General features: G+C 33.5%; 1 pseudogene; it reads right to left on the reverse strand.

Annotated features, from left to right (window-relative positions):
* Positions 1-8,906: 8,906 nt before the first annotated feature.
* On the reverse strand, positions 8,907-48,779 carry LOC149550469 (putative methyltransferase PMT18; annotated as a pseudogene).
* Between the last annotated feature and the right edge of the window lie 23,310 nt (positions 48,780-72,089).

Consider the following 72,089-nt stretch of genomic DNA (forward strand, 5'->3'; position numbering starts at 1 on the left):
CATGATAGCACCCAAACAATCACTGCTACCAAAAAGTGTTAAAGATTTCCAGTCAACTGAATCTCAAATGCCAATACAACAATCTCAAGTCCATATTCGTAAACTATAATCAGCTAGTAACTCAAGCAAAATCCTCACCTGAGTAATATGACCAATACCAACTAATTCCACATACCTGTTTGACATTATCCCTATATCCTGGATGTGAATGCAAGATGAACTCGCAACATTATCAATGTCCACATATGATCTACCATTCGCAGAAAGCTGAGTATTAGGAGTGCAAGATGAAACTAAACTCAATTCCATGCCATGCTTATCCCCATGTCTCTCCCAGTCTTGTAATGCTAATGGAGTATTCACCAAAGAGGCTTGAGTGTCCTCAAGCTCGTGAGAAAGCCTATCAACTTCCTCCTCCTTCCTCCTCAAGGCATCTGAATAGTCTCCGACAAGGCTAAGAAGATGGTCACGATCTGATAGAAGATGTAAATAACTCAACTTCATCATTCCCATTGCTTCCCTAATCGCTTGTAAGTCAACACAAGGAGACTTTGCCTGAACTCCCTTATGTCTACCCTGTAATTGAATCATCTGAATATGATCCTCTATCATATCTTGCATCCTGTCATGATGAGATAATGAAGTCACAATACTATCTTTGTTCACCTTCAGCTGGCTGGACAAATCATGTGAAGTACTACCTGCCTCAACCTCATATGATGAAGCATCTAACTGTGCCTGGTACTCTTTCTCAGCAAAGTCATGAATGCTCAATGTCTGCTCATCTCTACCAGGTATCTCACAATCATGCACAACAACATCCTCATAATCATCATCTAAACCCACTACCTCCTATGGTAGAGTAGAATCTGAGACCTTTGTCTAGCTATAAGCTAGTTTCTCAAACTCCTCATGCAAGTTCTTGGTAATTATGTCATCTGCCCTGTGAGAAAATTTTCCAAATAGAAATCCAGTCAACTTATCCACCTTAGCTGGGTCAGACAACATGTCATTCATTATACGGTGTTGCTCAACCAACTGTTCAGACATGTCATGGCTTATTTTTATAAGTTTATCTCGAATGTCTAAATAACCATCCTTTCTACTGTTTTGACTCTGGATATCAATTGTCCAAGATCGTGTCCTCTAAGACTCTATACTATACATGTCCATTCTAGATAAAGTAGAGTGTAACCCCAATAGGATATAACTTCTTCAAACACCAAGAACTAGCATACAAATGATTAGAAGTAGCATGCAATCATAGATTTTGACATGCAACTGATTAGAAGCAACATGCAACCACCAAATTCACCAAGAACTAACATGCAAATGATTAGAAGTAGCATGCAACCATAAATTTTGACATGCAACTGATTAGAAGCAATATGCAATCATAAATTATGACATGCAAGATCTGGGTAGTTGTCAAAACTGACATGCAAGATCTGGGTGGTTGTCAAAACTGACATGCAAGATTTGGGTAGTTGTCAAAACTGACATGCAAACTTCTACAACCACCAAATTCACTAAGAACTAACATGAAAATGATTAGAAGTAGCATGCAACCATAAATTTTGACATGCAGCTAATTAGAAGCAACATGCAATCATAAATTATGACATGCAAGATCTGGGTAGTTGTCAAAACTGACATGCAAGCTTCTACAAACCCTCAGGCTGGCAAGATCATGGCTCTGATACCACTGAAATGTCCCTTTACTGGTTTTTTATGATACTTCATGCCTCTAATTATATTTTCAAAATCAAACAACTAATATCACAAAGATCCACCAAATTTCTCAAGAAACCCCAAATCGGGTATGCCAGAAATTGTGCCAAAAGCTTCACAGCTTCACCTATTATTAATAAATTTGAAAGTGGACATTTTTAAAGAAATTTCAGCAGCATAATAGCCTACAAAATGAAATTTCTAGATCCATATAGCCTTTACACAACAATTCTCAAATGTAGGACAAAAACTATGCTCATCGGGCTCTCGAAATTAACACAAAAATGCTCGAAAACACCACAAAAACACTAATAATCTATCTCAAAAGTTTAATCACATCCCAATAAATATATTCAGCTCTATTTTAACACCTTAAAGTCTAAAATACAGTAGCAACCCAAACTGATATGAAATACTCAACTGAAAACACCAAACTCATACAAAAAACACACCCGAAAACACACAAATCTGCACTGTTCAGCACAAAGGCAAACTCTGTATGAGCATGCACATGGAATGGCTTCAAACTCCCATCCTTAGCCTTCCTAGAAACCTGCAAACTCCTGTTCTTGGGTCTCCCTGAAAACTTGCAAACTCCCGTTCTTGGGTCTCCTTCTCCACATGTTTGGCAACCTCTGAAGAATAACAAAGAATGAGCAAAAATCAAGTTCTGGAATCAGCCCAAAATGCCTCCAAACCCCTTAAAAGAGGGCATAACTATAACTCAAGTCTAAGAGAGGTTAATAAAATATATTTTAATAATAATTTTCATTTATTAGTCCAACGGTTTCCAAAGATTAACCCCCTCTTTCTGAAACTTCACTTTCTTGGGCCTGCCTGCCTTAGCAAAGATTTTTTTTTTTTAAAATTATTTGAAAAGGGGACATGACACTGGGGAACATAATTAAATGTCCAATATTAAATGTGGGGTCAATGGGTTAGGTAGCACATGGTTTATGTAATACCACTTGGTGGTTTTGTGGGACTTGCTACTATATGAGCAGCCACAAGGGTAGTTGTTGGGAAGTAGTGTGAGAAGGCAAAAAGGAAAGAGTCGAGCAGGACAAGGCTTGACAGGTTAGCCAAGGGAGCATTTGTGAAGGTTGGAAGCATGGCATGAGATGTGTGGATTCATGCTTGTTCACATAGTTTGCTCGGCTGTGGCTATGGTTTTGAAGGCTTCCATGGTTGTATTGAAATGGTGTTTTTTGCTAAATAATACATGGTGATGGATGCTTTTGAAGGCTAAGTTTTTCCCTCAATGAGGGTTTTCCAGGGTATATCTTGTGTCACATTTTTGTGGGTATGTTGTCTCTTCTCTTGCATGTGGATTTTATTATTGTAACCCTAGATTGAATCCATGGGAATGCATGAGAGGATAAAAGAAAGGGCAAGATATATGATCTATTTATTGTAGACTTGAGGGTTTTGGGTTTGTTGTTATGATGGGATGTTGGTAGATTTTGGGCATATGAAATTTTTGGACAATTTTTTTTTTTTGGATGTTTCATTTAAATGAGGGTTTTAGGGGGAGCTTGTAGAAATGACCTCTTGGGTAAAAACAGATCTCATCATTAGATCTGGGTCGATATTTCCATAAATTTTCATGTATAATATGCCCTAGTTTGGTCATGTTTAGATGAAATGAAAGAGTTTTTTAGTTTCAGCCCGTGATGGCCATCAAATTTAATCTTGTCAGAATTTTTTGTCACACAAAAAAAAATGAAAAATTGTAGTGAAAATGGTAAAAAGATTGTCTTAGTAAAATGGCCATAACTTTCTCTCAAGATATCAGATTTTAGACTTCTTATAGGCATTGGAAAGCTAATTCAGAGCACTATAACTTGGTTAGGTTTGGTTTTGTGATTTTGAAATTTGGTCAAGTTTTAAGAGCCCAAAATTTAGATGTTGTTTATTTTGAGCACAGATTAGGCTATAATTTGCACATACAGAGTCAAATTTTGGACTTCGAGTAGTCAACGGAAAGCTTTTGGAGAGCTCTACACATTGGTTCAAATTTGGTGCAGGTTTGGCATGGTTTATTTGGTGATATATTGATTTAAACAATTTATGGTATATATTGACTATGGTAACATTGTGAGTTTATGACATTTTATATGTTTGGAGATTTAAGATTTGATGTCTTTGTATACTTAGTTCATATTTCAGATTGGTCTCATGATGATATGGTTATCAATTTTTGGTTTGGATATGTATGATGACTTCTTGGATCTACAATTTGTGTAGTGTTGTAAGCGGTCTATACTTATAAGTTGCACTTATAGCTTGGTTATGGGTTGTCTTTGCTCGTTGATATTTCATTATTGATACATATTTAGATTGGTGGCTTGGAATTGGGTTGTCTATGCCCTAAGTCACATGATTTGCTAATTTTTTGTTCATGTAGAAGGGATGAGATGTTGTTACTAGGTATAGTCATGGTGGAGGATTGTGGTTGACTATTTTATGCTAACAAGTTGGACACATATTGAGAGTCAGATGCTCGGTTCATGGATGTGATCATGGTGTCATGGATTTTGGCATGACATGGTTGGATATACAGGTATATCCTTGATGTTAATTAGCTTGGATTCCTGATTTGGTTATGGTGGTATATCTTCTTGGTTGAGGATCATGGTTATTTGGTTTCTTTTTAGGAGCTCATGATGTGCACTTTGAATTCTTTGATAGTTTGATACCTTGATTGATTCTCATGGTTAAACGATGGTGTTTTCATCATGATGTCATGGATAGCTTGGATACATGGTTTAGTGGGAGTTTTTGATAGTGATGAGGTGATAGTGTAGGATTATTTTCTAGTTTGGTTTGTATCTTCATGGTTTGGAGATCTTGGCTTCACTTGGTGCTGACACTTTGGTTGTGTGAGTATAGACCTAGAGGACCTTTATGCAGGAGATGGATTTAATGATGCCATAGGTGACTTGGTACCACAGTTGAGTGGGAGTTGTTTTTATTGATATATTTATTGAGTGTTTGTAGATGTTGGAGGTTTGTCTTAGATCTCGTTGTTGCAGAAGCATCTTTGACATTTGCATGGTGTACTTGTTATCTTCATGGTGTGTGAAGATGGTTAGATCTTGAGGACTTGTGGAGTTCTTGGTTATCTTCATGGTGTGTGGAGATGGTTCTTCATGGTATGTGGAGATGGTTTTCTTCATGGTGTGTGGAGATGGTTGCATCTTGAGGACTCATAGGGTTCTTGGTAAAGGTTGGGTTTATTCTTTCATTTGGCATATTATCCTTGGTGTGAAGATAGAATTATTATTATGTCATGATATACTCTTGATATGCATTTAGAGTTGTTGACATGTTATGGTATGTTCTTATGGAGCATGCTATCTCTTTGGTTGAGATGGTAAGATAATGTTGTCATGTTTATGTTCTTGAGGCCATGGTTGAAACTTTGACATTGATCTTGGTTTAATTTCTTGGTATTGAGTATACTGATCATAAGATAGATACTTCATGATATTGCTATGTTGCATTTGGAGTTGGCATGGATTGAATGGTTATAGGTGCTCATGGATACCTAGAGATGGTGGTGATGTTGATTTCTCTTGGATTAGAGAAGTATTTGTTGGGACAGATGATGGTTTTAGCAGGAAGTCTGAGGGGTAGTCACTTGATATGGACTTGAGAGGAGATTATTCTTAGACGAGTCTTAGTTGGAGACTTGGATATCTTGATGAGCATTCTCATTCTCCACTCTTGGTCTACTTGGAAATTTGCTACTTGAGAGGTATAGCCTATTGTTTCTCTCAGTTGCATTATATTTATGCTTGTCTTTCATGGATATGGATCTTGAGCTACAATACATGAGTTAGTTCTGGAGGGTTCATTTGAGAGATGGTTTTATATTGGGCATATTCCTTGATTTAGGAATGGTTTATGAGTTTAATCTTCTTGTGAGAGGCTTACATCCATGATTATTTATATGGTATGGTTTGGGTGTTGTTGATGCTTCTTGTTGGGGTTTTATGGAGGAGATCATACTTGCATAGTTTGCATCTAGATTTGTCTATAGAAGGACATGATACAAGTTATGATTTATATGGTTTCTATAGTCTTGGTTATCTTCCTAAATGTTCAGTTTCACTTATATTGGATTTGAGATTGGTTAGAGATTGTGACCATTGGTTTGTGCTCATGTATGTCATGTGAGAGATGACATGGTTATTCCTTTATCTCTTTCCTCTGTTGGTTGTGGAGAACTTGGGAGAGTGTTGGAGATTGGTTATGATAATTGTTCTTGCAAGTTATTGGTATATGTGTTGTGGATGTCCTTGATACCACATGGATTCACTTCTTTGAGATGTTGTGAGTGGATTGGTTATAGATTTGACATTATCTTTTGCAGCGGGAGCTTCTTGGTATATATGTGGCAGGTATTGCTCTTTAGGCTTGTGATTGCAGGTTATAGATTGGATATGTTGATAATGTGAGATTCACTTGGTATACCTTTGGAGGCATGGATAGTTGGATGGGTTTAACACTTGTTGTGGGTGTTATTTCAGCTATGGATATTTTGAAAACTACGGATACATGTGATTACCTTTGGATCAAGTTTTTTTTACTTGACATTTTAGTTGGTATAAGATTTTATGATCTTCTAATGTGATAGGTTGGGTGGCTTTCTTGTTGGATGGCTTCTATGTATGTCTAGTGGCATTGGCATAATAGGAGGTGAGATCATTCATGTTTGAGATGCTAGATAGTTTGATTTTGTTGTGGGTACCATGATGGATCACATGACATACTCTGATCCATGATGGTAGATGTGCTAGGAGGGATTGTTCCCTTGTTCATTTATGTGGCTATGGATTGACCCTATGCAATGTATACAACAAGTAGAAGATTGTTGAGATAATGGGTGTTGCACACATTGCATAATATTGCTTAAATTTTATTATATTATATTATCATGTAATGTTGTATCTAGGAGCACCTAGATGGATGTGCAAGATGTAAAGATTCTCATAGAATATTCTCGGTGAGTTTTATTGTAATATTGAGATAATATTTTATGTAATTATTTAATATTGAAGAAAATAATTAAATATCCAATATTAAATGTGGGGTCAATGGTTTAGGTAGCACATGGTTTATGTAATACCACTTGGTGGTGTTTGTGGGACTTGCTACTATATAAGCACCCACAAGGGTAGTTGTTGGGAAGTAGTGTGAGAAGGAAAAAGGGAAAGAGTCAAGTGGGACAAGGCTTGATAGGTTAGCCAAGGGAGCATTTGTGAAAGTTGGAAGCATGACATGGGATGTGTGGATTCATGCTTGTTCACATAGTTTGCTTGGTTGTAGCTATGGCTTTGAAGGCTTCAATGGTTGTATTGCAATGGTGTTTTTTTGCTGAATAATACATGGTGATGGATGCTTTTGGAGGCCAAGTTTTTTCCTCAATGAGGGTTTTCCAGGGTATATCTTATGTCACATTTTTGTGGTTATGTTGTCTATTCTCTTGCATGTGGATTTTAATTCCATGTTTATTTCAGATCTATTATGGGTTATAAGGAAACAGTTATATTATTTGTTCCCAAGTTTCCTTACATGATCCTGAGAGCATGCTGATGAGATGATCTTCGTTTTCTCTTCTAGAAATTTTCCCTAGCTAGCCAAGAGGCACCCTTTCAATATAGGGGCACAATAGCTGGTGGCTAAGAGAACCCATAATAGAATCATAAAATTTACATTCAATATGCTCAGCTGTAAGGCCTTCCAAGTTACAACCAAATACATAAGCAATTACAATAGTAATTCTACAAGATCTCACAATATCCAAATCCTAGCTAGCCCAAATCTACAATTTCGTAGAAAACCCCAAGAAGAATTTAAACTAATGCTCACAAGCCACCAAACAACCTTCTTGTTTCTCAAGCCACGACTACTAGCTCTGCTCACAAACTTTGCTCTGCAACTACTGCTCTCTCTAGCTAACTTCTTTCATGTTGAATCTCATGCTCAATTCCATGCTCCATGTCGAATGAATTATGACAAGACAAGACCCTCTACTTATACCAAACCAAGCCACAAGTCGGCCTAACAATTTATATTAAATAAAACCTCAATCCAACAAGGTACATTAAATAATGTCACCTATTAAATTATGCCTTTTTCTCTCTTATCTCCATATTTTTATTTTTTATTTTTTTCTTCTAATTTTTTTCTCTTTCTCTCTCCTCCACAATTTTTTATAAAAAATATATAAATTATGTCCCCCTTTATTTTCTGATGCAAGATGCTCCTGCATCAGACTCCCCAAGTAGATGGAAAAGTGTATCCCACACTTTGATGCCAAAAGAAATATTTGCAACCTTCTTCATCTTCACTAAAGGTTTCCAATCCATCCTAGACAAAATAATAAATGTGCACACCAACCATCTCTGCTTCATCCATACAAACATCTAAATCAAATGAATCTTGACAATCCAATCAATATGTTCACTCCCAAGAACAAACTAAACATAATGCTTCACCAATAATCTATGCAATTGATCAGTACCAACAATAGCAATATCCTCAAACATGAAATTCATGTCATCATGAAACTCCAAAACCAAGTCAGCAACATGTAAATCCTCAATCATGTTAACCAAAGGTAGATCAAGAACATACAGATCCGTAGTATCATGTAGATCCTCAACCACATCAGCAACATCCAACTCCACATTAGTAACAAGATCCATATCAACCATGTCCATAAAAATCGGTGCATCCTTAACATTTCAGCAACAACATATGAATGCAAGTCCTTATCCATATGTAAATCATCATAACCAAAAATCTCATCATTTACAATAAGATTCTCTACAATTTTCATGTCAAATCCATCTAACTAATCATGAAAACAAATATCATTTCTAGCAACAACAAGGTTAGAAACCTCTTCAACAACAACCACAAGTTGCTCTGCAAGTTTTGCATCACACTCCTCAAACTAATCAACAAAACTAACTTCCATCTCAACCTTTCCATGCCCTCTTTTCTCTTGAACAAGTCTTCTAATTAGCCAAGCAACTCATTTCTAGATTGATAGACTCCAAATCCCTAAATCTCTATGAAACTCAACTATCCCTTCCTTAACTTGATCACTCAATCTAGCTTCCAACCAAGAAGACATATTTAAAATCTTCTTCTCCACCACATCATGGAGGTCTATAATCATTCCAGGGTCCAATCTTCTTAGAGGCATCTTCCAAGATCTTCGCAAACCCTCTGCAATAAATCCACACTCTTAACAATCACCAACCAGATCAAACCTTCAGTCAACAAGATTGAATTTCCATCTTTGCAACCATTGATCCATCTACAAGTCCTCTAAAATTGTAAGTTAGAAGCATGATATGCTACCTCACAATAAAGATATCTAGGTCTCTTGAAAGAAATATCCACCACAAGATCGAATCTTCTCTAATACCAGTTGATGTAGTTTAAGGCAAGAGAATCCCCAAAGGAGTTGTCATGGCCCCCAACCACACAAAAGAAGTATAAAAATAACACAAAGATTTAGATCCAAAATAATGCCAAATCTCATAATAGAATCATAAAAAATTTATCAATTATGCCCAGCTATAAGGCCTTCCACATTACGACCAAATACATAAGTAGTTACAATAGTAATTTTGCAAGATCTTCCAAGATCTAAATCCTAGCTATCCCAAATCCATAATCTAGTACAAAAAACCCCAAGAAGAATCTAAACTAGTGCTCGCAAGCCACCAAGCAACCTTCTTGTTTCCCAAGTTGCAACTACTAGATCTTCTTACAAACTTTTCTCTACTTAGCTGCTCTCTCTAGCCGACTTCCTTCATGCTAAATCACATGCTCAATTCCATGCTCTGTGTTTAATGACAAGACAAGACCCTCTACTTATACCAAACTGAACCACAAGTTGGCCTAACAAGTTACATTAAATAAACCCTCAAGCCACAAGTTACACTAAATAATGCCACCTATTAAATGCCTTTTTCTCTCTTTTCTCCAATTTTTTGTCACTTTCTCTCTCCTCCACAATTTTTGTTTAGTTTTTTTAATATATTTAAATTATGCCCCCTTTATTTTCTAATGCATGATGTTCCTTCATGAGTTTACCTAAAATCTTAACTATACCTTTTCATATATATAGAACTGCTCACCTTATAAATAATAATATTTATTTATGTAAATGGCATATTATTATGATAGTAGGTAGCATTGTGTATGAATAGTTGTATACATATGGATTTTGGCATTAATTAAATATTAATTAACATGTATGAGTTTAGTTTGATATCTAAGATGCAAATGCTTTGTCATGCTTTTCCTTTTTTCAACCTTCATAATTTACCTTGTGTCAACATTTTTTTGTGCTACTTCTCTATATGCCCTCCAATTGCAAGTAATGTGAAGAGATCATTCATCCTTGCATTTTGTAACTTGATATCAATAATTCATTTGGTTTTCTATATCATTTTTCATCCATGTCATCAAGGCTTTCATTGCCATGATTTATTTCACTTTATTTGGCACAATAGTTTTAAGGAAATTTAAATTATTATTACATTGTTTTATAATTCTCGTTTAATTCATGATTTAAAATCTTGGGTAAGAGAATACTTTACACTTTTTTTTACCACTTTCATAAGTTTTTATTATGCATGATCTCTAGGTTTGAGATAGTGCCAAGCTATCATTTTCCTTACATTTTGTAGAAAACGATATTAATTAATTTAGTTTTCTCAAACAACCTTGTCCATTTTTACAATTCAATCTTCCTTATATCAAAGTACTAGAATTAACATTTTTACCTTGTCCCTCTTGCACCAAGGTATCTTTGTGAAGAGAGGATCTATTTATACTCTTAAACATTGCATCTTCATTGGATAAATATTAATAGAAATACTGAATCTATCCTTACACACAAAAAATAGCCTAGAGAGGTATAATTATTTCTTATTTCTCTATCATTGCTAGAATTATCATTTTATACAAAGACTCTCATGAGATATATAGATTCCATGTGTTTCATTAAGAACATTATATGAAGACTATTGGAAATATTCAAGACTATGCTAGGTTACTGAGAGTGGAGGGGTGAATTAGTAACCTCTAAACCTTTATACATTTTAGCACTTTATAGCAATATACCAATTATCATTTATTGATCTAATTACATGTATGAGAAATTGAAAACATAAAAGCATCTACAACACTTGAACACAAGAATTGGTGACCCAGAAACCTTCCAAATAGAAAGTAAAACTAGGGTGGGGATGATACCCACAAAACTTCAATACTGCAACATAAAGTTGGTCTGTTAAGGCTTACATTGATCACTTCTTATGATCTACCCTGTTAGGAGCAATTGGGACTGCTAGGTCTACACAATAAAGTATTACAAACACACAATAAAGTATGCACTCAGTAAAGATATTTCGAGAAAGACTGTTAAGTCTACCTTGTTAAAGGAGTTAGACTGATTCTCTTGTTAGAATGAAATAATTGATCTCTAACTTACAACTGAATTGTTAATAGAGATTCCTTGATTGTACTGATCACTTTTCAATATGTCTTTGCTACTCCTTTTCAATATGGCCTTTAATGAATACTTTATACGTTGCTTGATTACATTCACATTCTTACATACTTGTGTTCATGAATTACACACTCACACACTACTACTTGGATATGATACAACACATTACATATATACCAATCCAATTTACATAATAATAAAGTCGGCCAATATACAAGTTAACGCAATTACAAAGTTGGCTCATATGACGACTCTCAAGTTCTAAAGACTGACTTGGTGAAGTTTTGATACTTGGTGTCCACTATCATTACTTGACATCATCATGTATTTGGTAGAAATAGAAGCTCGGTCCATACTAATAATCTTAAAGTAGTCTCAAACTTGGTCTACACTGGTGACTAGGTAGATACTGTGTAACCTAACTTAAACTGAATCACTAGTTTACCATGACTTCACTCAGTAAACACTATCTTCGTATTCTATGAACTGCTAGCTTGGTAGAAACTGCAAAGCTTGGGAACCACTAGATTGCTTAGGTTGAATTGCTAGACTTCACACTACTTGATTCTTCTTGTTTTGAACTATTGCACTTCACACTAACTGAATTCCCTTAGTAACCATTGGAATGCTCGGTGGCCACTTAAAATTAGTCCAGAAGACTCAGTAGCAACTGTAGAGCTTAATGGCTACTAAATTACATGGAAAATACTATATATTGTTCAATGAGCTCGGTAGCCATACAAAATCTAAATAAGTGTGTGTCACTAATAACAAACTTGACTGATATGTCAACAATCTCCCCCTTTTCCATTAGTGACAAAAACACTTATTAGCCAAATCTTATATACATCACCATGTGATATTGGCTTGGTAGGGTATACTATTTTGAGATTTTTCAAAATTTGTCTTTGTAAGTATATACAATATACTATACAACATATCTGCAAAATTCTCCTCTACTATATACATTTTCTCCTTTGCATGATTCTCCCCCATACAATATACATAGTCTCTCCCCCTTTTTGACACTAATGCCAAAGATTTATTCAAAACTTATTTTCATGGAGACACCAATATGAGATAGAAACTCAAAATGTACCTTAAGAATAAGTGCTAGAGTTTTATCCCAATTCTCTTGCAAAATCTTGCACGTATGTAGAGCAATTTGCACTTTTGCAAAGAGTTCTATCATGTGATCTGCAATAGAGAAGTTATTGTCATGGATCAAGGTTTTTGAGTAAACAATGTGTTTCTACATTGTATCCATGATAGGAAGGATCATATTCTGAATATCTATCAATGTAGATCAGATACTTGCTTCTTCTCTCAAAAACTTTGCCTGCATGTCTGACAGAAATTTGATCTTCATATGATGTGCAGAGCTTGAACTAGAGTCAAGTTGCAATCACTGTGCATTGGATTCTAGATCCTCATCAATCTTTGTCAGTTTTCTCTTTATCTCCTTTGTGAACTCAATAACATCACATAACTTCACAAAAAGTGATGTCACATTGATGCAAGATGATTCAAGATTGGTCAAAATTGAGGAAAGCTCAACTTGTTGAATAGCAATTTGCTGAGCAATCTGCTCAAGCACTTTATTATCAAATTTCTTTTTCGCTTTCTCAATTAACTTATCTTGACCACTAGTGTCCTCATTAAAATTTTGGATTGCCTCAACTAACTACAATAAAATAGGTTGAGAAGAATCTATCTCAATACCTATTGCCTTAGACAAAATGTTCTTGGCATCATTTATAATTTTATATTCTCCATCTCTTTCTTCTCTCAATTTCTTCTGCTTTGCCTTCTTTTGGAGGAGTTCACTAGCTATATGCATTTGATCCACAATGTGATTATCAAAGTCCCATTTGGGAATTTCTATTTTCTCATTTAGGTCTATATCCTCTTCTATCTCCTTTCCTCTACTAAAAAATCTTGTACTCAGTTGAGCCTTAGGTTCAACTATCCTTATACTTAATGCCTTTGTATTTGGGATATAAAAAATTGTAGATATACGAGGACTTACTTTGAAAATTGATATAGTACCAACTGATGGAAAACTAATAGGAATTCTTATTGAATCCAAAACTAAATAATTCATAACTAAAGTATCCATTACTGAAGTAGACAAAATTGTAGTATTCAAAACTGAAGTACTTACTGCTAAAGAGATCAAAATTGTAGAAGCCACTATATTTATTGTTGATGAATGTAACTTAGGAGCTAAAGAAGAGGGAGGCTACAACTTGGTAGATGAAGTGGTAGTTAGTTCTATCAATGATGTGTTGAGCTATGTGGGAGTGAAGAGTGATTGGATGTTTGAAGTACCTGTAGTTGTCGCAATCAAATTTGTTGAAGCTATCTTTGAGATTGATATGGCTACTAGTTTTCTTGGAGAGTGAGGAAATGAGGCAATGACTATAGCTACTATCTTCATAGGGTTAATCTCCTCATCATCTTCTTTGTCTTCCTCGGTAGCTTCTTCCTCTTTATCTTCTTCAACTTCCTCATTGTCAAAATGTGTGGGCTCAATGTAAGTTTCTTCTTCCTCATCATCACTATCATCATCATCATCCTTAACATCTACTAGGAAGTTACTTTTTTTATGCAAATGATAAACATTCTTCCACATGCTTGTGGAATTCTTAAATACATGCTCTATATCCTTGAACAAAATTAAACAAGTATTAAATCTAAGAGTCATTTCATCTTCATTTTTCTTCAAGGACTCTTTTACCTCAACATCTGTCATGCTTAGTAGCAACTACCTTAGGGTTTGTGCATAAATATCTTTTTCTATTTGCATTGCAAAGTCCCATCTTGGCTTTATTTTCTCTAATAATTTATTAGAGATTTGGGAGGCTATTTGGTCTGGCGAATACTTCCATTTTCCCATTTTGGTTAACATCAATTCTTCCACCTATTTCTTCTCTGATTCTGACCCGGTTTCATACTTCAAGGATTTGAAGTTGGTTATACCTACACCTTCTTCCATTTGTTTCAATTTTTCTTTGAAAGTGGGAGGAGGTTTGCTAAAGACAATATCACTGCCTTTCTTCCTAGACCTCCTTGTGAAGACTACAATGGATGGCTTTGGTGGCTTGGTGATGACCACCTTGCCTTTCTTCTTCAAGGGTTCTTCTTCTTTTTCTGATTCCTCTTCATCCTCTACCTCTTCATCTATATATTCTCCTTTGCCCTCAGTTAACATAAGAGGTGTGCTTGTTTTTAGTTTTACTATCCTCCTCTTACCTTTGTTAACCACTTGTGGGGGCTTTATCTCCAGCTCTATCCTTTCCTTTACCTCATCATATGCTCCAAAGTGCGGTGCCTTTAAATCAATAGGTTCATTAATTAGAGCTTCAATAATGTCCTTTGCCTCATCAATGTTTATCTCATAGGGAAGAGGTTTTACCCATACAATTCTAGGCTTTACTGCCCGAATGTAAACTTTGTCACAGTCTACCATGAAACATATATCATCTTTGTAATCTTCTACTAGCTTCTTAGGTATTCTAAATCTATTATTCATTTTCTACTTGAAAACTTCAAAGTAGTTATCCATAATGTAACAAAATTCTCTTTCATTTCTGCAATATATTCATTTATTTGATACAATATAGGCACATCTTTCCTCCATATTACCATGCCTTTGGATGGGAAGAAATTTTGAACATAGAAGAACAAACAAGTCAATGGAGAGCCAAATTTATAGGGGTTGTTCTTGGAAGTATGAATACGTTCTATGTTCTTGTTGAATTGTTTCACTAATAGATCTGCCAAGTCATAAGACAAATTGTTCTTCACAACTTTGTAGGCTAAGTCCATAGCTTCACATGATACACTATTAAGGTGGCTCGAACTATATATTTTGTGAGCTATCACATGTATCTTGAATTTCAATTCTGCATCAGTTACACTACTAATTTTCATGCCTCTGCCATCTCACTCAGCTAGGGTTTTCTTTTCTAGCTTAGCCTGACCTAGGGTTTTGTTGGTTTTGGATTTAGTGAGCATGGGAAGGTCAGTGATGCAATGAATCATCTTCTTGGTGATTAAAACTAGTTTCTCAAGCCATATCTGACCATTATGCACCCAACTTAGAATGTATCTGATCCATTTCATTTGAAAACCTTGGGTCATGTGAGGAATGTGGGTCAAACCTTTGTCTTCCAAATGTTTATGCTCGGGTTTGAGAACTCCATTAACACACAATTCACCTAGGGCATCATCCATTTGTAGGGTTCTAATTTCCTAAATAGAACACTTAAAATGAGTTCAAATATCATTAATAAGGAGTACCTTTGGAGGAATTTGTGATTGAGCTCCACTTGGGTGGAGGGTTTCTATGATCGTGGGCACAAGTTTGAAGTCTGGCACTTTCCACTCAACTCCTCAAACCAACATCTCAGACCCTTTCTTTTCTTTGTTATTGCTACTACTGGATGCCATGATTACTTTGTAAATTATCAAAACCTTGAAAACCTTACTGCAAATTCACCTGAATTTGCTTGATCGCACTGGAATTTTCTTTCTTCGCAATAGCACTTAGATTTCACAGTGAAAAAATGAATTTAATTTCATGCTTTTTGTTAAAAATTCACCATTAATGCTTGGTACAAAGGTAGTTGGGTTGACATCATGGTTTACATTATGCTCGACATGCTATCATCCACTATTCAATTGATTACTCGATGAAGGCCCCATGACTCGATAATCATGCGTGACTTGTTACTCTCGACCTTGCTCCGTAAAGTCTATGACTCAACCACACTCAATAGAGAAGGTAACTCAGTGATAACTAATATTGTTCTTCCTTAGTGATCCTTTTGTATCTTGAATACTGATTTGGATCTTTGCCAGCTTTCAATTTGGAACTCTTTGAATGTGATCTTGATAATGCAATTCTAGTTCTCCTTTGAAAACCTAGTCAAAAATGGTGGAGTCACCCACTTCTTGAGTGACATGACCATCATTACTTGAACTAGCATCCTTAGTAGATTTAGGAATCCATTACTGCCACATCTACTTTCGAATGTTATCTACTTTTTCTTTCTTTTCATCTTCAACTCTACCTGTAGTCATGCAATTCTTGGCTAGATGACCAAGTTTGGTACAAGTAAAACATCTTATAGTGGTATCTCTCTTCCTTGTGTGATGTTTAACATAATTCATGCCAATGTGTCCATATTATCCATAGTAAAGACATCTACACCAAGTGTTGTAGTTCTAACCAAATATTGCTTTCACAATTTGCTCTGCTAGATTGAATGACTTAGTTCTACAATCTGATGCCTTGTGACCTTGTTTCTTGCATTTGTGACACTTGCCCTCAAATTTTGGCTTCTCTTTGAATTCATTAGCCCTGTGACCATGTTGATTGTAATTGAAGTATTTTCCATTAAATTTTTCTTTACCATTACTCCAACATTTGTTTGATGTATGACCTATCTTACCACAATGATTGCAAGTAGGTCTTTGATTCCTTTGAGCACCTTGTTTGGAGGATTCACCTTCTTCTTTGTATCCAATTCCTTCTTTATCCCTTTGTCTATAGAGATTCTAGTCATTCAGTTGATTTAATTGATTCATGTCTACTTGGGATTTCATCATTATTTCATTGATTTATTTTTTAGTGTTTAGGTCATTTTTCAATCTTTCACTGATTTGCTTTTTAGACCTCCACTCATTTCTTATTCTTTCATTGATTGTCTTTCCAAATTTAGATCATTTCTTAATCTTTCATTGATCTATCTTTGGCTCATGATTTCCTCATTTGAATTTGAGTTTTGGTCCATAAGATCTACATGTTGAAGAGATTGGGGTTGGATCTCATTGTTTCTTCTATCCATTTCTTCTTTCATCTTGTTCCTCCATTCCAAGATTTCACATAGCCTTACTGACTGAGTTTCTTGTTCTCTTTTGAGCTTTCTTACTTCTTCTTGCAAGGAACCACTAGTACATTTGGCCCCATTTTTAGACCAAAAATTTCAACCATTTATTAAAATATTTTAGATTGGTAAGAATATGCAAGGAAAAATATCTTTAAAAAAAAAAAAATCCATGCCCGTGTTGGTCAAAATTTTGACCAACATGGGCTTCATATTGTTTTGAAAATGGAAAAGGTCGATGCCTTATTTCATTGTCAATGTGGTTGTTTGACATTTTACTATTGGAGTTTTAGGGTTTAGAGAATAACATTGTGATTATTTCCCTTGTAAGATCCAATGATGATAGAAATATTGGATATTTGGCTAAGCAAAATAGGCTGTGCATTTTTGTATCGCGAACAAGAGGAGCACTATATTTCTGTTGCAATCACAACTTGTTAGATTTCAAAGAGAAAGATTGTTTGAGTGAGGAAATATATCTTCGTTGTCCAAGACATCCTTGTGACCATCCTTTTGTTATATGCAATAAAGATGCATCTTCTTTCAATCCTCTATTCTACACATTGCCTTGCAGGGCTCTTCTCCAATGTGGTCACCTATGTGTAAGCACTTGTCATGATGGTAATCATCCACTCTGTGTTGAACAAGTTCTTTTTCACTTCAAAGATTGTGGCTACAAAGCAACAAAGGATTACTCACAAGATGAGGAAACAAAGCTCTATTTGGAGGAAATAAGTTACATGTTTGATAAGTGTGGACACATAGATGTTTTCAAATGTTGGCCAGTTATGAAAAAGTGAGGCTTATTTTGTAAGCATTCCTACCCTAGAGAGTTGGAATGCAAATATCCATGTACTCTCAAATGCTACCAAGACTACAAATAAAAATCATGTGATATTTTCCTTACGATAGAAAAGGAGAAAGCTGCAAAAGAAAAGGAACAAGAGGTTAAGGAGCTTGCATTGAAATAGGAAGAATGAGTGTTATGCACACTCATTGTGGTCCATTATCATCAGATTGTGCCTCTAAATTTCTACCTAAACCTGATAATCTCAATCCACTTTTTCCTTATCCAAACTGTGTCACGTAGGAGATTGAAAGGTCTTGGTCAGTCATGTAATCATACATACATCACACTTTGCACAAGGGCTACACAGATTTGCACAATCATCTTTGGTCTGTCGAATGCTTAATCTCCCACCTGACCCTCAAAATTTTGAGTGTGATGAGCATTGGTAGAAATAGTGCAAATCTGACTCATTTGCACCACTTTGTGACATTGAATAAACTCTATAGAACCTATGGCATGCATTGAGGTCTTCTTCCAGGAGGTCTTCTTCCAATTTGAGACATCGAATCAACATCTAAAGAGTAGTGTAGAATCACTTCATTCACAGCCAGCTGAATGAGAGGCTTTATGCTTTGCACACTCTTGTTCCCAAAATCACCAAGGCACTATTCCAAATTAGGGTTTTCTTTTCTTTTCTGGTTTCTTTTTCTTCTGTTTCTTAAAGATTCTATTTGAAGTTCTCCATTTGTTTTTTCTGAAACAGGGTTTTTTTTTTTACTTGTGTAGATGGACAAGGCATCAATTGTTGGAGATTCCATTAGCTATGTACAAGACTTGCAGAAGTAGGTGAAGGACATTAAAGTGGAGATCTGCAATTTGACTGTGTGCTACACAAAATTTCTCAAGGTTTGAGTTTTATATGATAGTCGGGATGCCTTAATTATAATAGCTACTATGATGCTTCTGGTAGCCATTCTTAGTTTTTGTATGTTCCTTTCTCTCTCTCTCTCTCTGTGCATCATTTCCTACAAACATTAAAATAGAATGTTCTAGCTTTAGTGGTTCTAGACTCTACTATTTTTGTTATTGGTTCCTCTATTCTACTATAGGTAAAATATATCATATCTATATTGATGCTTTTAAGGGTGATTGACTGACAGTATTGACTATTCTTGGCTTCAAGCATATTATATGTGGGTAAGGCTTATTTTGGTTTCTTCAAAATTTTAATATACTTCATGAAAAGTAGGTTTTTAAGTTTATTTTTATTTTTCTCCACTTGATAAGATTTACTACTTATGGCAAGTTGGACATTATTGGATGGTTGCTTGTGACGAGAACATTTGTTTTCAGCCATGTGTTTATTGCACTTAACAAGTAAGTTCCCATTTGTTGAATGCGAGTTTATTATAAATGCTATCATTATTAATCTATATCTACTCTACCTCTAAGTTTGTTTGGTTGAAACTAGGATTTTGAAATTTTTTGGTGAAAAGAGATTTAGATTTAAAAGGGGTTAGTGTTATTTCTATAAAGATTAGGATCTTAAAATCTTTTTACTAGAGATAAAATCTGAGGCTTGATTACAGGGTTATTCAATTATCTACGAAAGTAACAAATAGCCTAATTAGCTAAAGTCACTTTTTGTATTTATGAGGCTTTAAAATGACTAGATTATGGATACTTGGACCTTTCTTAAGGGGATCTATAGCCGTTAGATTATACCTGTTTATATTGATTTTCTTCCTTCATAGCTATCTTCATATGAAGATTGTTACAGACATAATAGTCTAGTATTCTTTCTCTAGGTCTTCACTTCAAGCATTATACTTTATTGGACAGTCTTATACCTCAACCTTGGTCTTATAGCTCAATCCTGGTGTTTGCTCTAAATCTAAAAGGATGAAGCTTGAAAACTTGATTTTAGGCCCTAGGGTATAACAAACATTTCCAAATTTATAGTAGATTTTTTCTGAGATATCTCAATATTTGAAAGTTGAAACGTCTCATTCTGTATTCCCAAAATAATTTTTCCTATTTAATTCTCCTAATCTAACATTCTCTTCATTTCAGGATTCATATTGATCTTTATTTGATTTAGCCATACAATAAACAATAAAATAATGATGGAACTAAGCCTTTTTAGAGATTGGATTTCTACATTCATTCATACCTTTTTCTTTTGTAATAAACCTTGCTCCACTCACTTTTATTAGGTAATGAAATGGTTATCAGATGTTGGTAGATACTTCTGCTCTTATGCTTTAGCAGCTAAATTGTTTTTGGGATATAGAGGAAGTGTTATGCTTCACTAGGTGATCACTAGTAACACCCATTCCACCAGGTTTCTACGATGTTGCAAATATGATTTTCCTTACATGCACTCAGGCAACAATTAGTGTAAGCCTTATTATGTATCTTGGAGGCAAGATCTAATCCAAAGAAAACTTACAAAGTTTTAACTATTATATTAACATATTTCTATTTCAAAAGATATGCTTCAATTGGTCTTAGAGCCAATTTAGTCTTGAAGGTTTCAAAAATCTACTAACATCATAATATGTACTTTGATTGTTCTTAAAACCAATTTAACCTTGAAGATTTCAAAAAATTATTAATCTTTAACATACCCATGGAGGATTTCTGCATAAGATAATATATGAACATTGAAATAGACCATTACCTATCTTGATACATGCTAAAGACACCACTATCGTGAATCAAGTCATAAGTTCAGGGATATGTTGAAAAGGCCTCACACTTGCAATTTAAAAACATGCCTTTGTCATACCATCCACATAGGCTTAATAGAATACTCTTGGTGAGTCCAAGTACCAAAACCATGTTATCTCATATCAAACAATTTATGTTAATATTTTGGACAACACCTAGGCAGTAATTTTTCATGATAGGGGTTTGTGGAAAGTCATAACTTGAAGATATGTGAAGGTTACATCTAGGTTTAACTTTGAAGAAAAATTGGCCAAGCAATTGTTAGGGACTTCTTACATTAAACAACAAAATATCTTCAATTTGGGAGCTATTCATTCAGTTCCCATTTCACCTTAACTCTAATCACGAGGTGTAGCAAGGTCAGATGCTATATCAAATTTTAGAAAATAGTCACAATATTATTGGGTAACTCTGGATTTGACTGCATTGTCCATTTTTTATTAACACTTTGGATCATATTCTATAATCAATCATTTCTATATTCATATGAATCACAGAGTATGATTTAACATGTTAATAAAAAATTGTTAATACCATCAAATCCAAAAACCATCTGACAATTTATCATAGACTGTAGAAACTTCATGCATGCAGGGAAAAATGTTGCCTAATTGTGGGTCCAATAATGTATCATAGATTGTAGAAACTTCATGCATGCAGGGCACAATGTTACCTAATTGTGGGTCCAATATTAGATTTGAGAATATGCCCAAAAATATTTTTCTTACCAGTTGTGATAAGTACTAATCAATCCATGTTCATAGATGGCACTATGATTCTTTAGTTTTGCATCAGATGGAAAAGTATTCATGATCCATGAGCGATCATTTGCCAAGGCAGCAACAAAGCCTCCCAAATCAGAGTTCATGTCCATGATGTTTCTATATCCTCCTTGCCCCAGATGGCCATTGAATGTTTTTTAGTATGAAACTCTCTCATTCCATAGTTTGTTATCTTCACCAAACTTTTCAGCTGTAATTCCAGGGAGACTGCCACTGCTTATCCTCGGAGGGACAACTATAAGATGTTTTGGCCTTTTTTTTAAGTCCCCCCTACAAAATCATGGATATCATTCACCTCTGGAAGTGGTGTTATGCAAGTTTCCATCTTCTTATACCTTCCATTCAACAAGAATTCAAATTGTCAGCAACAAAAATATATCAAACAAAGCTAAGCTATAAAGATGATCTAATAGATTGACATATATTCCTAATTTACACTAAAAGATGTTGAGGAGATGCTCTGATACCAAATTATTATAATGTTTCATTCCAGAATACTTATATTTCTATAAAATAAAAATGGGTAAAATTATATACCAGTCAACATCAAGGTTGTCAACTTCACATATTTGGGTAGTTTTGTAAACACATCTTCTTTTAACACAATAAATATGGTTTGTGGGCTTTTTCCATATAGTGAGGTCACCCTTTGAACAACCTTCTTCCATCATAGAGACTTTGCAACATCTTTAATTGCATCTTGGTCTTCTTTCAAGTCCTTTGGAGTTCTTTCCCAACCCTTGTGATATTTTTTCCAATTTATACGAGGACCAGATAAAATCCAATACCCACTAGGCCTCAACACCTTATCCACTTCTAGTAAGTGAATTCCATATGGTGGGAAAAAGCATAGGTTAGGTTAGAAATTTTTTTTACATCCATTAGTAAAGCTCTACTAAAGAAATAGGTTGGATTTAGATAATTACCATAGTCTTTCCATGGAATAAGACAATGAGAGCAGTGAACCATATCAAATGATCTTGCTGGATATGACATCCTTTTAGAAGCCATGATACCAATGATTGCTAGAACACCATGTTCCAGAGAAAACTATACTTGTGCTTCATGTGTATCCCTCAGTGCAAAGGACATGGTTAAAATGTTTTTCTTTAGTAGGTAAGCATACCAACTAGCAACCTACAAATCATTATGAAAGAGGGTCACTCTCCAATTCTGGTAGTTGATGTATGAGATCAAATGAACAATCGATATCAATTTCATTTGATTTATGCAAAATGTAAATATATAACTTATTGTTTGTCTATGTTAGTGGAAAGCAAGTTAGTGCAATCAATGAGAAAGTTTAACCTGTAAGAAATAAAGTAATTTTTGATCTACTGGTTAGATGCTTTGATCATTGAAATTTTAGAAGCCTTAAGTTCAAACAATAAATGGAAGGTTCTTTAGGGAAACTCAATCTTGTACCAAAAGTAAGAAATTATTCATAGTAGTAGAAACTGTTAGGAGACAAGATAATTTGACCCAAAAAAGTGACTTGGGAATGCCTATTAGAACAGGGTATAACTATACATTAGTCTTAAGTACCTCCCTAGACAAATCCCCGAGGAATTAGATTCTAAGGAAGGCCAAATTATACACTCTCTCATGAAATCATGTAAGTTGACCAAGAGATCTGTCTTACATCAACCATATTACAAAATTTGATGATACAGGGTCCTAATATGATACTTAAAGACTTCATCTCAAAAAATACAAGGTTGCAGCATGTAAATCAATAAATTGGATCAATGGTTGAAGTCTTATAGTTCAGTAGACCAGTAGAAAATAACTTATAAGAGCACTCCAAAATTTAAAGGATCCATTAGTCTGGTTTCATTGCTATAGACCAACATTCAGATCACTCACTCCATCACATGAAATGCAATGATGATAGACTCTTCATTTGTTTGGTATTTGAATACATGGATTGTGATCTCAGGAATTACATTGACAATCTATCCAAGGAAAAAATACCTCATAATATTATTAAGGTATTTTTCTATGCTAAGAAATAATGTTTCAACTTTTACATATTATAAATTAAAGTTTCTCATGAGTTAAGGTAGATACCAAGTGTTGCGTTTGATTCAAATTATTTATACTTTCTTTTGTAATAAATCAATGTTGGTGTATAATATTATATTCTAAGGTGCCTTAAGAACTAAGGAAACTCTTGAGGTGAACTATGGTAGTTTCATTTAGATTATCTATATGAATCACTGGCTCTTTGGTCTTGTTGCTGGTATTTAATTCTATCTTGCTTTAGTCCCCAACCCCCTTCTTATTAAGAAGTTATTATGTTGCAGAGCTTCATGTACTAGTTGTTGAAGGGAGTTTCTTATTGCCATTGTCATGATGCAATGCACAGGTTCTTCTATTTGTATCACATGCATTGTGTTGTGGGTCAATTTTGAATTTTTTTTTTTTGACAAATTAGTGACGAAGAAACTTCATGATGCACTTTGGGCTGATAGGATCACTTACAAAAGTACTATTGGTATGTCTCCCTTTCAATTGGTATATGATGTAGATGCAACCATTCATTTCCTTTAGAACTCATTCCCTGAGTCTATAAAAGGTAATAAAAGATGAAAAATTCCAATTTGGTATTGAGAAGAGAATCATGTACTTGAATCATCTAGAATAGAAAAGCATCATAAAAATGTAAATAATATATTCAATAAGATATCATTGAAAAGCATCATAAAAATGTAAATAAGATATTCGATAAGATATCTTGACAAAGATACTTTTAAATTGGAGATATGGGTTTTTTTGGGATAATTAAAGAAATCTAAAGGATTGCATAAAAAGTTTGACTCTTTGTGGATGAGTCCTTTAAAAATAAAAAAAAGGTGCTAGGTAACAATTCCTTCCTTTTGGAATACCCATATGGTACCAATCTTCCTCATTCCTACAATGGGCAAGATTTAAAAACTATCTAATCTAGTGCCCCCCTCTTTCCCTTGTACACAATATCCTTCTTTCTTCTATTTTATGTGTCTATTCATTTGTGTCTACTCTTTTGACCTCGATCATTTGGATTCTCTCTATCTTGATATTCCTTCTCTCCCTTCAGATCTATTTTTAGTTACATTCCATTTTTCTTTGTTTCTAAAGGTTTCCTTTTTTTGAGAACACAAGTCTAATTAACTTGTTGTGGTCTTGGTCCGCTTTCCTAACTATTAGTCTCACATGGCATTTCCAAAGTTGGTATAGAGTTATGGTCTTTCTTAAATCCCCAATCCCTTGACAATGTGTGAAGTATTTCCAATTGGTTGGTGAGAGGTTTTAATAAGCTTAAAATCCCCAATTACTAGTTAGAAGTCTAGGATAATAGGTGACTGATTGACTAGTGAGTTGATAGTCTTAGTGAGTTGCAATTTACATGGCTTGAAATCTGATTTAGTTGACTATAAGGAACTTTAAAATTAATGAAACAAGACAACTTGATTTGTTGGGAATAAACAAGATGTGGGTGTTAGGATTTAGATTTTGTAGATTAATGAAACAAGACAACTGAGCCTTTGATGTTAAGTTGATATGGTCAATATATGAGGATCAAGAAAGGTTCTCTACCAAAACTCTATAACTTGAAGATTTGGACTCATGGAATAAGCACTATCTAGTAACTTAAAAGATCTTGTCATGGGTTCAACAATATAAGATTTCAAAAGAAGTCATTGTGAATGCCAATATTAAGATGTATTGTGGAATTCTTGGATTCAAGAAAGTCCACTAATTGGTAAGGAAGAGGAAGAAAACTCCCCAATCCAAAGGGACTTGGATTGGTTTAATCCTTGGGAGCATGGTGTAGGGAACCTAGGAAAAAGCCTAAACAAAGAGTCATTTAGACTCATGGATGGTTTAATGATCCAAGATGTGAATGTAATGGGACCTATGGTCTATTTTATGTTTAAACATGTTTGATGTAACAAGCCTAAATTATAAAGGCAATGTAATAGAGGTTAGGGCACTATAAGGTCAAAATGTACCTAGGAGGCTCATAAGGGGTCAATTTGTTAATCCTAGTTTAATTTAGGGATCTAAAGGCCTATAAGGTCTAAAAAAAATGTAATATGGTCTCAAAGACCAATTAAAAGTTGTAAAAGCACCAAGAGTGCTCAAAAGTTGTAGTTTGCCCATATTGGCAATTTAGGCCTAGTAAGGCTTGTAAGGGAGTCTAAGGGTTTTAAGGGATTTAGGTGTATTTAGAAGTCTTAATGAAGTTCTAAACCTTTAAAATAAAATAAAATAAAATAAAATCATAAATGGTTGTAAGTTGTCGAATTTGACACTTAATGTCAACTTAGACAACAAATTTTAGTTTATAACTAACTGGTAATAGTTAGATAACTGACTGTATAGTTAGACAACAGTTTTTTTAGTATTGTTTGGATTTATAAGGGAGGTGGGCATCATTAGAGCTTAGAGAGGAGTCTTTGGAGTTTTGGAAGGAGTTGGCGATTGAAGGAATAGATGTATTGAAATTTTGGAACAATAAATAATAAATTTCTTGCAAACAGTCACTTCTCTGCCTGTGAGGACACAATATGGTGTTTGTATTGTTAAATTATTTATTTCAATTCCATATTGACTAGAAATGTATTAGATTGATGATATTATAAGTTTTTATTCATTCCAATTACATTTTTTTTGTTAACATTTGAAGCAAAAAAAGACAAGTTTATTGCTGACTGCCCTAACAGAGTGTTCATGAAACCAGTAATTTGTTTTGAAGACACCATGAATGTGATAGACTTCCCCACTTACTATGCTTAATGTGAGTTTTGTGGAGAGACCAAAAAAAAAGTATGATATGTATCCATATGTGTTTGGTTTCATATGAATGTAAGGATGTGGTGGCAGAGAGTAGTTTATGGAAGAAGGTTAAAGATGACTATCTCAGAAAACTATAGTCTAGTGCAAGGGCAATATCTCCCAACTCAACTATTGGATCATTTAGATTTTGAGATATGTGGACCTAAATATACACATTCTCATGGTGAATTCTTTTGATGTGGGTCTAACTCTGACGGAGAGTGTAGTGGACAAAGGAGCTGGTGAGTAAAGTGTGGATTTATTATTTTTGATTAAATAGGTTGAAGTCAACATTAATTATTATTATTTTTTAAGTTTGAATAGATTTGAACTTAAGACATTCTAAATAAGAGGTTCATAATTTACCATTTTATTGTAGGCTCTTATTTGATCAATTTCTTTTGTTGTCTTTTCTCTCTCAACAATTGATTTTATGGGGATTAGTCCAAAAACCAATGAGAAAAGAATTGAAGTGGAGCAATGTGTTTTGAGTGAGAAGATGGCTCTGAAATACTTTCATTTTGCCCCCAACAGACTTAAGAATTAGCAATTTGGGGTCACCTAAAAAGTCCTCTAGCTCAAACCCAAAACAAGCATATGCTTTCTTCTATGATATCAACTCATGATTACCACAATTTGATTTGGTTAGACAGTTATAGGAGCCAATTAATTTGATTGAAGAAGGTTAACTCTTCAAACTAGTTTTAACGTAATGTAGTTAATGGCCTTAATCTAAGATACACACATTAAGCCTGTTAGAATCTTACATGTTTTTTCTTATTCTTCTCTATATATGTCATTGTATTTCAGATTCTTCTTTACAAAATGTATAATGGTTTTGGGATTTAGAGGGAAAGTTTCCCTATTTTTAGGGAAATGGATTTTTCTTTATAAAATCTTTTTCTTATTCTGATGATATATCATAGAATGGGGAATGTTTGTTTTTTTATAGAATCTTTTTCTCATTCTGATGATAGATCATAGAATGTATTTCAAAACATTGATCCTTAAAGAGAAACAAACAGTCAAATTTAGGATTAAAAATTTTCATGTCAAATGAATTGTAGAAATTTGATAGTATTTATGTTTCCATATTTGTAAAATAATTGAAGGCATCTTGATGTGTTCCTCTAAATTGGCTCTGAAGGATCCAATGCCCTCAGTTCAAGTACTCTTTCATATTTCTTAATTATATTATGATTGCTTACATATTGTATGTGACTTTTTACTATGATTGCTTGCTTAACATATTCAATCTTATTTTTAAATGCAATAAACTACCCCTGATATAGCTTGATCTATCCTTTGTGCATAATGAATCTACTTTAGTGCAACATCAATGTATTTTACAGTTTTGTTCCTTTCAAACAATGTATCGTGCATTAGAGTCATTTGTATATAGTACTGCACATAAAAACTATAGTCCTATAACTTTATATGCAAAATGGGGAAAAACATGGCTAATATCCCTATTCTCCATTATCAAACAAGTGAACCAAAAGATTAAGATTTCTTTTAATGAACATCTTTTAACACCATAGCTAAAAAATTCTCTTGCTTTTAGCAATGTTATACCATGACCACACTTTGTTCATGAATTCTATCAAAAAATTCACATGCCTTGTCTATGCTTCCATTTTTCAAACATGTCTACCATGGCAATTGTGACTACAACATCTGGCAAAAATTATTTATGCTTTAATGCATGTCCATAGCTTATTCCAAAGCTCTTGTTTTCACATAGGCACCAATAATACTGGCAAAGGTTGTGTGATTTAGCTTTATACCTGCCAATTGCATTTGCTTGAATATAAACACACATGTTATATATGTGTTTAAACATATATAAAAACACAGTTTTCTTAGCAAATTGAGTATCTTTCTTTCTTAGTTTCAATGGTGTGAGCTCTTTCTTTGCCTCTTGGTCTATGGACTGTAGAACTTTGAGCTCAATGGGTAGCCCATGGAAATCTTAACTAGGCACATAGTGCAATTTATACCCTTCAAGCAACATATATCTATTGATAAAATCTTTCAGTATCTTGTTCAAGGCATGCCTGATATGCAAATATCCTAGCATAGATCCTACTCATGATTATGAAGGCACATATCCTACAGATGATGAAGGCCCTGATGTGCATCATAGTGATAGAGGTACATATTCAATTTTTATTGAAAATTAATTATGTAATTATTAATAAAATTTGGCATCTTAAATTGAAATTGGTGTAATCATTATGTGATAATTTTTGAGTATGGAGAACGCCATAGTAATGGAGTCGAGTTTGATGTTAGTGTTGAGCATGTTGAGGTTGGGGCTAAACAAAATGTGGTAGATGATGTGGCACTATCAAGTAAAGAAAAATCCCTATTATGTTCTTTAAATGAATGAAATACTTATAACATTAAAAAAAATGTTTAAAATTAAAACCATTTATTTCTTATTACAGGGGTGCATCAGCCTTATGCTCGAAAAAAGAAGAGGAAGCCTCATCTTATAAGATTAGAACCACAAGAGCCATAGGAGAATGTCAAAGATAGTCACGATGTGCCTATTAGCCTTTATACCGAAGATAGTCACAATGTGCCTATTAGCCTTCATAATCATGAGTAGGATCTGTGTCAATAGTAGAAGGATGTAGTGAAATGTCATGCACATTGTTATCATTGTTTGAAATTAACATCAAATCGATTATTTCTCATGAAGTTCTCAATTTTCGTTATTATTGATTAAGCCTATTTACCTTTGTGTGAACCAATGCACCAAAATATTTTACATTTATTTGGCTACTGGAATTTGTGTTGCGGTGGGCAACCACTAATTTATAGCCTTACTTGAAGCCAATTTGTTTTTCCTCTTCTATGGGCGCTAGATTAAACTTATATATTATAGAGACAAACAACAATTTATTATTCTCCTTAGCATAAATAGTTGTTTGTCCTCTAGAATAATATATATATGTATAGAGATTTATATATGTATATATAAATGTGTGTATATATCTATATATATATATATATATATATATATATATATATATATATATATATATATATATATATATATATATATATATATATATATATATATATATATATATATATATATATATATATATATATATATATACACAATTGTATTTATGTAGCTATATATGTTTAAGTGTATATTTCCATTTATGTATAGATGTATGTATGTCTATATATATATACAAACTATCTCCCATAAGTATATATACCTGTATATGTATACATATGCAGATCTGAATCATTCATACACTCTCCTCTGTATATGTATATTTCTATTTGTGACCAAAGCTAGAAGTGTAAGGTGCTAAATATTTTTATAGATTCCTATTTTGAGAAAAAGTGATTTGTCAAATATTTTTTTTAGGGGGTTAAGACCTATTAACCCCTAACCCCCCTTCTTTTCATTGCCATGGAATATTGTTTTTTTATTGCAAGTTATTCAAGGATTGCAACATTTACCTCTAGTGTCCACCATTTCTTTAACCAAACCAGAGATCTCCTCAAAATTTTTTCGCTCCAATTTCCTCCAACATTAATATTTGTAACCCTCTCAGCCACTGTTATTTGTAATCCCCAATATGTTGGGAAGGGAATCTGGTTGAGAGGGATTTTGATCCAACCTCGTATTTTTTTTAGAGGTTCTTCTATCATAAATCCTTCCCTTGTATAAAAGGAGGTATGCCTTCTTAAAGAGCCTTATAAAGGGCATCTGTAATGTATACAGGACTCTGGTCCTAGGCTATACTAGGGTTTTTCTTTGCCCTTTTCTTTTTCCCCCAGTGCCTGCAGTTGAATAGGGAAAAACTTTGGTAAAATCTTCTGATAATATAATATAAAGTTTTGATTACTATTGCATATTAATGAATTTTATATCATATTAATGAATGTTATGTGATTGTATTGATTGAATGTTATAGTTCATAAATGGATGAATGAAATGAATGAAGTATGTAATTAGATGTTAATGGGGAATTTAGATTTATGTTAGGGGGAGGGGGGTGAGGCCAAATGAGTTTCCACCTTCACATGGTTCACCTTGTTAAGTAGAGATTATTATAGTATTCTTGAAACCAAGTGAAGCTCAAACTAACATACCAAGGAATAACAAAACCCAAATCCATCTACCTCTCATCTTCTCATCCCAATAAGTCATCTTTTCTACCACTTTTATTTGGAAGGGTCTAAAGCTTGATCAATTCATCATCTACATATCCTAAAATCATAATGCTCAAAGAATTTCTTTGTAACTTAGTATACTTTTGTTTCCAATTTAAATCTATATGTAGTGTAATATGATCCATTCACATTTTGATACGTTTACATTGCTCCTGTAGCTGCACTTGCAAAGGAAAAGTATTGTGAATGGGAGCAAAATTTTGGGAAAGGTTTGGGATGGAAAGTAGTTGAGCTAACAGGTGAGACAACAACTAATTTGAAGCTACTTGAGAAAGGTCAGATTGTTATAAGTACACATGAGAAATGGAATTCTCTGTCTCGTAGATGGAAACAACGTAAGAAAGTGTAGCAAGTCAACTTATTTATTGTTGATGAACTTCATGTAATTGGTGGAGAGGGTTGTCCCATATTGGAAGCAATTTTTTCTAGAATGAGGTATATTTCAAGTCAAATTGAAAACTATATTCGCATTGTTGCTCTTTCCACTTTACTTGCAAATGCTAAATATCTTGGTGAGTGGATTGGAGCTACTGCACATGGCCTTTTTAATTTCCCCCTCGATGTCCATCCTATACCATTAGAGATTCATATCCAGGGTGTTCATATATCCAAGTTTGAAGCTCAGATGTAGGCAATGACCAAGCCATCTTACAAATCAATAATTCAGCATGCAAAAGGAGGTAAACTAGCTCTAGTGTTCATGCCAAGAAGAAAACATGCCTGACTTACTGCCTTGTAATACTTTCTCTTTCTTCCCTCTACCATTACAGTATTTCTAATTGGTTAAGCCAGGGAATAGAACCTATTCGATCTAGTGATCCTCTAAATATAATAAAAGTGATTGAATAAAATTTTAATACCTAGTGATATGTCTTATTACCATATAACAATGCATAAAAAACACAATAGTAGAACACATTCAAATTTTATAATTAATGTAATTACTCGTAAAGGATGTTTGAGAAAGCTATAGGCTGCTTTAAAACATAGATTTATGTGCCTGATCACTTTTTCCATTATGTACAGGAGAAATGTTTACATTTGGCTACCAACATACTCCTCCCTATGCTACTTATCCAATTGTCACAAAGGAGGGAATAATGCTTGATCCAGTTCCCATAATGCTTTCAAAGCCTGTCATGATGCATGACTTTGCAATAATTGATAACTATGCAATTTTCATGGATCTTCCTCTCTATTTTGCCCCAAAGGTATTTTTATTTTAGAGTAGTCTTATATCATTGCCTTGCTATCTGAAGAGTATGGAGAAGTTATTGGAAACTATCTAAAATCAAATAATTCAGCTGTATGAATAATGTATTTAAAGCCTTAGAACTTTAGATCCTTTTTTTTCATCATAAAGAAAATATAGGATAGAGGTTGTCTATACATCTCTCTAGAATAAATCAAATTGCTCAATTTTACTTGCTGCTATCTCAGGATATGGTGAAGGATGGAAAATTCATTATTTCTTAGGATACTACAGTGATAGCACGTTTTGGTATACTACCTCGATATGCCAAAAATGATCTTCAAATGAGATGGATTGAGCTACCAAACCGCCACATCTTTGATAATGGTAATGTTAAGACATAAGCATAATATTTTAGTATTGTCTTGATAACTTATAGACCATTTTCCCTTAATTTTCCTTCAAGACTCATTTTTCCTCACATTTTTTAATGTTATATTTAATAAACTTCCATTTTTCTCTTTTACAACTAGTAGTGGATAAGTTCGTATTACTATTGTCAGTTTTATGATTATCCTATATAGGCTGATCAATCACTCTAAAAACAAGCTAAGATATCTCTTAGGAGTCTTATATAACTCTACTTTTGTCTCCATTTCTAGTCAATCTTATTGCCTTGGATACAAGGTTGATTGGGAAATATCTAATTCTACTTTATGATTGAAAATGCATGCAGAAAAAAGTGTTATGTTTATGGTACTACACTAAATTTAGTAGCTAAGGTCAAGGGACTCATAAAGTTTGATCTTCAAGTAGAACCTAAGGTGGGAAAGTTTCATATTGAAGTTGGAGGAAATGTGCTAAGGGTTTTTGAATTTGGATCTGGAAGATTTGGTTCTAAGGCAATATTTATACCTAGGAATTCTGGGTTAGATCTAGAGGAGGACAATGGTTACTTAATCTATTTTGTTCATGACGAGAACACTAGGTATGGTTCTAGCTTACACTTAGTTTTTTTGAGTCCTGAGCTGTCTTATATTTTTCTCTAGAGATGATAAGAAGAAACTTATATTTATGTGAAGGCTATTGTCTCTCAAATACATGATGAATAGGTTGTCTAGTACATGCCACTATTTTGAGAGATATAGTCTTTAACAAAATGGCTCAGAATAATAACAATACCACAACCAATATTGAAACTAGGATTGAGATAAATCATAGTATTTACTATTAATCACTATATTAGTAGGTGACATTTCAGGAAAAATTTGATAATGTTAGAGAAATCAACAGTTATGAGATGATCAGTCAAGAGGAAATAGTTGAGAGCTTAGAGTGACACAATTTTCAGATGATCATATGTAATGGCGAGTATAAAGAAACTAAAAAGACATTATGTATAGATGAAGGCATGAGATGGATGCTTTTGGAGAACTTTCATAGGAAGGGCCATTACTGAAGTGGACCTCAACAAGTGTGAGCCTTAGGAAGGGTTCAATTCCCCTTTATTATTCACTGTGCATATAATCCCACACACCCATTTGATCTTGAATGATGATATGTACTAAACGCTGAGTGTCTGTGCTAAGTGGTCCAAAACCATCCATTTCATGCCTTCATTTGTACACAATGTCTTTATAGTTTCTTTCTACTCACATGCCAATTTCATTTCATATGATCATCTGAAAATTGTGTCACTCTAAGATCTCAACTGTTTCCTCTTGATTGATCATCTCATAACTACTGATTTCTCTAAAAAAAAATTGACCAAGCATTGGTTAAAATTTTGACCAATGCTTGGTGGTTTTCTACCAAGCATTGGTCAAAATTTTGACAATGCTTAGTAGTTTTCCACCAAGCATTGGTCAAAATTTTGACCAATGCGTAGCAGAAATTGTGCTAGCAATTTTGAAAATTTTTGACCAATGTATTATTCAAAATTTTGACCAGCCAGTAAGTTGGTTGAAACTTCAACAAGAAATTTTTTGACCAATTGGTTGGTCCAAATTTTGAGCAACCTGGGTCAAAATTTTGACCAATAATGGTTGAAAAATGAGCCCAAATGTACCAGTGAACCATTCTTCTCTAGGAGTTCTTTGATTGCATCATTTGCTTCATCTGAACTGCTTGAAGGGAAAAAATCTTCAATTCTTTCTTCAATGTACTGATGATCATTCATTTGATTTGCAAGTTCTTTCCTTCTTTTCAGGGATTGGGTAAGTTGTTCCTTAGCTTTCTTGAGTTGTGCAATGGCCATTTCTAGATCCAACCTTTCATTGTCAATTGCCTTATTAAGTCTAAATATCTCCATATCCTTGATCTTTGCTCAAGCTATTAAACTTTCTCTTGAGAACCAAAAAGCTCTGATACTAATTGTTGGAAATATTCAAGACTATGCTAGGTTATTGAGAGGGGAGCGGTGAATTAGTAACCTCTAAAACTTTATCAATTTTAGCACTTTATAGAAATATACCAATTATCATTTATTGATCTAATTACATGCATGAGAAACTAAAAATATAAAATCATCCACAACACTTGAACGCAATAATTGGTGACCCAAAAACCTTCCAAATAGAAAGTAAAACTAGGGTGGGGATGATATCCACAAGACTTCAATACTGCAAAATAAATTTGGCCTATTAAGGATTATATAGATCACTTTTGACGATCTTCCCTATTAGGAGCAATTGCAACTGCTAGGTCAACCTTGTTGAAGGATTTACAAACACACAATAAAGTATGCACTTAGTAAAGAGGTTTTGAGAAAGATGGTTAAGTCTACCTTGTTAAAGGATTTAGACTAATTCACCTATTAGAATGAAACAAGTTATCTTTGACTTACAACTAAATTGCTGAAAGATATTCCTTGATTGTACTTATCACCTTTTGTGATGGATATGTCTCTATTGCTCCTTTTTGATAGGGCCTTCAATGAATACTTAATTTATTGCTTGATTACATTTACATTCTTACATACTTGTGTTCATGAATTACACACTCACACACTACTACTTGGATATGATACAACACATTACATATATACTAATCCAATTTACATAATAAATTAGTTGGCCAATATACAAGTTAACACTAATATTACAAAGTCAGCCCATATAAAGACACTCGGGTTTTGAAGACTGAAGTTTTGATACTTGGCATCCACTATCATTACTTGGCATCGTCATGCATTCAGTAGAAGTAGAAGCTTGGTCCATAATAATCACCTTAAAGTAGTCTCAAACTTGGTCTACATTGGTGACTTGGTAGATACTATGTAACCTGACATAAACTGAATCACTAGTTTACCATGACTTTAGTCAATAAATGCTATCTTCATATTCTATGAACTACAAAGCTTGGTAACCACTAGAGTGCTCGAGTTGAACTGCTAGACTACACACTACATGATTCTTCTTGGTTTGATCTATAACACTTCACACTAACTGAATTCCCTTGATAACCATTGGAATTCTTGGTGGCCACTTAAAATTAGTCCAAAAGACTCGGTAGAAATTGTAGAGCATAGTGGCTATTGAATTACATGGAAAACACTATAGATTGTTCAATGAGCTCGCTAGCCATACAAAATCTGAATAAGTGTGTGTCACTAATAACAAAGTTGACTAATGTGTCAACAAAGACAAGTTGCAACACGGATAAATTCTTATAGAAACCATTTTCCAGTACCTAAAATATCTTTGATATTTTATTTTTTCATATGTAAGAGTTTCATTAATGAATGGAAGAATCATGAAGTGTAAGAAGCCATCATCAAATACATGATTTTGATAAATATAACTAATAAGAGATGTAATTACATGTGAAATAAAAACACACCAATTAGATCTAGTGAATTTCATATTAAAAATGAAGTGCAAAAAAAAAAAATCTAAGAAATGAAAAATTAGAAGATGGAAGTAGTGGAAAGACATCAAATTCACCAAATGTAATGTGGAAATAGCTTGTATTGGAAAAACTAGTAAGCCTAGTCCTATTCCCTTTTGAATTACCTTTAGAGGGAATAATCTAGTTGGTTCAAGATTTTGGAAACAAAATAGATTCAATAATCCCCTACACCAAGATGAGTTGTTCAAGTCACTATGTGATTGTGGAAGATGAATGCAAGATCTACTAATAAATATATTGAAATGTTGACTTCTAACATGCATAATAAAATAAAAAATTAACTCTCAATATCATGATAGAATATATTGAAAACATAGTAATTGTTGTCCAAATTGGTACGAGATGGGGGGAGGAGGGGTCAATCAATACTAGCTTTCAAATTGATTAGTTGAGCTATTCGTACAATTACTTTAACTATCAATGGTTCAAGAAGCAAAACACTGATGAAATAAACACAATAGAACCATATAAACTCATACAAGAAAGCATAAATCAATGAGACATGGATTTTGTATTCGTGTTAGGATCAACCACAGATAGAAATAATAATTACGTGTAGATATAACCAATATTAAAAAATAATAAATCATATAAAAGAGAACACAAGACATGAGAATTTAACATGGTTTATCCAATCCCTAAGCTACGTCCACCAACAACAAGCCCAATATTATCATTATCCAATGATTACAATCTACAATCCTTTATAGCTCAATACTGCTGTAAGAAGCTACAATCTCATCATGCATTATGAAATCCCTAACCCTAAGCCATTTTATAAAAGCTTTTGCCTCTTAAAAAATTAGGGATAGAATTAGTCATCCAAAAGAAAAATAGTAGTTGATGTGTTTTACAATATTAGAGTCATTTTTGGTTTAAGGGGCACTGCCCCCAAAAATCCCCACAGGGGTGTTGCCCTCGACCCCACCCTGTACTTTGATAGGGACCACACCTAGGGAATTGCCCCAGGACCCTGTAAGGGGCATTACCCCTTGACCCCATCTTGGTGGCACTTCCCCCAAACCCCCATAGAAATAATGTAACAAATGGTTTTTCATAGCGAAACAAAGACGATTTAAAAAGAGATTTTCCCAACAATTTATGAAACAAATAACTAAATTCCTTTTCATAGGACATTAATTATTTAACTACCAACAATTAATTGAAATAACCATGTTCAACTGAGATATCTAAATCAATGATCAACCAAAACAATGATCTACTATAATAATCATATTAATGATTAATTGAAAATAACTGTATCAATGATCAATTGAAATAACTAGACTAATGATTTACTAAAATAACTATATAATTGATCAACTGAAATAACTAGAATAATGATTTACTAAAATAACTGTATCATTGATCAATTTAACTAAATTTAACTATCTATTTCTACATACAAGTAATGTAAATTCTTAACATGAAAAGAAAAAAAGAAAGCATACAAGTATTATCCAATGAGTCTTTAGTTGGTTGTGCAAGCCTCAACTTTTAGCAAGAGGAGAAGCATTGACTTAGGCTTAACCTCCCAACCTTAGACCATACTTATCCCCACACAATCTATTTAATTAGAAAGGCCCTCCCTACCTCAAGATTAGGCTTGGGATACTTTTAGTCCAGCCACCTGAGCTTTTTAGTGTTTAGAATGTCTACATAGTTATGGATGGGCATGTCTGAATAATTGGCACCACTGAAATTAAGTGATCTTAGATGGAAAACATGCCTTTAAATGACCTTGGCCAAAGTTTTTCTAATGGGTTCAATGACTTGATCACCACTACTCCACTTGACAACAAGGGAACAACTGTTCAGAGCAAATTGAAAAGATCATTGTTGAAGAGATATTATTGAAAGAGGGAGATTGTTGAAGAACACTATGTGTTCCAATCATTGTTTTGTCATTGATGTAAAACCTACTATTTTCTAGTAAGACAACTACTTATAAGATTCAAGTACTATCACTTAGTTGATTGATGAAGAGGATTTGATCAATAAGATGTAACAAAGCACCTAGAGGAAAGGTTGAGTTATGATTATGTAATGAAGTACAAGGATCAATTAAGACAGTGATAAAATGATCTATTGATAATGTACTTAAGGTCACAAATGTTGGCTACACTTAGAAATTTTAGAAGAATAAGTTACACAAAGTTTGTCTACTAAGCTTGACCGAGTGGATAGTAGGTGCCAGGAAAAGTCAGTGCAAGCCAAGTAGAAAGTTAGTTGGAGCTAAGTAAAATAAAAATTGTAGTGGATACTGAGCAATTTAGTTGATGCCAAGCATCAGTAAACTATAGTTGATGCTGAGTGATTTCATAGTGGATGCCAAGTAATGCAATATGTGCCGAGCATCAGAAGCTAGATAATGTTGTGCTACTACATTATTTAAGAGATTGAAGATTCGCTAAATTTGAGTCAAAATGTTTGGTTTCTTGAATTTTGTGAACCTAGTGGGAGATAAGGATGATGAGTTGGTGGCACAGAATTTGAGCAAAACCATTTTTAGGAGAATTAGTGGATTCTAGGAAAAGTTTCTAGAAGAGATATGAGATATAGGGTAGATACATTATATCCTACCTAATCCATCCAAACCCTAATTTGGACAATGGAAAACGAGTGATAAAATATCCTAATTTTCTATTTATAGGAATGTCTGGTCATGAAACAAAGTATTCATGTGTGAGAACTTGTGGAAGAGGAGTTAAGGTTTTTGCTTCATCAAGTGACCTAAGAGAAGAGTCTAAAATGGCATGTTAAGAAAGAAAGCTTAAGGAGATGAATGCTTGAAGAGTGAGCAAGCTATTAGAGTTAAAAAATATGAAGGCCAAGCAGAATGGAGGACTAAATAGAGATCTATAATCTACAAGAGAAGTTTTAAGTTTTATTATATCAAAGCTCTACTGTTACTCTCTAACAATTGTATCAGTCTAAGGTAAATTCTTTGGATTAAGGTTGACCTAACAGTCATTTTTAAATCCTTTAACTGGGTGGCATTCCAAGTGAATGGCCTAAAGTCCTCTAACAAGGCTCACTCCTAATAGGGTGATTGAAATCCCTTAACTAGGTCACATTTAATAGTGTGTATTGTAACTTTTAATAGGGCTGGCCTTTCGTAGGGCATCACTTTAGAAGAGTGAAAAAGAGTAGCATGTTACTGATGTTTTTTCCCAAATTGGGTTTCCATGTAAATCATTGTGTCAAGTGTGTTGATGAACCTATTATGTTTCATGCTTTACATTTCTACAAGTTGATTTGACAAAAACCTACAAGTTTTTAAGTGATTGTATAATCTTATGGATGCATGCATGGATATGAATATTTTATGGGTTCACCAAGCATGAGCTATTAAGTAAAAATATTTAAATTTATTGTATCATATCTGATTTCACTTCTATTTCATTGTAGATTCCATCTTTCTCTTTACCTTTTTCCATGGCTATACAGTCAGTGAGTCCTAGTTGCTCAGAATCTCAAAGTAATCGGCTCTATCTATTGATTCTCAATTGAATAATGAATATTATATGTTTCCAGCTTTTCACAATCTATGATTTGAAGAAATATGTTCATTAAGACTTGTAAAAAATATCATTTGGTTTTGATTATCAATGGCATATATAAAATATGATTCTATGTCATGGATACTTTACTATTATTTTGATAACAACTCCTTAAGAGGGTCAATTGATGATACTTAAGCATGATGATTATATAATAGTTGCCCCCTGCTAAGGAGTTTGGTACACAATAGTTAATGATAATAAAATTCATAACATTACTTGAGGTTGATGGACTACATAACCTGATATAATTCTAGAAATATTTGGAGTATTGCTAGATGCTTATGTATCAACTCTTCTTCGATTTTCTTCCCAAGCATAGCCATAGTGGGTAAATAAAATCACAACTTTAGCAAGGAAGGAATAACACAAGGCAGATTATAACAAGAATGAAACTTCTATAAAATGCATAGGTTTTGAATGGAATTTGTAGAGATTTGAATGGTATTTGTAGAGTATCAGGTTGTAGATGGAAGCTAGAAATGAGCAAGGAAATTGGGAATAAGAAAGGAAGTTGAGAATGTGATTTTATTATATCCTTCATCTCTCCTGACCTCATGATATATATTAAAGATTAAAGAACACTTTTGCATCCAAGAAGCCGTAACAAAAAAGAAATTTCTTGGCTCTTGGATGCCAAATAAATGTGCCAAGTGTTCAATCGATATCAAAGCAAGAAAAATAATAAAAGGATGGAAGAAGATTTGAAGTTTATAAATAAAAAATATTGTGGTTTATATCTATCTACATACATTTAGATATATTTGTGAGGTGGTATCATTTTATTATAAATAAAATAATATTATGGTGTCACTTTATCTTATATCTATGTGTACGTACATAGGTATATATTATAATAATATGGTGAAAGATCATTTAAAATCCTTTGAAGTGTGTATTATATTTTAATTAAATTATTTTATATTTTATATTGTTTATTTAATAGCTCATGCAGGTCCTTCAATTGTATCCTAAAGTTCAAGTTGCTAGGTCCTTACCAAGGCCATTTAAGGTCATACCTATCAACCTAGTGACTAGACTGAGCTAGTATCCCACTCCGTTGATCTCATTTAGCAATGCTTCCCCCCTTCATCTTCTCTTGCAATCACCTATGCAACATTTCCATAATAATAACAAGTTCCATAATAATTTTCTTATTAACATTTAAAAGAATATAATCATTTAACCATAATTCCAAAATTAAGAAACTGCTAAACATCACATGACAAATAATGGATAATGACCATCTTCAATTAAAAAATTAATATAATGGGTATAAATAACTACCTTCTTTGCATGATTATGAAAGAAAAATATGTTCAATCTAATGGCTATGAGAAAATTTAAAATTAGGTCAAAATTTTGGATGTAACATACCCTTCCCCTTAAATTTTTTATCATCCCTAATGAATATCACAAGAAAACTTAAACAATATCTATTCAAATTATTTCAAGAAAGAAAAGGTTCAATATCTAGCCCTAGAGAAAAGATGAGGGTATTTTTGAATGATTTCGTGATAATCTTGCCAGATGACATTATCTTTTGCATATTGATCCCATTGGACCTTGTATTAAGTCACCTCTCATTTTCATAAGCATAGCTTATGCACCTCGAGTATTCTGAGTGGTTCTATTTCCACAACCCTTGGTTCTTGCACCTATAATAGGTTCCAATCAATTATATGGTCATGATGAGTAATGTATTTCTTAAGGTATGACACATGGAAGAAATTATGCATCCTTGCAAGGGCTGGTGGTAAGAAAATTATGTAAGCTACTGGGTTCATAACTTCTAATATTTCGAAGGGTCCCAAATACTTTAGGGCTAACTTGGAATTCTCATCAAACTTGATAGTACTCTTCTAAGGTTTTACTCTTAATAGCACCTTTTCTCCCATTGAGAATTCCCTAGGTGTTCTTTTTGCATCTGCATAACTTTTCTGTATATTATTGGCTTCTTTCAATCTCTGACAAATTTGGATTATCTGATCTTCCATTTCCTTAAGCATTTCAGGTCCAACAATAATTCTATCTTCCAACCAATTATAGCTCATAGTAGTTCTAAATTTGTGGCCATATAGAGCCTCAAAGGAGGTAATTTTAATGGTGGATTGGTAGGAATTGTTATAAGAAAATTCTACCAAAGGTAAATATGTTTCTCATTGGTATTGCCAATCCATACAATAAACTCTCAAAAGATCTTCTAATACCTAGTTTACTCTTTTTGTTTGACCACTTGTCTTGGGATGATAAGCTAAACTGATGTTTAGTTTAGACCCTAATGCTAAAAATAATGTTTTCCAAAATTTGAAAGTTATCCTAGCCTCTCTATCTAAGATAATTTTCTCTGGAACTCCATTTAATCTAAAAATTTCCTTTATGAATTTATGAGTGATTTATGGTGCTCCATCGCTTAGATTTCTTTGTATAAGGTGAGCAACTATTGTCAATCTATCTACTACTACTAGAATGGTATTGTGTCTATTTCATTTCATAGGTAATCCTTGTATAAAATCCATGGAGATTATCTTCCATTGCCATTTTGGTACCTCATTTGGGTGCAAAAGATAGACTGGGTATCGATGTTCTGCTTTTAATCTTTGGCATTCCAAGCATCTTGCCACAAATTCTATTATCTCCCTTTTCATTCCTTTCCAAAAATATAGAGGTTTTATATCTAACAACATTTTAGTTACTCTAGGGTGTCCTGAATATGGAGTTGAATGAGATTCTTCCATAATCATTCTCTAAAGTTCAATTTTGTTAGGTATATAAATCCAGTCATGATATCTTAACAATCCATCATCTTCTATCCTTAATTCTGAATACTTGGGGTCTTGTGGATCTCTAATGAGAGCTAGGCTAATCTTTGCATAATATTCATCATGTTCTAGATGTTGTAAAATGTGGTCCTTTAATATGAAATTTATAGTAGCCATTGAAAAAATGTGTCTCCTCCTACTTAAAGCATCTACCACTTTGTTTTCCTTGCCCTTGATGTAACTTATGTCAAATTCATAGTCTACTTAAAAATCCAGTCATCTTCTTTTTCTAACATTAAGAGTTGGTTGAGTAAAAATAAATTTTAGGCTGTGATGGTCAGATTGTAGATCAAAAGGTTTTCCAATCAAATAATGTCTCCACATTTGAAGAGCATAAATAATATATACCAATTCCAGATCATGAGGGGCATAATTCTATTCATAATTCTTCAATTTCCTAGATTCGTATGCAATTACCTACTCATCCTGCAGTAGTAGAGTTCGTACTCCTTCTCCCGATGCATCAGTTATAATAAAATTTTTTTTTGTGGGTCAGATACTCTTAATATGGGTGTTTTAGTTAACTTTTCCTTCAATCATTCAAAAGCTCATTGATAGTTTTATATCCATACAAACTTCCTTCCCTTTCTTTGAAGTGATGTAATCAGGTAGGCTATCTTGGTGAAATTCCTGACAAACTTATGCTGTGAAACTTCAGACTTTTGTCACATTTTTAGGTATAGGCCATTCTTTAATTGCTTTGATTTTTGATGGATCTACAATTATTCCCTAAGCTGATATAATGTGTCCTAAATACTAAATTTCCTTTTGATAGAAAGTGCACTTAGACAATTTTCCATATAATTTATGCTCTCTTAACCTTTATACAATTTTTTCCAGATGTTCTTGATGTTCTACCTCATTCTTTGAATAGATTAGGATATCATCTATAAAGACTAGTACAAAATTATCTAGAAAATCTTGGAATATGCTATTCATTAAGTTTATAAAAGCTATTGGAGCATTGGTTTACCCGAAAGGTAACACTATGAATTCATAATGCCCATATCTAGTTTTGAATGCAATTTTGTGAATATCTTCATCCTTAATATGAAGCTGGTGATATCCTAACCTCAAATCAATCTTTGAAAATACTGTAGCACCTTTCATTTGATCAAAGAGGTCATTGATTCTAGGAAGTGGGTACCGGTTCTTGATAGTAACCTTATTGAGCATTCTGTAATCTATGTATAATCTCATAGTTCTTTCCTTCTTCGTAACAAACAATATTGGTGCTCGCCATGGTGATACATTAGGTCGAATCAATTTCTTGTTTAACATATCTTTTAATTATATTTGTAACTCCATTAATTCGATGGTGGTCATTCGATATGGTGCCTGAGAAATGGGTTCTACTCCTAGTAACAAATCTATGGTAAAATCAAAGGCTCAAGATGGGGGTAGACTAAGGAGTTCTTCAAGAAACACATCCTAATAATTCTTTAGGTAGGGATATTTTTCTTCAAAAGAGTCCATTAATTTTTCTTTGGTTTCCCCATCTTCAAAAATGTAGTCATCTCCATATGTGGTGTTTATAGGATTTTTCATATCTTCAACTCTTACTGCAAAAATCTCATAGCTTTTTCTTCTCGGCTTCTTAAGTTGCATGGAAGATATCTATTTTTATTTAATTTCATGTTTAATTCCTATAATTCTTGTAGCTTTGCCTTGGTCATCCAAACACTCTACAATTTTAGAAAGATAATCCACCTTGGCCTTATGCTCACCGAGCCAATTAATGCCTATAATAATTTTGTAAGACCCAAGAGGTGCTACATATAGATTCAATTTAGTGGAGAAATTTGGAAAGTCAACCTGAGCCTTAAATAGACATTGCTCTACCTTAGCTCTTGACTAGTTTGCATACTCGACTATCCATGGGTTTGCCATAAAACTAAATCTCTTTGGAAATCTACCTAATATTTTAGGTGATATAAAACATTCAGAAGCTCCAGGATCAATTAAAATAGAGATAAGGTTCCCATAGATCTTACCCAAAGTTTCAATTAGGCCTATCTATTATTTTTCTTGTCTATTATCAAGGGCTGCATGGATCCTTTGTTGATAAACATGTTGTTGTTGTGTAAGAGGTGGTTGATGTGGCTCATTGGTGTTGGGTTTGATGGGGCATTGATTAGTATAATGATCTCCCCCACAATTGTAACATCCTGAAGGTGGCCCCTTCTTTTCATTGCCCTTATTATTTTTACTTGTACTAAAATTAATTTTAAAAATCTTTGATTCTATTTCCTTTTAATTTTGGCTCGCTAAACTTATAATCCTTAAAATGTTTCTTCTGAGATCCAGTATCTGTACCTTCTATATTCCAGTTTGTTTTTCTTTTATTATCCCAAATGGAGTCATCTCTCTTAATTTTATATTCTTGCTGGACAACCTTCTCTAAAGCTTCTTCCATAGTTCAAGGAGTGAGAACATCAACTGCTCCTCCTATTCTATTATTTAGACCCATAATGAATTTCCTCACTTTCAAATTTTTGTCTTGTTGATATGGTGGTACATACTTTAGTAATCAGGTAAATTTTTTCTAGTACTTTTGTACAGTCATATCTCCTTGCTTCAAGCTTTGGAAATCCAACAATTTTTGGTCATAAAAGGTTTGGGGTAATCAACGATTCTTAAAAATGGTTACAAATTTTTCCTAGGTAATTCCAGTGGTTTTAATGTTTTGGTCAACCTTGGTGTTTCCCCACCATGTAGTAGCTTCTCCAATAAAGTGGTATATTCCCCAAACCACTTTTGAGGTTTTTGAAAAGTTCCTAATTTCAAAGTATTATTCCATTTTGGTTAACCAAGCCTCTACATCCTCTCTAGATTTAGAACAGACAAATTTGGATGGTTTGATCTTCTTAATATTTGTGGATAGATCACTCACTATTTCTTGTTTCTTTTGTTTTTTAGTTTGAGTGGGTGAAGCTTGTGAGGTTTTCTTGTTGTGTTTGGAAACTTCTGTCTCTATTCTGGGAGGAGGGGAGGATTGCATTTTCTCTTGGTTCTACCTCATCTGGGTTGCTATCTCATTCATTTTGTTTTCCATATTATACAACTTCGGTTGTGTTTCTTGCAAAATTTGAAGTAATAAATTAGTGTTTTCATGGACCATGTCGTGACCTACAATGTTCTCATCGTTTCTCATTTTGTTTGCTTATTGGTTTAACCTAGAAATTTACAAAATTTGGTAACAAATTATTGTATACATATTTTTAAGTGTGCCTACAACAAATTAAAAGAGTTTGCAATTGAATATAACACACAAATAAACCATTTTATTTAATTAACTTTAATACTTTTGTTGCTACATTCATGGCAACATTATTTACAAAAAAGTCCTCTATTGAGGATATTTACATTATGGAATCTAAATTTCAGCATTTAATTCTGATTTAGATTTGTACATATCTCGCACCATCCAGGATCTGTGGAAATGTAGAAGAGAGTTACCCTGACGAGCATTCTAGTTTTGAATTAGTTTGTTCTTATATGTTGCTTTACTAGTAGGAGTCCACCTGACTCTTTCCTTCTTCATTCGTTGCAAGGCCTAGTTCAAAGTTTCATTGTCTTGGGGGATAGAGAAGCAAGTGTAATATATGTTTGGCATGTTTTTAATTGGCATAGAGAAGCAAGTGTAATACGTGTTTGGCATGTTTTTAATTAAGTACAAGAAGATGGGATGTGAAGCCTTCTTGCAGGGTGTTTTACATGCTTGCATCTTGTATAAGTATTCTAAGAATTTTTTAGGTTTACATGGAAGGTGTTGGAGTTCTTACTAGTAAGCAACATATCAAGTGGGTATAAACCTAATACTAGGAAACAAAAAGAGAGGGAAAAGCCTAAGAATAAGCTAAATCCTATATTCAGTAGGGCTAAATCTTAGTTTTGGGCCAACATTAACAAAGTCATCAGGACTCACTGTACTTTAGGTTCTGTAAGGCCAAGTTGGGCAAACCCTAGGGATTGATCTTGCTAATTTGATATTCTTCTTCTTCAAAAATTATTCCCTACAATAAAAATGGTCAATATTCTTCTATTATTTGTAAGCAATTTTCCAGGATGTAGTAGCTAACTATAACCAGGAACTAGATGCACTTTTAGTTCTTAGTACATAAAATGGTAAATTGATTTGTTTGTTATGTATTTCCTATAGTCAGATGAATCATCAACTTGTTTTTGAACTTTAATAGACTAGTGTCTTATTCATTGGAATACATAGTAAAAAATCAGTAAATTTGGACCTTTTCAATCAATTTGTGATTAAAATTGTCAACATTGAGCATTAAATTTCATTCTTACAATATCATTTTTACAAACCCTAAACAAGCCATTGGTATTAAATGTTCACTTTTAGATTCAAATATAGAAGAAGTGAATTCATTCACATAATTATAAAAGAAAAATGGACAGACTATAAAAAGAAAACATCATAATGAGAAAATTCTACAGATGACTGACCTCTACTCTTCATCTTGGAAATTTATATATAGGATTGCAACAAGCTATATATGAGAGGAGGACACATGTCAAAATAGGAATGGGTGCAAAATGATATATAAAACATTCTTCAAAAGTTCGATCAGAAAAAGAAAAGTAGTTGAGATAGTAAGTGAACACTTATGTTATGCTTTTTGACTTCACTCTTCCTTGTCCTTCATTGTTTTCAATGAGAAATATCTCAACTAATTCTTGTCAGTAGGGCTTTAATCTCTCCTACTACCTCCCAAAATAAATCTCCCTTTTTGTGGGCCATTCTATAGTTTTAACCTCTTGTAAATCCTAAGTGGCTTTGGTCCACCTAGCATACATAATTGCTTTAGATTCAATAGAAAAAATTTTCAAAAATTTTTCTTCTTTAAAAAGGGAATAAATTAATTTATTATATGGGACATTAGAAGTATCTTCAAAAATTTGCATTGTGCCCTCCTAGGTTAGAATGACACCAAAGGAATTAGACCATTCCTACCAATCTATCACTATATTAGAAGCATCCAAGATTGATGGTATACAGGGTTGTATTCCCTAAGATAAATTTTTTAATTTTCCTTGTATAATCTGCAATTCACTAATGAGAAAACAAATTAACTCCTTAACTATCTCTAAACCCTCCTTCACTTTGATTATTTTATCAAGAAAATCTAGCTTTTTAGCCATCAGTACAATGAGCCTCTCTAAGAATTGTGTGTATGGTCTCCATAAATTAAATGTGGGTGATAGCCATGAAAGTGCCTTGTTGCAAAATTGCACAACATTTTGTAAAGCAATATAAAAATTATGAGCCTGTTGTGACATGTTCTTCATAGTTTCAACCCTGTGGCTCATCAAGCTCTTAAGGACAACTATCCTTATCTCATCTCCTTGTTGAGTAGATGGAGCATCAATGCTCATTCTCCTTGGTTCTATTGTATCATCTTCCCCCAAATCATTTTTTTATGTTGGGGCTTCAATTGTGTTCCTTGTTGGTTGCTATTGATCTTCCTATTATAATCTTTGTCCTGTAGCAACTACCTACTTTGCCTATACAAGCTGCTCTCTAAGAGATGCAACCTCATGCTCAAGTGCTTTGACCTTACTCTCAAGCTCTACAATCTTCTTCCTATATACATGGCTTTTTCTAAGCTCATCTTTATAGAGCTTTCTTTCATCAATGTAATCATGTATGGACTTAGAAAGTCTAATCTCAATCTCCTCTACCTTGGCCTCATTCATAAATGAAAAATGTTTCATGGCCTTAGAAATTTCTATACCAGAATTTCCTTGTAGAGTCCATACAATCATATTACCCTGTTTAGTGCTTTGTACATCCATTAATTTTTTTATATTTAATGATGGAGCCATGCTCCTAACTAACAGAGATTTGGTATCTATATTAAAATCTATTCCTCTCTGTAGTCCATCAACACCAAATGCCTCACATGAAATGACATTCTCTTGTCTCCTTATCAGGTCAAGCATAAAAACATGCTCTAGATCTCATCTAGGCACTAACAACATCAACTCTGGTATAGAAGATCTCTTGCCTCCTATAGAGTCATGTTTTCACTCTCAGGATCATAGGCCTATAGCTTCTCGACTAGTTCTAGCTTCTATTCATCTAATTCTCTTGGCTTCTTCTGCAACACTAGCTCACTCTATTTTATCTTGTATAGAGAACTCTTAAACATAGTTGATTTGATGAATTCATCATCATCTATGAGATGTTGGGCCTAGATGATCCTATCATCTAGCCTTATTGCTACTAGTTCCATGTCAATGAGTTTATTGTTAGCTATATTAATCCTATCCTAGAGGTAATTTTTCCTTAAGCCAAAAAAATATTGACTATTTGCAAGTAAAATCTATAAAGTCCTCTATTTCACCTCTACCAAGATATGACAACTTTCTATCTTTTATGTCCTTTTGTGACCCATGATGCTTCAGGGGAACATCCTCTTCTATTTCTAAGGTCACATTAGGTTCAAGGATGTCTGGTCATACCCTCTCTTCCTCTCCTATAGGTCCTCTTGGCATCTTGGCCATAATTGCAACATGGTCAGTGACTATCTTCCTAATCCTCCAAGGATAGGGGATATCCATATAGAATCCCATAAATTGGGGATCTTCTCTCTTCATTTCTCTTTCCACCCACAAGACATCATCTAGCTTTTCTAACCTATCAGTTGCCTCACCCTTTGCAACTATGTTCAGAATAACATTCTCATGGGGCAATTCCTTGGTGCTAGGCAATACATAGTTTCTTATCTCCTTAGCCGTAATCCTCATCCAATTGTCAGGATCATACATTCTATAAGGGCTAGTTAACAAATTGTAGTGGTGGAGAAAAGCATGGATCTTATCAAGGGCCTCTTTTGCAATTGTAAAATCCCCCACCCTAAAACATCTACATAAGAAAGTGCCTTTATGCACTTTGGGCCTTAGATACTCCCCATTGACCATAAACAACTACCATATGAACTCAATTATACCTAATCTAGTAGGAATAAATGTTGGTAATATATGGGTGGTTGAGGACAACCATAGAATCTCATCAAAGAAAAAGTTGAAAATAAGAAAATGTCCCCCTAGTTATTGTCTAACATTTTTTCCCTCAGGAAGTAGGGCTGGTCTCAAAAGGCTTTTTAAAATCTCAGGTGCCCTAAAGTAACCTAGATCTAACATTCTCATTATTATAGCACTAAAATTATTAAAGAATGAAATGAAATCAGAAAAATTATAGTTGTTATCCCATACCCATGTCCACAATTGAACTAGTAGATCTCCATTTGCATAAGAGGTATGATCAATAAAATTAGAACTCACATACCCCACATTTTTGTAGAGGATCAGTTGCATCAATAGTCAATAATGATGGAACTTGAAATCCTTTAATTCTCCACTTTGATCCTGGGAAATGTTTTCTTTCATCACCTCCAAAATGTATTCAACATATTCATGCTCCTCCCCATAGTAGGAGTCTTACACATCTCTAGAAATAATGAAGTCAGCTCCATATACCATGTTAGTCCCATCTTTGCCAATTATCTTGTGGACACCATATACTGTATTTACAAAGTAATTTTTAAATTTGTCTAGAAGCATCATTTTTTATACCTTCTTAGGGTAATCACCCACATTCTTTACATCCATGGGAATATGTTGTAGCATTGAATTCCTAGTGTAGGCCTTGGTATTTTCCTCAAACTTTTTCTGCAAATCCTTCAAATCTATAGGCTAGCCCATAGCTCCATCCAATCCAAAAGCCTCAATGAATGAAACACGGTCAAGTGTACAAAGAATAGTTTCATCTTTCCTATGGAAAGATTTGGTAGCTAGATTGTAACAATGAAAAAAGGCCTTCATCAAGTCCATTTCCATGCCTTCATCAAGTCCACATCTGCAAAAACTTCTGGAAATATCAATTTAGATAGTTCTTCTTCCATGGATTACATACATGGATCTTCTTTTCTCTGTTATAGTAGAAATTGAAAAGTTTAAAACTAGTGACACTAGGGCATATAACATCTTTGCAAAGAGAATATGGGTTGAAAAAAACATGATCATCTGCAACATTAACATTGGAGGAACTAGGGAAAAGCTTAATCCATTCTTTGACAAACCTATTAGGTTTCCTCTCTCTTGTTTTCCCTCCTTTAGAGGCTGAATTTTTTGCAACTCCCATATCTAACGCTTGAATTTCTCCCACCTCATTATCAAAAATCTTGATAATATGCTGGAAAATAGGGTATGGACTCCACTCTCAGGCTATGAACAATTATCTATATACATTGAAAGCTCTACAACTACTCAAAATCTCTTTCTCTGTAAAAAGTGAACTGTAATTGAAAAATATGAAAGCCTTTATAACTCAATGTATACCATCAATGTTCATCTTTGCATTGAATTTTAGCATGCTTGAAACATAAGATCAACTTATTCTATCACCTCAGGGAAGCATCACCATTAATATCTAGTAATACACTTTTTGGTACCATATTAACAAATCATTGGTCGAGAAGTGTGGTGTTTTTTCCAACTCAAAAAACTGACTAGCATGTTTTATGTTAAAAAGAAAATGACTCGTTGTATTATCTTATAGGTGGATAAAATGTTCCACGATGTTACAAAAGCCTTGAAAAAACCCTTATCGAACAATCAGAAACTGTGGAAAAATCCTCTATGATCTTATGAAAACATTAGTTGCCATGACATCAACGCTTATTACTAGATCTATTATGATCTCTTGACAAGAGACTCACATTGAAAAGTGTATCACCTTATTTCAAACTATCTTTCCTTATGATATTACAACATGACCCTTTTTGTAGCATCAAAGCATTTCATCCGTTAGCCTAAGATATTACAATAAACTATCTATCCTAAAATTTGAAATCATATTTATGCCACATAGAAAATAATATAGAATTTATTTCTAGCCCCACCAGTCCAACTAAGCATCCATCTGGTGTACGTTTCATAGTTGATCAATCTAAACTAGACACCTATCACCTATCTGACAGCATATTGTCACTTTATCCAATCATCTATCACCTTATGATCCTATGATCATAAGTATCCCATAGCATCAAAACATTACCTTCATGACCTTATGACACCCATTGCTTTGTAAGATTGTAGCAAACTATTCCTTGGTTTTTGATAACCTGATCACCTTCCTTGTCATAGCATCACACATTGGGATTGGTAATTCTTCAAAACAACATATGACCATACGATTGAAGAAAAATCATAAAATCAGGAAGCTTACTTAATTACCATATGATATTACAATACACTGCTCATCTTAAGATCGAGGAACTAAAAATATTCCACTATGACCCTTCGATAACCCTTCATCATAACATCATAAAGGATGACATAATAGATAAATAAAAATTTGCTCAACTACAAAACCTAAGGTTAGGGCTAGATTGAGAAATTTATGAAGATCTTAAGTAATATTAGATGGAAACAAGACCTTAGGGAACTAGTTTTTGTACTAGGGCAATAAGAAAATTAATTCGATTAGGGCAAAAACCATCCTAGATTTCTCCTATGTAGATGAAAAAAAAACATATAAACCCTAACATCACAATACTCCCTTTTTTAATAACATTTTCACCATAAAATTTTAAAATTTAAGCTCTATGAAAATATGGACTATCAAAAGGTAGTGTGCCCTAGGTTCAGTGTTGAAACCTAGCTTTGATACCATATGTAACAAATGGTTTTTCATAACAAAATAAAGACAAATTAAAAAGAGTTTTTCCCAACAATTTATTGAACAAATAATTGAATTCCTTTTAATAGGACATTAACTATTTAACTACCAATGATTAATTAAAATAACCATGTTCAATTGAAATATCTAAATCAATGATCAACTAAAACAATGATCAACTTTAATAACCATATTAACGATTAACTAAAAACAACTATATCAATGATCAACTGAAATAACTAGAATGATGATTAACTAAAATTACTATATCAATAATGATTAACTATAATAACTATATCAATGATCAACTAAAATAACTAGAATAACAATTTACTGAAATAATTGTATCATTGATCAATTTAATTAAATTTAACTATCTATTTCTACATACAAGTAACATAAATGCTTAGCATGAAAAGAAGAAAAGAAAACATACAAGTATTAACTGGTGAGTCTTTAGTTGGTTATGCAAGCCTCAACTTTCAAAAAGAGGAAAAGCATTGACTTAGGCTTAACCTCCCAACCTCGAACCATACTTATCCCCACACAATCTATTGAATTAGAAAGGCCCTCCCTACCCCAGGATCGAGCTTGGGATACTTATAATCTAGCCACTTGAGCATTCTAGTTTTTAGGATGTCCACATAGTTATGGATGGACATGTCTAAATAATTAGCACCATTAACATCAAGTGATCTTAGATGGAAACCATTCCCTTAGATAAACTTGGCCATGGTTATTTTGATGGGTTCAATGATCCGATCATCACCGCTCAACTTTACAACAGGGAAACAACAATATGGACAAGCATGAGTTATTAAGTAAAAATATTTAAATTTATTTTATCATATTTTATTTCACTTATATTTCATTGCAAATTTCATCTCACCACTTCACCTTTTCCCATGGCTATACAATTAGCGAGTCCTAGGTGCTCAAAATTTTAGAGCAATTGGCTCTATCTTTTGACTCTCAATTGAATTATGAATATTATATGTTTACAGCTTTTCACAATCTATGATTTGAAGAAATATGTTCTTTAAGACTTGCAGAAAATATCATTTGGTTCTGATTATTAGTGGCATATATAAAATATGATTCTATGTCATGGATACTTTACTATTATTTTGATAACAACTCCATCTTAAGAGGGTCAATTGATTATACTTAAGCATGATGATTATACAACAACTACCTATTGCTAAGGAGTTCCATACACAATAGTAGCTGATAATAAAATTCATAACATTACTTGAGTTTGATGGACTAGATAACTTGATATAATTTTGGAAATGTTTGCATTATTGCTAGAGGCTTATGTATTAGCTCTTCTTTAATTTACTTCCCAGGTGTAACCACCATGTGTAAATATAATCACTACTTCAGCAAGGAAGTACCAATATATGATAGACTCTAACAAGAATGGCACTGCTATAAAATGAAGAGGTTTATAATAATATTTCCAAAGATTTGAATGGTATTTGCAGAGTATCAGGTTGTAGATGGAAGCTGGAAATGAGAAAGGAAATCGGGAATAAGAAAGGAAGTAGGGAATGTGATTTTGTATATCCTCTGTCTCTCCCATCCTCATGATATATATTAAAGATTAAAGGACTCTTTGGCTTCCAAGAATCCATAACATAAAAGAAATGTGTCAGCTTTTGGACTCCAAATAAATGTGCCAAGTGTTCAATTGGTTTTTAAGAAAAAAATAAAATAAAAGGATGGAAGAAGATTTGAAGGTTATAAATTGAAAATATTATGGTTTATATCTATCTACGTACACATAGATATATTTATGAGGTGGCATCATTTTACTATAAAGAAAATAATATTATGTTGTCACTTTATTTTATATCTATGTGTATGCATATAGGTATATATTATAATAATACGGTGAAAGATCATTTAAAATCCTTTGAGGTATGAATTGTATTTTAATTAAATTATTTTATGTTTTAAATTTTTTTATTTAATAGCTCATGTAGGTCCTTCAATTGTTTCCTAAAGTTCAAGTCGCTAAGTCCTTACTAAGGCCATTTAAGGTCATACCTATCAACCTGATGACTAGACTAAGCTAGTATCCCGTTCCCTTGATCCTGTTTAGCAATGCTTCCCCCCTTTAACTTCTCTTGCAATCACATGTACAAAATTTCAATGATAATAAAAAGTTCCATAATAATTTTCATATTAACATTTATAACAAATTAATCATTTAACAATAATTCCAAAATCAAGCAAGTACTAAACATCACATTAAAAATAATGGATATTGACCATCTTCATTAAATAGTTAATAGATGATTATGAAAGAAAAATATGTTCAATCTAACAGCTATGAGAAAATTTAAAATTAAATCAAAATTTGGGATGTAAAAAATAATCTAAGGGGGAAACCATGTTGAATAAACCTTTGTATCTTATTAGGCTCCAAATCACAACAATCTCCCACTTGGAGACAGATCATATCACTGCTTAAATCTATAGCTCCCACTAGAATATCAAATCTGTTAGAATTCTTTTAGAATAACTAAGAGGGGGGGAAATTAGTTATTCAAGGTCCAATAATGTCCAATACAAATTTTTCTTTCTAGTCTTTTTACTTTCTTGTCAAATCCTTAATGGCATATAATTGAAATTATCATGCATGCAATTGAACATTAAATAATCATAAAAAGTAAACATGCATCACCACATAACATAAAGGATTTTGATGACCTAGAAACCCTCCAAGAATAAGAAGGTAAAATTGGGGTGAGGATGATACCCACAAAGTAACTGCGCAATTGATTTCAACCACTTCTGATGGTTTGCCCTGTTAAAGGCTTTAAACACTGTCAGATGTGACCTTGTTAAAGGATTTCTACACCTTGTTAAGAGTGTGCCCTCTTAAAGGACTTGAGAACATTCAACTTGGAATGCTACCCTATTAAAGGATTTACATAGAGCTGTTAGGCCCACCCAAGTCCATGGGATTTATAGTCACCTTCTCAAAAGAATCTTTTATCCCTCTCTAAGAATTTCCTATCCTTCTCCTAAGGATCTCTTATCATTCTCCTGAGGATCTCTTATCCTACTTCTGGGGATCTTTTATCCTTTTCCTAAGGCTTATCCACCTAGCTGTTAAGCTAACCTAGCAATGTAGGATTTCAATATCTAATACAATGGTAAGAAAGTATTAGAAAGGTTTTGACCTGATAAAGATTGCAGCTCTAACCTTGTAGATTTTAGATCACTCTTTAGTTCTTTTCTTTGCTTGGCTTTTCTTCCTTATAGTGTTGACAGCTTGTCCACCCTTCAAGATCTATCTCCTTGAGTTCTTCCACTCGTTATTCCAATGCACTCTATGGTCACTTGATCAAATCAGAGTCTTGATGCTTTGTGCTTACTCCTCACTGTATCCTCTTCTTGACACTTCACACTAGCCTTCTCTTGGCTTCTTCCCATGACCACTCTTATGACCAACTCCCTCTCACACACACTCGATCTTTGACCTGTAACTCCCTATAAAGAAGTTTTGTTCTTCATTTCCCACTCAAATCTTCTCGCTCATCAATTTGATTTAATATTGAGAAAATGATATTGTTTTCCCTCCAAATTGTTTCTTCTAGAAACTTCATGATAAATCCATCATAATTTTTCTTGAATTGGTTTGCATGGTTTACATAAAATTCTGTGACATCTACTCATCATCCTCATCATCCAAAAATTCATAAAATTGAATGTAACAAACTTATCGGTACTAATTTGGTGAATCTTTTAACTTAACAAATAATGCAATAACTTGGCAGCATTGGTTTACTGATGCTCAGCTCCTTCTGTGTTACTCAGCTTCTACTGCATTTACTGATGCTTGGCACCTAAAGTCTTTTCCTAAGTTACTCGAAACTTGAACAATTACTTGGCACCTAAACAATTACTTGACACCTAAACATTCTTGTGTTACTCGACACTTGAAAGATTGCTCAGCACAGATTGAAGTTGAACTTGCTTGGCTTCAACTAAGAATTTGCTCCACTCTAACTAGCTTGCTTGGCTCTCTCTAATGAACTTAGTTAGGCTTTACAAATGACTTAGTTAAACCTTATATCTTTGATGTGTCTCAGTGTGTCCATCCTCTTAGAGTATGTCATTAATACACTATTTCATCAATGACTTAGTTGATCCTTATACTTCATTACAACATCATAACTTCAACCTTTCTCTAGGTGCACTAGTTACATCTTATTGATTGCCTCCTCCTTGTCAATCAACCAATTGATAGTATTTGGATCACTTAAGCAATTGTCATTCCTATAAGTAGCAAGTTTGACATCAATAAAAAAACAATGATTAAAAACATTCTTTACTAGTTTCATTATTCTTCATTCATGATCTTTTCAATAATTTCCAACAATCTCCCTCTTTGGCATTGATGGCAAACCAAATTGATCAATTGATTGAGCTGATCAACTTAGTTACCACCAAAATTATATACCAAACAAAAAAACTTCTTGTCATTACAGATCTTCCTCTTTGTATCATGTCTCCCTCTTTTGCTGATACAAACTGAATCCTTTGTTCTGCTTCTCCCTCTTGACTGCTGTGTCCTTACTCTGTATTCCTGATCCTTCCTTCATAGCTGCTTGCTAATCAATTTCTTATCTCTTTTGAATCTCCCTCTTTCATCTCTCCTTTCATACATTCTCATATATCTCCATATCTTTACCTTTCATTGATCAGTTTCTCATAAATCTCCCTCTTTGACATAAATGCCAAAGATGTAGCATCTTCAACATGCTAAATATAAGCTTTGCATCTTCATGTTTTCTCCCTCTATCACCATGCTTGTGACTGATTTGGAGTTTCTGCTCCTGTTAATATCCTCTGCATCATTCTTCTGATATTTCAATGATCTACTCCTGTTGATGCAGGGCAACTTCTTTGTTGCTTTAGACTATTTGAGTTAGGGGCATTACCCCCAACTTGCCTCTAAGATATTCATAAGTATCCTTGGGCAATGGTTTGGTGAAGATATTTGCGATTTGTTCCTTTGTGTGAAGGTAGTCCATCTTCACTTGTATGTCTTCCACCAATTCTCTGACATAGTGATACTTGATTGCAATATGCTTTGTTTTTGCATGCATTACTGGATTCTTGGATATATTTATAGCACTTGTATTATCACAATACAATATCACAAGTTTGGTTACCTCTTCTTTCATTCCTTTCCATAGATTTTTGAGCCACACAATGTTTGTGCAATTGACTGCTGCTACCACATATTTTGCTTTTGCAGTGGACTAAGATGTGCATGTTTGTTTCTTGCTAGTCCAAATAACTAGCTTTTTACCTAAGAATAATGCTCCTTCACTTTTTCTTTTCTTGTCATCAATGTTGCCTCCCCAATCTATGTCTGTGTATGCATTGAGCTCAAACCTCTCATTCCTTTTATAGTGTAGCCCAAAATCATCAGTTCCTTTGAGATACCTCATTATCCTTTTTACTTCCATGAGATGATTTTCTCTCTGATTAGCAGAGAATCTAGCCACTATTCCAACTACTAATGCTATGTCTAGTCTACTATGTACAACATATTGTAGTTTTCCAATCATGGATATGTATATTGTTTGATTGAATTCAACTAATTCATCATTTTTAGATAGCTTATGTTCTATTTCCATTGGTGTGTTAACAGGTTTGGAGTCTTCCAATCGAAATGTCTTGAGTATCTCTTTGATGTACTTTGATTGTGTCACAAATATACCATGTTTTAGTTGATGTACTTGCAATCCAACAAAGAACTTGATTTCTCCAAACGTAGACATCTCAAACTCATGTTTCATTTTGTCAACAAAACTTTTGTAAAGTGCTTCCTTTCCTCCAAAAACTATGTCATCCACAAAGATTTCAGATACAAGAATATCCTTACCTTCTTTTGATTTGATGTACATGTTGCTATTATCATCAATTCTTTCTAATCCTATTTTACTAGATACTTGTGAAGTCTCTTATACCAAGTTCTAGGGGCTTTCTTTAATCCATATAGAGCCTTATGCAATTTACATGCCTTGTTTTTGTTATTTCATCAACAAATCCTTCTGGTTTCTCTATGTAGACTTCCTCTTCAAGTATACCATTTAGAAATGTAGACTTAACATCCATTTGATAGACTTTAAATCCTTTGAAGGCTACATATGCCAGTAAGGTCCTTACTCCTTCCATTCTAGCAACTGGAGCAAAAGTTTCTCCATATTTTAGTCCTTCTTCTTGTGGATACCCTTTACAGACTAGTCTTGCCTTGTTCCTTGTGATTTCACCATTCTCATCTAACTTGTTTCTAAACATCCACTTGTTTCCAATTACATTCTTGTTAGCTGGTCTTGAGACTAAGGTCCATATCTTGTTCTTCTCAATTTTCTCTATTTCTTCTCTCATAGCATTGTACCACTCATCATATTTTATAGCTTCACTTACTATTTTTGGTTCCATTTTGCTGAGCAGACATGTTCACTTCTGAGTCTATTCCTTGTCATTAGTCCTGCCTCTTTGTTATCAATAATTTGATCTACAGGATGATGTCTTCTTACATACTTTGCCAATACTGGTTCTTCCCTTGTTTTCATGTTGTCTCTTTTAGAATCTAAATCTTCATCAGATATTTCTTTATTTCCTTCATGTTGATAGTTCTCAGAATCTAAATGAACATTCTCTATATTCTGCAGCTTGGCTTCTAAATGTCTGCTGCTCGACATTCACTATCTGTGAGTCGACAGATATTGGATTTTGTTGCTGATTGTCATTCTGAGTTGCAACTTCACCATTATTAGGTATACCTTTATAAAAGTATACAAAGGTCTTGTATTCTTCTTCTTTCTTGGTGTTCTAAACACTTTGATCTTCTACAAGCTCATCAAATTTCACATTTGTGCTTTCTACTACTTTGTTAGTGTTAACATTCAAGCACTTATAAGCTTTGCTTCTAGTAGAATAACCAAGAAATGTGCCTTCCTCACTCTTTGCATAAAACTTTTCATTTCTAGACTCTTTATATATATAGCATTTGCATCCAAATATTTTGACATGTTTTACATTAGGAGAATGCCCATACCATAATTCAAAAGGTGTTACATTTGTACCTTTCTTGACTTGAACTCTGTTGAGTGTGTAGATTGCAGTACTTACAACTTCTCTCTAGTACTTGAGTGCAAAATTTTTCTCCATCATTAAGGTCTTCGTGTAGTTAATAATTGATCTATTCCTTCTTTTTGCTATACCATTCTAAGGTGGAGTCCTAGGTGTTGATGTCTACCTTTTGATTCCTCTTTCATTGCATAATTTTTCAAATTCTATTGATGTGAATTCACCTCCTCTATTAGATCTGAGACATTTTAGGCTCTTTCCAGTCTCTTTCTCAACTCTGGCCAAGTACCATTTAATAATTTGGAATGCATTTGATTTTTGTTTTAGGAACACGACTGTCATCATCCTTGAATAGTCATCTACAAATAGCATTATGTAACTATCATCTTTGTGGCTTTGCACTTCAATAGGACCACACAAGTCAGTATGAACTAGCTCTAATACTTCATTAGAAGTACAAGCCTTTCTTTTGAAAGTTGAATTGGTCATCTTCCCTAGTTGGCATTGTTTGCACATGGTGTTATCAGGCTTCTTCAACTTTGGTAGACCTCTAGCTTTCTTCATTTTGCTAATGTTTATCAGATTGTTAAAATTTACATGACATAGCCTCTTGTGTCATAACCATACATCATCATTTTGAACAATGAGACAAGAAGCATTTTCCATGTCTAGGTAGAACAAATTACTCCTACTCTAGTCACCTTTTCCTATTAGACTTCCTTGAGAATCATAGATCTTGGCAACTCTATTTTCAAATTCAACCTTACAACTTGTGTTGCCTAATTGTGAGACACTTAACAAGTTATAATTCAGGCCTTCAACATAGTATGCATTATCACATGATATCTTTTCAATAAGCTTGATACTACCTCTCCCTTTGATCTAATATCGTGTATTATTACCAAATCTAACACTATTTCCTTCATATTGAGTAAAGAAAATGAACTTACTTTTATCTCTAGTCATGTGATGAGAGCATCCACTGTCTATGATCCATTTGTTATTCTTGTCCATGTAGGTTACTAGGGCAGCTGCTTCATCTTCATCTAATTCATCTTTCATAGCCACATAGACTACTTCATCATCATTCTTGTCAAAGTCTTCTTCAACAATGTAGCATCTTTTGTCTTTACCTCTGTAGTCCTTTTTGTCCTCTTTCTTGTTCTTGAAGTTGCCTCCATCCTTGTAATTTTTATTTTGTTTGCATCTGGCTGCAATGTGACCAACTTCATTACAATTGAAACAAATGATTGGCAGCTTACCTTTGAATTTGCCTCTTCCTCTGTGAAATCTTCTTGCTAGTAATGCCTCCAATTGGTCTACATCATCTTCATCAGTGCTGCTATCACTAGATACATACTTTCCTTTTCCACTCTTTTTATTTGTTAGCACCTCCTTGTTGTCTTTTATTTTTATCTTGGCTTTGAATGCAAATTCATAGTTTTTAGGCTTGTAGTTGTCAAAGTTGGATAGCTCAAAGGCAATGAGTCTTCCAATTATTCCTTCAAATGACAATGTGTTGCTTGGTACACATCTTAGCTCCTAGATGGCTGATACTCTTATAGCATAGATAAGAAGAAAAGTTCTCAAGTATTTGCGACATACTATTTCTTCTGATAACTGTCCTCCTAGACTTCTTATGGCACTTACCACTTCTTTCATCCTTGCACCATATTGGGCAAAATTCTCTCCTTCTTCCATTTTCATGTCATCAAACTTTCCTCTTAGGATCTCTCTTTTTGCTCTCTTGACATTATCATCTCCTCCATAGATCCTTGATAATGTTTCCCACATCTGATGTGTAGTACCACATTCTTTGATGTCATCATACTCAACATAGCTTAGTGCTGAAGCAATATCTAACATCACTTGATTGTGCTCCTTCTTCTTGCTCATGTCATCTATAGCGAGGGGTCCTTTAGGGTCTACATGATCAAATGTGATTGAGGTCTATGCATAGTCACCTATTGATCCAAGGTGCAGCTTCATCAAATTTTTCCATGCAACAAAGTTGTCTTTGTTTAGCTTGGGAACTTCTCTCTTGGACATCTTGATCTTCCTGTTGCTAGTACCTTGAAACAAATCAACAATGGGCTCTGATACCAATTGTTAGAATTCTTTTAGAATAACTAAGAGGGGGGTGAATCAATTATTCAAGGTCCAATAATGTCTAATACAACTTTTTCTTTCTAGTCTTTTTACTTTCTTGTCAAATTCTTAATGACATATAATTGAAATTATCATGCATGCAATCGAACATTAAACAATCATGAAAAGTAAACATGCATCACCACATAACACAAAGGATTTTGATGACCCAAAAACCCTCCAGAAATAAGAAGGTAAAAATTGGGGTGGGGATGATACCCACAAAGTAACTATACACTTGATTTCAATCACTTCTGATGGTTTGCCCTGTTAAAGGCTTTATATACTATCAAAAGTGACCCTGTTAAAGGATTTCTACACCTTGTTAGGAGTGTGCCCTATTAGAGGACTTAAGAACATTCAAATTAGAATGCCACCCTGTTAAAGGATTTACATAGAGCTATTAGGCCCACCCAAGTCCATGGGATTTATAGCCACCTTCTCAAAAGAATCTTTTATCCCTCTCTAAGGATCTCCTATCCTTCTCCTAAGGATCTCTTATCCTTCTCTTATCCTACTCCTGGGGATCTTCTATCCTTTTCTTGAGGCTTATACACCTAGCTGTTAAGCTAATCTAGAAATGTAGGATTTCAATATCTAATACAATGGTAAGAAAGTATTAGAAAGGTTTTGACCTAATAAAGATTGCAACTCTAACCTTGCAGATTTCAGATCACTCTTTAGTTCTTTTCTTTGCTTGGATTTTCTTCCTTATAGTGTTGACAGCTTGTCCACCCTTCAAGATCTGTCTCCTTGAGTTCTTCCACTCGTTATGCCAATGTACTCTATGGTCACTTGATCAACTCAGAGTCTTGATGCTCTGTGCTTATTCCTCACTGTGTCCTCTTGTTGACACTTCGCACTAGCCTTCTCTTGGCTTCTTCATAGGACCACTCTTATGACCAACTCCCTCACACACACACTTGATCTCTAACCTGTAAGTCCTTATAAAGAAGTTATGTTTTTCATTTCCCACTCAAATCTTCTCGCTCATCAATTTGATTTAATCTTGAGAAAATGATATTATTTTCCCTCCAAATTGTTTCTTCCAGAAACTTCATGATAAATCCATCAACATTCACCTTGAATTGGTTTGCATGATTTACATAAAATTCTGTGACATCTACTCATCATCCTTATCATTCAACAAATTCACAAAATTCAATGTAACAAACTTATCGCTACTGATTTGGCAAATCTTTTGACTTAACAAATAATGCAACAACTCGACATAATTGGTTTACTAATGCTCAGCTCCTTTTGTGTTACTCGGCTTCTACTACATTTACTAATGCTTGGCACCTAAAGTCTTTTCCTAAGGTACTCAACACTTGAACAATTACTCGACACCGACACAATTACTCGGCACCTGAACATTCCTGTGTTACTCAACACTTGAAGGATTTCTCGACTTCAACTAAGAATTTGCTTGGCTCAAACTAGCTTGCTTAGCTCTCTCTAATGAACTTAGTTAGGCTTTACAAATGACTTAGTTAAACCTTACATCTATGATGTGTCTTAGTGTGTCCATCCTCTTAGAGTATGTCATCAATACACTATTTCATCAGTGGCTTAGTTGATCCTTATACTTCATTACAACATCATAACTTCAACCTTTCTCTAGGTGCACTAATTACATCTTATTGATTGCCTCCTCCTTGTCAATTAACCAATTGATAGTATTTGGATCACTTAAGCAATTGTCATTCTTGAAAGTAGAAAGTTTGACATCAATGACAAAAAAATGATTGAAAAAATTCTTTACCAGTTCTATTATTCTTCATTCATGATCTTTTCAATCATTTCCAACAAAATCACCCAGGACTTTTTTGTTCATTTATTTATTTTAGTCTAGAAGATGAACTGAAAATGAAGAGGGGTTTAACTTCTCCCTTGTGACTACCTTTGTAAACATATTTTTTGGATTATCATTTGTATGTATCTTCTCTAGCTTTAATTGTCCATCATCCAAAACTGACCAATTCAAATGGTATCAAAACTATATGTGTTTTGTCTTTGGATGTAGAGAAAAATTCTTGGCATGATGACTGAGACTTTGGCTAACTGTAAAAAAAAAATTATTTCTCTACATGTGTCTCAATTCTTCCATGATGAATTGATGTCATATCATCTCCTTGGTTGTGTTTGTAGTAGCAATATACGTTGCCTCTATAGTAGATAAAACATTAACCTTCTTCAACCAAGAAGTCTAACTCATTATTGTCCCACCAAAAGTAAATACATAACCTATAGTACACCAACTACTATCAATATCCCCTCCAAATCTGAGTCAAAATAGTCCTGTAAATTAGTAGTAGAGCCCCCAAAATATAAACACTTACTAGATGTTCCTCTCAAATATCTGAGAATCCATTTAACTGCATTCCAATGCTTGATTTATGGATGACTCATATACCTACTAACAACTCCCATTGCATGTGAAATATCTAGCGTAGTACATATCATAGGATTCATTAAACTTCCTATAGCAGAAGCATATGATACCTTGGACATCTTAGCCTCCTCTATTGGTGTCTTTGGACACATCTCCTCGCTCAATTTTAAATGACTAGCTAAAGGTGTGTTGCCAATTTTAGCATTCTCCATAGAGAAACATTGCAACACCTTCTCAACATAATAATCTTTAGATAGTGTCAATTTTTTGTTCTTCCTATCTCTAAAAATTTTCATACCAAGGATTTTTTTTGCTACCCCCAAATCCTTCATAGAAAATCGATTTACTTAATGTTGTTTTAACCCCTTAATGTGATCCATGTTAGACCCATCCATCAGCATATCGTCAACATAAAATAATGTAGTAGTCATCATCCAACCTCTTAAAATAAACACAATGATCTAAATGACACCTACTATATCCATGCTAATGCATAAAACTGTCAAATTTTAGATAACATTATAGAGGTGCTTGCTTCAAGCCATATAAACTTTTTTGTAATTTGCACACTATGTTCTCCTTACCTCTGACCTCAAATCTTTTTGGTTGTTCCATATATATCTATTCATCCAAATAACCTTAAAAAAGGTTTCTTTAACATTAAGCTACTCCAAATGAAAATCCTCAGTAGCCATAATACTCAAAATAGTGTGAATTGAAGTCATTTTAACAACAAGAGAGATTATCTCATCAAAATCAATTCCCTTTTTCTATTCAAATATTTTTACCACTAACTTGTTTTGTAATATTTTCTTACCTCCATCCTCTTCTTTCAACCTATAAACCCATGTATTCTATAAAGCCCTTTTACCTACATGCATCTTGCATAAATCCCAAGTCTAATTTTTTAGCAAGGAGTCCATTTCTTCTATCGTAGACCCCTACTAAATCTTACTATCCACCTACACAACTTCATCATAACATTTAGGTTCACCAACATTAGTTAGTAAAATAGAGTACAAAGAGGGAGAAAATATTTCTAGACATCTATTTAGCCTTGTTGACCATCTAACATTCATTGGGGTATGTGGTATTTATTATTGTGGTTATTGCAGAACATGAGAGACTATTCAAACATCTTCCTTTTGTGTATCATCCAACACTACATAATTATTTTCTTTCATCTCCTATTGTTGTAAGAGATCTTTATACAACACTTCCTCATTGAATATGACATCAATACTTTGTAAAATATGATTAAAAAAACCCCAAAGCCTATAGCCAAATTCATCAATGTCATATCCAAAATATATACATTTCTTTGACTTAGCTTCCTGCTTGTTTCTATTTCTAGAACTAATATGTCTAAATATTTCACAACCAAAGGTTCTAAGAGAAGAATAACTCACCTTCTTACCAGTCCATGCTTCCTCTAAAATATCAGAACCTAAAAAAGTAGAGGGATCTTTATTGATCAAATATACAAAAGTATTAATAGTCCTAGGCCACATGTTTAAGGGCAGCTGAGCATGCAACCTCATACTCCTTGCACGCTCAATTATTGTCATGTTCATGCATTCAACCACTCTATTTTCTTATGGAGTCCTTGGAACAATTTTATGTCTATGAATATCATTAGTGAAGCAATACTATTCAAATTCATTGCTAAAATACTCACCACCAATATTAGATTTGAAATATTTTAGATTTTTACTAGTATCATTTTTAACCAAGCATTTCCATTTCTTAAAAGTTACAAATACTTCAGATTTCTATCTAAGGAAATAAATCCATATTTTTCTATTTGCATCATCAATGAATTTAATATATTAATGAGAAACACCAAGGGAAGGTGCCTAAGTTGGTCCACATACACCTGTATGCACAAGCTCTAATTTTTCATTTTTCTTTCTCTTCCCACTCTTCACAAAACTCTTTTTTGTTTTCCATACACACAACTTTCATAAAAATCCATATTAATGCATTTCAGACCTAGTAAAACTTTATTTGAATGAAGTAATTTCATACCTTTCTCACTCATATGCCCAAGTCTGTAGTGCCATAGCACTTTATTAGAATCTACAACAACTTTTTGTTCTCCCTACTCAACTACAACAATTATTCCTAAACATTCAGGTTTCTTTGAAGCAATTAAAGTAGAAGGAACAATATGACTTGTACAAAGATATAAGGTTCCTATTTTCACATCTTTTTCTACTACAAGGGAACATTTGGAAACCTTCCAATTTTTATCATTAAATTTTTTTGAAAAAAGATTGATACTAATAAATAGGTTTCAATCATTGCTTTGTCACTAATGTCAAACCTGCTATTTTCTAGTAAGACAACTACTTATATGATTTAAGTACTATCAATTATTTGATTGATGAAGAGGATTTGATCAAATGAGGTAACAATAGCACCTAGAAGAAAGGTTGAGTTATGATATGGAAAAGAAGTACAAGAATCAACTAAGATGGTGATATTATAGTGATAATCTGCTTAAGATTGGAAGGGTTGGTTACACTAAGTAAGGTCAAAAGAACAAGTTAAACAAAGGTTTTCTACCAAGCTTGATCTAGTGGACAATAGGTGCTAAGAAAAGTTAGTGCAAGATGAGTAGAAAATCAATTGGATCCAAGTAAAAGTCTATTTTAGTGTAAGCTGAGTGAAATAGTTGATGCCAAGTAAAGTTCAGTTGATGTTGAACACTAGTAAACTTTAGTTCATGTCAGGTGATTTCTCAATGGATGTTGAGCAACATAGTGTGTGCCGAGCATTAGAAGTTAGTTAATGTTGAGTGTTAGCATTATTATAAAAATTGTGAATTCGATGGATCTAATTTGTCAAAGTTGATTTCTTGGATTAGGTGAACCATGTAGAAAATAAGATTGATGAGTTGGTGGCCTAGAATTCATGGTAAACTATTTTTAGGTGAACTCAAAGAGGATTGAAGGAGAAGTTTTTAGAAGGGAATGCAATGAAATAAGGGGTAGATTCATTGAACCTTACCCAATCTCTCCTAACCCTTGATTGGATGATCAAAAATAAATGATGAAATATCTTAATTCTCTATTTATAGAGATGGCTGGTCAGAAGCAAAGGTTGTCATGTGTGAGAACCTAAGGAAGACAAGGAGTCTAGTGTATTTTTTTATTCAGTAATCTAAGAGAAGAGTCTGCATTGGCAAGTTAAGAAAGAAGACTTAAGGGTATGAATGCTTGAAGGGTGAATAAGTTATCAAAGATGAAGTGTGTGAAAGCCAAGCATAATGGAGGACTAAAACAAAGATATATAATCTAAAAATGGAGTTGTAAGTTGTTATTAGATCAAGCATTGTTATTACTCTCTAATAATTCTATTAGTCTAGGGTAAATCTTTGGATTAAGGTTGACCTAAAAGTCATTTGTAAATCTTTTATCCAGGTGATATTCCAAGTGAATGGTCTAAAGTCCTCTAGTAAGGCTCACTCCTAATAGGTTGATTGAAATCTTTTAACAAGGCCACATTTAATAGTGTGCATTGTAACCTTTAATAGGGTTGGCCTTTCACAGGGTATCACTTCAAAAGAGTGATAAGAGTAGCATGTTATTGGTGGTTTTTCCCAAATTGGGTTTCCAGATAAATCATCATGTCAAGTGTGTTATTGAATCTATTATGTTTCATATTTACATTTCTACAAATTGATTTGATAGTAACCTACAAGTTTGAAGTGATTGCATAATCTTATGGATGCATGCATGATAATAAATGTTTTATGGGTTCACTAAGCTGTGAAAAATTATAATAGTATATTTGGACCTTGGATAACTAATTCACCCCACTCTTAGTTATTCTAAAAAATTCTAACAATTGGTATCAGAGCCATCTGCTTAAGATGACTAGTTTGAAAGTACTAGAAGCACAAAGATCAAGATGTCAAAAATAGAAGTACACAAGCTTGATAGAGATAACTTTCCTGCATGGTAAAGTTTGATGAAGCTACACCTTGGAAGACTTGGAGATCATCACAATCTACCATTTCTATTGAGCATATTGATCCTGCTACAATCTTAACTATTAAAGATCTAAAGATGATGAAAGAACACAACTAGGCAATGTTAGAGATTGCTTCTACCCTAAGCTATACTAAGTTTGATGATATTAAAGGATGTGACAGTGCAAAGAAAATGTGGGATACTCTACACACCATATGTGGAGTTGAAAATAATGGTCTAAGAGCCAAAGATGAGAGTCTTAGAGGTAAGTTTGATGATATGAGAATGCAAGAAGGTGAAAATATTGCTCAATATTGCTCTAAAATAAAATATTTTAATGTAGTAAGAGGAGCTATTGGTAAAATAGATTATGATACTATACTAAGAAATTTTTTTAAAACATTATTTCTCATCTATACTATTAGAGTTTTTGCAATAAAAGAACTAAGATGTGTACCAGGGAGTGAACTAAATCTTGAAGGTTTGGTAGGTAGGCTCATTACTTTTGAGCTATCTAATTTTGATAATTACAAACTTGAAAATGGTGAATTTTTTTTTAAAGCTAAGCTACCATTAAAGGAATCTAAGGAGAAGAAGAACAAAAAGAAAAAATATGTGTCTAGTGATATTGAGACAGATGAGGAGAATGTAGATCAACTTGAAGCATTACTAGTAAGGAGATTCCATAGAGGTAAAGGCAAGTTTAGGGGTAAATTAGCTATCATTTGTTTCAGTTGTAATGAGGTTGTTCATATTGCTGCTAGATGTCTAGTGAAGAACTACAAAGATGAGGACAAGTACAAAAGTAGAAAAGATGAAGACAAAAAAGATTACAAAGACAAAGGCAAGAAGTCTTGCTACATTGTTGAAGAGGAAACAAAAGATGAATCTTATGATCATGATGATAAATTGGTGTATGTTGCAATGAAGGACGAATCTAATGAAGATGAGGCAACTGCATGTGTGTCTTATGTGAACAAGAATGACGGATGGATCATTGACAGTGGGTGTTCACATCACATGACTAGAGATAAAAGTAAGTTCATTACCTTGAATTGTTATGATGGAAATATTGTAAGTTTTGGTAACGATGCACCATGTTTTGATAAAAGGAAAAGGTTCTATCAAGCTCACATAAAATATTTTATGTGAGAATGCTTACTATGTTGAAGGACTTAACTATAATCTATCGAGTGTGTCAAAATTGAATAATTTAGAATGTAAGGTTGAGTTTGAGAAAATAATGCTAAGATATATGATACTGATGGAAAACTAATTGGAAAGGGTGATGAAACTATAAGTAATATATTTTACCTTGATATAGATGATGCCACTTGTTTAGTTATAGAATTTGATGATGTGTGGCTATGGCACAAGAGGTTATGTCATGTTAATTTTGATAACTTGGTTAGTAATAGTAACATGAGAAAAGTTAGAGGTTTGCCTAAGTTGAAAAAGCCTGACAATATAATGTGCAAAAAATGTTAGTTAGGCATGATGAGAAAGTAAAGTTTTAAAATTAAAACTCATACCTCTAAAGCAATACTAGAGATTGTTCATACTGAATTGTGTGGACCAATTGAAGTGTAGAGCTACAAAGGAGATAAGTACAATATGCCACTTATTGATGATTATTCTAGAATGGTAATAGTTATGTTTCTAAAATAGAAATCAGATACTTTCAAAATGTTTAAGTAGTACTTAGCAAGAGTTGAAAAGGAGATAGGTCGAAGTCTAAAATGTTTCAGATCTGTTAGAGGAGGAGAATTTACATCAAATGAGTTTGAGACATTCTATAATGAAAAAGGAATCAAGAGACATACATCTTCTCCTAGAACCACTCCAGAAAATAGAATTGTTGAAATGAGGAACAAGTTTGAAATGGACTATGCTAGGACACTCATGATGGAGAAATTTTTTTCTTTAAAATAATGGAGGGAAGTTGTAAGTACAACTATCTATACCTTGAACTATGTGCAAGTCAAGAGAGGTACTCATTTAATACCTTTTGAACTATGGTATGGATAGTTACCTAATGTAAAATATTTTAAGGTATTTAGAAGCAAATGCTATATTCTCAAAGATTTCAAGAATGGTAAACTAGATGCAAAATGTGAAGAAGGTATATTTCTAGGCTATTCCACAGGAAATAAAGCTTATACATGTTTAAATATTAACACTAACAAAGATGTGGAAAGTGCAAATGTGAAATTTGATGAATATAAAGAAGTATATGAGGTTGAAATTATGAATAAACTAGAAGAATACAAATCATTTGTATACTTTTATGAAGGTATGCCTACTAAAGAAGATGTTTCAAATCAAGTTGCAAACCAACAACAAGTTTTAGTGATTTCTTAGTCACATACTATGAATGTCAAGCTACATTCAAGAATTGAGTTACATACAGGTGCCAAGTTACAAAATGAAGTTGAAGCACATTATGATTCTAAGATTAGTGTACATAAAAGAGATGTTGAACTACCTAACAAAGATGTACATAGTGATACAAAATTTGAGAGACCAAATGAAGAAACCGGAGTTGAACCAAGCTTATCTAAATATGCAAAGAGACATAATCTTGTTGCACAAATCATTGGAGATAAAGATGCTAGAGGTCAATGAAAATGAAAAAGTTGAGAAATGATACATGTTTTCTGAGCATGAAAGAACCCAAAAAGTAAAAAATGCCTTAGAAGATGTGGATTAGAGTAAAACTATGAAAGAAGAGATTGAACAAATTGAGAAAAATAAAACATGAACTCTAGTTCCTAGACTAGAAGACAAAAATATGATTGGTATCAAGTGGGTATATATAAAAAAGTTAGATAAAAATGGTGAAGTCACAAGGAATAAGGCAATATTAGTTTGTAAAGGATATGGATAGGAAGAAGAAATTGACTATGGAGAAACATTTTCCTCTATTGCTAGATTGGAAGGAGTAAGAACTTTGCTTGATTATTCTACATACAAAGGTTTCAAAGTTTATCAGATGGATGTTAAGTTTTCATTTTTGAATGGTATATTAGAGGAAAAAGTATATATAGAATAGCTTGAAGGATTTTTTGATGCCAAAAAAAAAAATGGTATGTAGATAACACATAGATTTATATGGTTTGAAGCAAGCATCGAGAGCATGGTATGAGAGACTTCATAATTATCTTGTGAAGATTGGATTTGAAAAGACTGATGATAACAACAATTTGTACTTGAAGATAGAGAAAGGAAAAGGTATTTTTTTATCTATAAATTTTGTTGATGATATCATATTTGGAGGTCAAGATACTTTATGTAAGGCTTTTGCAAATCAAATGAAGTAAGAATTTGAGATGTCTATGTTTGAAGAGATCAAGTTCTTTGTGGGTTTGCAAGTACATAAGATAAAATATGGTATATACATCACTCAGTCAAAGTATGTTAAGGAGATCCTAAAAAATTTTGGATTGGAAGATTCTAAGCCAATAAGTACACCTACGGTGACATGACACAAATTTTCAAGGAATAATGATTCAACTGAGGTGAATAAAACATTATATAGGTCTATGATTGGAAAATTACAATATGTAGGACATAGGAGACTCAATATTGCATTATATGTAGGGATAGTTACAAGATTCTCTACTAATCTTAGGAAAAATCATTTGATGGTTGTAAAGAGAATAATGAGATATCTAAAAGGGACAGAAGAATATGGTCTATACTACAAGAAAAATGAGAAATTTGAATTAAGAGCCTATACTAATGCTAATTGGGCTAGAAATATTGATGACATAAAGAGCACTAGTGGAGGAGCATTTTTCTTAGGAAAGAGGTTGATTACATGGACTAGCAAGAAACAAAACTGCACTTCTCAATCTACTATTGAAGTTAAATATGTTGTTGCTATAGTAAATGTACAAACATTGTATGGATCAAACAACTACTCAAACGTATGAAGAAAGAGATCACTAAACTAGTGATACTTTATTGTGATAATACAAGTGCTATATATAATTCAAAGAATTATGTGATGCACACAAAGGCTAAGCACATTGCAATCAAGTATCTTTACTTGAGAGAATTAGTTCAAGATAAAGAGGTGAAGATAGAATATGTTAACACAAAAGAGAAAAATTGTTGATATCTTCACAAAAGAATTACCCAAGGATGCTCATGAGTATCTAAGAGGTAAACTAGGGGTGAAACCCTATCAAAGGCTATATAAGAAACAAAAGGAGTGCCCTGCATGAAAAAAGTTGATAGACATATGTTACATATTGATGCAGTGGATCCTACTTTAGAAGCTGCTTAAAATAATCAAAGAGTTTGATTTACAATTTAGTCACAAGCAAGGTGATAGAGAGAGAAATTGAAACTTTTCATATTTTCATATTTAAGATGACAAGTCTTTGTCATTTTTTTCAAAGAGGGAGATATACAAGGAAACTAAACAAAAACCTGAGAGATATTGAAGAAAGAGGAGAATCTTATGAGGGAAATAAACATTGTTCACAGTACATAAAGGAACAAAAAAAAGAGGGAAAAATCATAACACACAATATGATGGAGAAATTTTGACAATTGAGAGAGAAAATGTATCTACTGATTACATCTACCTAGTAAGAGGAAGCTAATGTAGAGGGAGATATAAGAAGTAATTTAGAGGGAGTCATAAGAATGAGTTGATTGTCTGTTGATCAGAATGGAACATAATTTTGTAACTTATCAAAAGATGAAAGTTGTTGATAGAGGGAGATATTTCAATACAAAGAATT

This window comes from Cupressus sempervirens, chromosome 7, assembly GCF_028749045.1.
Source record: "Cupressus sempervirens isolate cs-2001-9-10 chromosome 7, ASM2874904v1, whole genome shotgun sequence".
Lineage (NCBI taxonomy): Eukaryota > Viridiplantae > Streptophyta > Pinopsida > Cupressales > Cupressaceae > Cupressus > Cupressus sempervirens.